This window comes from Danio aesculapii, chromosome 8 (genome assembly GCF_903798145.1).
Source record: "Danio aesculapii chromosome 8, fDanAes4.1, whole genome shotgun sequence".
NCBI lineage: Eukaryota > Metazoa > Chordata > Actinopteri > Cypriniformes > Danionidae > Danio > Danio aesculapii.
In genome coordinates, this window is record NC_079442.1 from 34,640,598 (window position 1) to 34,712,686 (window position 72,089).

The 72,089-nt window shown below is 36.8% G+C and overlaps 4 protein-coding genes across 4 annotated transcripts; 2 read left to right on the forward strand and 2 right to left on the reverse strand.

The window, feature by feature from the left end:
- Positions 1–319: 319 nt before the first annotated feature.
- cpox (coproporphyrinogen oxidase) lies at positions 320–11,929 on the forward strand. Its single transcript, XM_056463820.1, has 7 exons — positions 320–993; positions 3,938–4,081; positions 4,286–4,396; positions 4,483–4,624; positions 7,446–7,664; positions 9,319–9,423; positions 11,193–11,929. Exons 1-7 carry the CDS (start codon positions 450–452, stop codon positions 11,275–11,277), a joined length of 1,350 nt encoding a protein of 449 aa, XP_056319795.1. The 5' UTR covers positions 320–449; the 3' UTR covers positions 11,278–11,929.
- A 5,357-nt stretch (positions 11,930–17,286) lies between these two features.
- Positions 17,287–26,247, reverse strand: prrg1 (proline rich Gla (G-carboxyglutamic acid) 1). Its single transcript, XM_056463821.1, has 4 exons — positions 26,176–26,247; positions 25,580–25,622; positions 24,994–25,154; positions 17,287–21,206 (listed from the first exon to the last, which is right to left on the reverse strand). The coding sequence occupies exons 2-4, from the start codon at positions 25,587–25,589 to the stop codon at positions 20,733–20,735; spliced, it is 645 nt and encodes a 214-aa protein (XP_056319796.1). The 5' UTR covers positions 25,590–25,622; positions 26,176–26,247; the 3' UTR covers positions 17,287–20,732.
- A 3,965-nt stretch (positions 26,248–30,212) lies between these two features.
- On the forward strand, positions 30,213–43,121 carry tmem47 (transmembrane protein 47). Its single transcript, XM_056463822.1, has 3 exons — positions 30,213–30,619; positions 41,841–41,981; positions 42,430–43,121. The coding sequence occupies exons 1-3, from the start codon at positions 30,394–30,396 to the stop codon at positions 42,606–42,608; spliced, it is 546 nt and encodes a 181-aa protein (XP_056319797.1). The 5' UTR covers positions 30,213–30,393; the 3' UTR covers positions 42,609–43,121.
- A 6,570-nt stretch (positions 43,122–49,691) lies between these two features.
- Positions 49,692–62,151, reverse strand: tab3 (TGF-beta activated kinase 1 (MAP3K7) binding protein 3). The gene is made up of 7 exons (XM_056463823.1): positions 61,983–62,151; positions 57,502–57,670; positions 54,369–55,530; positions 52,917–53,077; positions 52,378–52,471; positions 52,196–52,267; positions 49,692–50,554 (listed from the first exon to the last, which is right to left on the reverse strand). The coding sequence occupies exons 2-7, from the start codon at positions 57,601–57,603 to the stop codon at positions 50,427–50,429; spliced, it is 1,719 nt and encodes a 572-aa protein (XP_056319798.1). The 5' UTR covers positions 57,604–57,670; positions 61,983–62,151; the 3' UTR covers positions 49,692–50,426.
- Between the last annotated feature and the right edge of the window lie 9,938 nt (positions 62,152–72,089).

Sequence of the window (72,089 nt, forward strand, 5' to 3'; positions counted from 1 at the left end):
TAATCTGAAGGGGTTAAAACAGATCCTAACATCTTTTTGAAAGCGAGAAACATTAGGCATGGCTTTCAACAACATAGAATTTATGAATAAACAACTTGCCAATTTATAGATAAAATACTTGGCAAGCAAAAACGTAAAACTGCAAAGAAATATATAAATTGTCAACACTTATCTTTTCAATAATCTCGGAAGTACACGTTTAGCGTGTGATTCAACATCCATGGTATATGTAGTCCACGTCAGTCTGAATACCGCGAAGCTCACTGATGAAAAAACTCGATTTCCCATAAGACCCCTCGTCGCTCTCTCAAAACTCAAGAAGTCACGCCTCCGCGGGCAGAACTGTTGAAGAAGCTACGTGCGGAGCCGCATATAGTAACTTTACACCCATTTATGACACTCTTATCAATTGTGAGCTCGTGGACAGACGTGTTCGCTCAGCAGACAACATGACTTCGTTAGCTTTGTGCACAATAAACAACTCCGCGAGGTCAATAGCAAGACTGTGCCGAGTGTCCCGCTCTGCGCATGGCACAGATGATGTACACTCTTTCGTAGCCCGTTACTCGACCCTGCGTAAATGTAGTGCCTTTCTTCCGGGAGGAAAATGCTCATTCATAAAAACGGGAACCAGGCAGATGTGCCAGGCGTCGCCGGGGAGGATCTCTCTTGGACGGTACGGTAAAGGCGTGTTTCTGGCTGCAGGAGCCGCGGCTGTCACGGGTGTTCTCGTGGCAGGTGTAAGTCACTTTCAGCGGGCAGAAATGGCAACGAAGATCTCCAGGGTTGAGGAAGAGGACGGAGACATTCGGCAGAGGTGCAAGTCGTTTATGTCTCCACCAATCACTGACATCAAGCTCCTGGAGCGGAGGAAAGACGAGATGTCGACGAGGATGGAGATGCTCATCATGGAGACACAGGCGGCTTTCTGCAGAGCCCTGGAGCAGGTGGACGGAGGCTCGTTCAGGGTGGACAGGTGGAGCAGAAAGGAAGGTTGGCTTTTTAATGTTTATATTATTGTTCATTGACATCATGATGCTTTAACTTTAAACTGTATTTTATAATGAGGTTTTCTCTGTGTGTTTTGTTCTAAAAACAAGTCTGGATGAAATATAAAATATATGTGTAATACAACTTGTGGCACACATAAAATTGAACGTAGAGCAAACAGTGTTGGCTAAAGTCCTGATTTTTGTTTAAGATATTCCCACATAAAGAGCACAGAGGTGTAATAACTATGTTACCTCCTTTTAATTTGATTAGGAATCCAAATTTTGAGATTAAAAACATAGATACAAATATATTTCTATGTTATATAGAAAGTTGGTCACACTGTACATTAAGGTTCCACTAGTTAATTTTATTTCATGTATTTGAGCTATTTCAGCGTTATGGGTGTGACATTTGGAGTAAAAACTCAAAACTTAAATTCGCAGAGAAAGTATATGTTAACATTATATTGAAACATCTGTTTATGTTTACCAAAACAACTCGCAACAGAGTTATGGGATCAAAAAAAATATCAATCTGTAAACATTTGTTATATTTTAAATGAGGAAAATGAACATGCGTTATGGATGTGACAAAAAAGTCTGCAACTTTACAGTATATAACATACTTAGTAGAAATTCTGTGAATAAAACTGCACAACCCAAAAGAAAGTTGCTAATCAAATTGATAAGAGTTGGCTCATTATAGATGACATGATTGATTTTATTTGATTTGACATTTTTGTATTTATGAGGTAAAAGTGTCATTATGTATGTGACCCCTCTCCGTTATGGTGTGACAGATGTGAAATTGGCACTTGTGTGACTTTGCTAAATGAAATATAATAGTTTGAAAACATTGACAGAGACATTTTTGAGTAATAATAATAATAATACATTTTATTTGTAATGCGCTTTTCTTAAACCCAAAGCGCTACAGAACAATAGAACAACAATAAAAACATAAAATACCAAAAATACACAAATAGTTAAAATTGACAGAAATCCTCATAGATTAAAAGCAATACTAAAAAGATGGCAATTTCTTAAAACCCTCCAGGGAACTGGCATTCCTGATGGTTGTAGGTAAAGCATTCCTGAATTTAGGCATGTGGTAGGAGAATGCCCTACCTCCTGTAGTGTGGAGTCTGCAACGAGGCTGGAACAAAGTGAGACCTGATGCAGACTGTAAACAGTGAGAAGAAGAAGAAACAGTCACCAAATCACAGATATAACCAGCAGCTGAACCATGAACCGCTTTATATGTTAAAATCAGGGTTTTAAAAAATAGTTTTTAAGTACTGTTAAATAATAATAATAAATAAAATTTGTAATGCGCTTTTCTTAGACTCAAAGCGATACAAGGCAAAATACTAACAATACAAGGCAAGCAGAAACGCACAACAATAAAAAGATGCAATAAAACCCCAAATATGTAGAAAGGTTTTCGCTATTTTGGTTGAAGCTTGGTTTTTTTCATGGCAAGGTTGACATTCGCATGGAATTGCTCATTTACTAACATGGACAATGAACAATACATGTATTACAGTATTTATTCAAGCATCTTAACATTAGTTAGTGAAAATTCAGTCATTGTTAGTTGCTAAAAAGCTCAACTTTGAATATTAATAATGCATTAGTGAATGTTGAACAATGTGTATTGTTCATTCTTCTTAATTCAAGTTAGTAAATGTATTAACTCACGGAGCCTTATCGTAAAGTGTGACCAGAAACTCTAAATATCTCATCAGGGTTATGGGGTGCATCATAACAATTAGATCTCAGTGGCTCAGTTGTTAGCACTGTCGCCTCACAGCAAGAAGGTCTCTGGTTCGAGTCCCAGCTGTGTCAGTTGGCATTTCTGTGTGGAGTTTGCATGTTCTCCCTATGTTGGCATGGGTTTCCTTGGGGTGTTCCAGTTTTCCCCACTGTCCAAAGACATGCACTACAGGTGAATTGAATAAACTAAATTGGCCACATTGTACAGTATGTGTGTGAATGAGAGTGTATGGGTGTTTCCCTGTGATGGTTGCAGCTGGAAGGGCATCCGCTGTGTAAAACATATGCTGGAAAAGTGGCTGATTCATTCCACTGTGGCGACCCCTGATGAATAAAGGGACTAAGCCGAAGGAATGAATGAATGAATCTATGAAAGACATTTTAATCATAGATTCAAATGAACAAAACATTTGTTTCATAATATTAGTTAATGAAAAGAAAGTCACTGTTAGTTTTTGTTAACTCACAGTGTCAGCTAATGTCAACACGCTCAACTTTGGATTTTAATAATGCATAAGTGAATTATTATTAATAAATACTGTACTAGTATGCTAGTATCATTCTTCTTCGTTTACATGAGTAAATACATGAACTAATGGAACCTTATTGTAAAGTGTGACAAGAAAGTCTAAATGTCACAGAATTTATGAAATACATCATAAATATTAGATAAATATCTATGAAAAGACATTTTACGCATTACTTCGAAGTTATCTCATTATTTCTACATTTACATCATAATTTGTGTCAGAAAGGTGTTCGAAAAATGTAAAAATATTAAATATTAATAAATAGCATACAATAATAGGATATTAACAACCAGAATAACCATAAAATTAAGTCACTTAAGAGCAAAACCATTTGTAAGTTTTAATGATTACTTAAGTCATTACAAGTGATTAAAGTTTACAACAGTTTTATCTTCTGACACAATAAATTCTTGCAATTTTTAAATCTAGATGGACTCTATAATTGGCTGTCAGTGTTTTTATAATTATGTTCCTTATATTTTTTAATAAAAATGATAACAATAAAAAAAAAGAAATGTGTGATCTAAAAAAATGTCTTTAGCTTTGTTCAGAGTAAAAATAGAAACATGAATAAATTAAGTATTTTCTATAATCTTCATGCCGATTTGACTTTCACTGTTTCTCTTGTGTCTGCTAAAGGTGGTGGCGGCATCAGCTGTGTGATGCAGGACGGCAAGATTTTTGAGAAAGCGGGTGTGAACGTGTCTGTGGTGGATGGAAATCTCACAGAGGAGGCCGCCAGGCAGATGCGCAGCCGTGGAAAAATCCTGAAAGGGAAAGATGGTGAGACACTGACTTCCCTTTTCAAAGTGAACGCAGAGAGTGACTGAAACCAGTTTGTTGTGTGTTCTGTTTTACTTCTAGTTTTTAATTCTGAACTCCGTTTGAACCACTAGTGGTCTTCCTGATAGTCTTAAAGATCATACAATTAAGAGGAAATGACCACATATGTTTTAGTTTTACAATATCATTATATCCGTGATCCAGGAAAGCTGCCATTTCGTGCAATGGGTGTGAGTTCAGTCATACACCCCAAAAACCCCCACATTCCCACAGTGCACTTCAACTACAGATACTTTGAGATTGAGGAAGCAGATGGTGAGTGCTTTTACAGTCGCGTTAGTAGAGATGTTGTTATCTACGAGCACCACTCATCTTTATCTCCATCTCCCTTCTTTTCATAGGCACAAAGCAGTGGTGGTTTGGTGGAGGAACGGATCTCACTCCTGTTTACATTGATTTGGAAGATGCCACCCATTTCCACAAGACTCTGAAGGAAGCGTGTGACAAGCACCATCCTAAATATTACCCAGACTTCAAGAAGTGGTAGGGATCTTATTCCTGTTGTGAGCTGGGTAGATTATTTAGAAATCGTAAAATGCTACTGATTACATGATGAAAGTTATAGTTATTAACAATTTGGATTACTCGTTGTCGATCGTTTTATTATTATTTACTGTAATTTAGTACAGTACTGTCTCTTCTTACAGTGAGACCTGGTCAAGACGGCAGGCAGAACATAAAGTTTCACACGAAAATCACAGAACAAATACCACAAAATTACTAAATCACCATTCATGAAAAAGGTCAGACCATAAAAAAAAACAATTACAAGTATAATTTAAGATGTTGTACAGAAGATGTTTAAAAGTACTCAAAGTTGGAAGTGTGTCAAGATAAAGCTGATTTTGCTGGTCATTCCAAGCCCTAGGAGCATAAATGGAAAAAACACGTTTGCCAAGTTCTCACAATATCCTTGGGACAGAAATGCAGCGTTGAGAAGCCTTTCCAATAAATTAACCGCGGTTAATTTCAGCTGACTACTTTTAGATTTTTATTAAAAATCTTCATCTAACTTTTTTTACACATACCAATTAATAATAATGTAACATTTGCAGCATGGGATGCGCATCATTCATGCTTTTAAAAGTGCGAATGAAACCATTATTATTATGACCAAAATATTTGTGATTATGATTTTTCTCATAATTGAGCAACCCTAGTGGGTGTCTTAAGGAGCAGAAATCCAACATATGGGCTCTTGTATTGCTGTTGAGTCATCACTCATATTGCAAGTCATATCTCTCCAGCCCCTCATTTGGGATGCTTTTCATGAACTGGCCCCCATGACAAACTATTGAATTTGGCATATATCATCATCATCATCATCATCTAAAATGTGTTAAACATTAAATTACAGCAGAGTTTCCACAGGGGTTAAGGTAAGAACTGTAGTGGGCTTGTTATTTGGTGGAAAAAAAAAGCGCAATAAAAATATTATAATTGTTAAATCACTTATTAATTGTTAATTATTATAATATTAAAAAATATTAATTATTTAACACTTAAACACTAAAAAACATTTTTTTAAATATATTATGTTACCTGCAGTTCAACACAGCCTAACATTTTTATAATGATCTATATAATAATTATCCTAAATATTTCTGACCAACATTTTTATTTCAGTGCATTATTATTATTATTATTATTATTATTATTATTATTCGGCTTCAAAAACTGAATGTAATGCAGGCTGAGACTCTATATATCACATTTAAAAAGAAAGTTGAGTCCCCTTTATTGTTTTATTTTTTCTCTTTATTCGCTTTGCACGGTTAACACAGGAGCTCATAAGAATTTTATTCATACAGATCATATTCAAATGTAAATAACATGAGGCACAGTATAATTTTTAGAAGAGAAAAATTAAAAGAGAGAAAAGAATTGGGGAGAGTCAATTAATCATGCATAGTTTTCTGCTATTGTGTAAATAAGTAAACATGTAATTTGATTATAAACTCTGGGATCCAATTACGTAATCCAAAGACCATGTAATCAGTGAGCATCCAGCACTGGTCAGTCGGGTGTGTTACAGCTGTTATGGGTGTGTATGCGGGTGTGTGTTTTTTGTGAGCTTTCTATCTTCTGGGTGGATTTGAACTGTTAAGCAGTGATAACATTTCCCATTATTTGCAGAATGCAGTAAACTACCTGACAAAAGTCTTGTCGTTGATCCCAGTTGTATAAGCAACAAATAATAACTTGACTTCTAGTTGATCATTTGGAAAAGTGACAGAAGATAGATTTTTTCCAATGAATCATCTGTTGAACTGCATCCCAATCATCATAAACACTGCAGAAGACCTATTGGAGCCTGGATGGTCCCAAGAAAGTTCTCATTGAAATCAGTCAAGTTTGGTGAAGAAAAAATCATGGTTTGGGGTTATATGTGTATGGGGGTGTGCAAGAGATCTGCAGAGTGAATGGCAACATCAACAGCCTGAGGTATCAAGACGTTTGTGCTGCCCATTACATTACAAACCACAGGAGAGGGCAAATTCTTCAGCAGGATAGCGCTCCTTCTCATACTTCAGCCTCCACATCAAAGTTCCTAAAAGCAAAAAAGGTCAAGATGCTCCATGATTGGCCAGCCCAGTCACCAGAGATGAACATTAATGAGCATGTCTGGGGTAAGATGGAGGAGGCATTGAAGATGAATCCAAAGAATCTTGATGAACTCTGGGAGTCCTGCAAGAACGTTTTCTTTGCCATTCCAGATCACTATATTAAGTTATTTGAGTCATTGCAGAGATGTATGGATGCAGTCCTCCAAGCTCATGGGAGTCATCCACAATAATAATTATTTTTCCACTGCACCATGACTTTATATTCTATACTGTACATTATTTCTGTTAAACGACTTATGTCTCAGCAAAGTCAGGCCTTACTGCCCTAATTAAATAATTAAAAATCATGGCATGATCATATTTTATTTTGGTAAAATAAGCGTAATCTAGAGGCCTTTGCCTTTCATATAAGCCACTTCTGATACCAAATGATCAACTAGAAGTCAAGTTATTATTTGTTGTTCCTAAAACTTGGATAGACGACAAGACTTTTGTCAGGTAGTGTATATTAGCATCCACAGCATCCCATGGTAATATTTTGTTTATGAAAATCGCTCACTGCTACGTTCAGCTTGACAATGTATTAATACTTCATCAGATTTTATTTTCTTATTATAGTCATCCTCACTATGAAGAAGCTTTAAGATATATACTCATATTGATACAAACTTTTCTGTGATTAATCACTGGTAAACATAAGATTAGCATCACCTATAGTTTTATTTTTTATTTTCTAGGTGTGACAACTACTTCTACATCCGCCACCGGGGGGAGACAAGAGGCATTGGTGGGATATTTTTCGATGATTTGGATTCCCCTGATCAGGACGAGGTCTTTAATTTTGTCAGGAGCTGCGCGAAAACTGTGGTGCCTTGTTACCTGCCCATTGTATACAAACATCTGAATGACTCCTTTACTCCTGATGAGAAGGACTGGCAGCAGGTCAGAAGAGGCAGGTCAGTTAAAGAAAACTGTCTAGTGTTCAGTAAAATTTATTTTTATAGAACCAGAGATGTCATTTATTGCTTAAATACACATTTCTGTATTGTCTTAAATGTGTAATTGCTTTTATTTTTCCCTCAAATACGTCTATCACGTGCAGATTAAAGCATTGCGTGGGTTAACGGCGCCATCTAGCGAATGTGTTTTGAGCTTTCCTGCATAAGTTTAGAAAGGAGACATCTGTGACCTAAAATTATTTATATTATTACAACCATACAATTACCGTACAACACTAATTACTGTTTTTACATTACTGTGAGGGTTGGGGTAGAAGTAGATGTTAATAAAGTACAATTAATGAGCATTTTAGTAAACAATAATTCTCGCTAGCTTTTAGCCACAGCAGTATACCTTCTAGTAACATGTGCCTTCCTGCAAAATAATTCTCCAGTTTTTACTTCTGTTGTTCAATATGATTGTTGAAATGAATTATTGATGATGCAAAAGTAGTGACGTAATTGGGTATATTTTTACTGTGCAATCTAAAATTGCCAGTCAGAACAGAGTAAGTATAATGATTTTATTTTGTGTGGCCTAGTGTGCAATGTTTATTTTATGAAAATATCTGCTGATAGGATTTAGCCTCCTTTCTGCGTGAATGATTAATGGATAAAGAGATTCTGGCTAATGAATTTTCTAATAATCAAATAATGAGGGAAAAGAGTTTCACATTTTTTAAAGCTTACAATATAAATGTCTCTCAAGCATCAAATCAGCATATTAATTGATTTCCTTAGGGTCATGTGAGGGGTCTTAAAGTCTTAACATGTCTTTAATCTCAAAAGCTAAATTTTAGGCCTTAAAAAGTCTTAAATCTACTGAAATGTTGTGTTGTAGGTCTTTAATCTTTTTTTTAACAGGTCTTAATTTTCTTTTGTGCATGTATAGCTACCCAATCTGGCCTTTAACACCCATACAATCACCAACATCCATCTCAATAAAACTTTAAACTTTAATTTAAAAATAGTATTTAGTTTTACTTTACAGTAACATTTGCTCAAAAGTTCTCCATTTATTTACTGCTGAGGATACTGACCTATGGTTTTTATCATTAAATTATTATTATTGTAGACTGAACTAATTGACAGCTATGTTTTGTTCTATTCTTGGTCAGGGTTATAGGGTTTGTAAATGGATATGTTTGAAAATAATAATAATAATTAAAAAAATCTAACAATTATTATTATTATTGTATAATTAAATGTATTAAATTGTAATCATTTTTGATAGGGCAAGTGAAGATCTTTTCTAACTGGGATATTCGACAAAAAATCCTTAGCATTTAGCCCTGCCTAAGTCTAAAATTTCATTCATAATGGTCTTAAAAAGCCTTAAATTTAACTTTGTGAAACTTGCAGAAACCCTGTTGACATTGGGAGCAAAATTCAGCGTAGCCACTACAGGAATACAATAATCATTAGAATTTTATGAATAATATGTAAAAATATGGCTCTACTGCATTTGTCATCAAACAAATGCAGCTTTAGCACAATTTCATATCATTTCAATTTCATATAATAAGTATATATTATTTATTTATTTTTAATTACATTTGATGTTATATGTCAGTTGTTCAACAGCTAACAAAGCTCTGTCTGTGTTTCTTAGATATGTGGAGTTTAATTTAGTGTATGACAGAGGGGTGAAATTTGGTCTGGCCACACCGGGGTCCCGCATCGAGAGCATCCTGATGTCTCTGCCACTTACTGCAAGGTAAATTACTTTGCATGAGGAAAATATGTGTCTGTCATATCAGCTGCTGCATATTACTCTCATGCCCTTTAACTATTTTTGATAACTTTAAAAACATTGTTTACTGTACTAAAATCATGTACAGTATTAATTGTGACTAATCAGGTACAAATATTTATATCAGGTATTAATATTTAATTACAATTTTTCTGTGTATTTCTGGACGTGTTCATGAGAGCACGCTAAATAGAAAATACTAGCGAATAATTCTATATTTCAGGTTTTATTACCGCACAAAATATTCCCATAGCTTCATTACAGTTAAAGCACAGAAGTCTCTTGAAATTGTTTAACAATGTTTTTGGGTTTTTGGGACTTTGATTGTTTCAGTTCCCTTGCTGTTTACATAGGGTCAGAGAGCGCTTGAATCATCTAAAATATCAACTTTCTGAAGATAAATAAAGCTCTGTGGTGTTTAAGACATGAGGGCTAATAATTAATGACTGACTTTTCATTTGTGGTGGGAACTAAGCCTTTAGGCCAGTGATGCCCAAACTAGGGCCCGCGGGCCAAAGTTGGCCCATAGTAACATTTGATTTGGCCCACCATCCCATCTGAGATGAGAGGGAGAATAATGGGTAAGGTTGTGGAGATCGTGACTAATTTAACATAACCCTTATGTTTGTTTGTTTAATTGATGAACTACAAAACAGCAAAGTGAAATGAAATGTTTCAATTATATGTTGTAAATAAATTGGATTTATTAAAGAGTCATGAAATCCTTAAGTACATTTTCAGATGTTGATATACAGTATGTGTGTGGCACGTTGCTAAAACCACACTATAGAACACCTCTGTTTCACTAGTGAGTGAAAAATGATTATTTAATAAAATAAAAAAGCATGGAACTCCATTGTGTTATAAATGAGATTTGTTTATGGTTTTATTGTATTATAAGTATAGTATTGGTTAAAAAAAAGTCATTATTATTGATACGGTAAATTTTTTTTTTCTATTAATTTTTAAATATTATTAAATAAGTAAAGTTACCATGGCAAATAATGTAATACAGTTTGGTATATTTAGCTTCAGCCCACCACACTGAATCAAGTTTGGTTTTTGGCCCTTTATAAGAAAAGGATTGGGCACCCCTGCTTTAAGCTGAATAATTAGACCCCTTTAAAGCAGTCGAACCTTTGTTTCTATGCGTCCACAAAATAATTGCACATACAAATGAAGAAAAATGTTTTTGCTGCTTGTTCAAACTACTTATTTTTATTATTTTATTATTATTTGTAGCGTTTTTTCACCTTTTATTGTGATAGGGTAGTGAAGGACTGACAGGAAAGCATTGTGAGTGGAGAGAAGGGAAGGATTGGCATAGGACCTCGTACTCGGGTCACTGTGAGTACCATAGTGCTAGAGTATATGTCAGCGTACTTAACCACTAGGCTATTGGTACCGACCAAACTTATTTAAAATGAGCTGAATCAACATATTTCCAGAAGTTTTTTGGGGGGCCAACTTAATTGTTTTATGTTCAATCCACTTGAATTAGTAAAAACAATTGAGTGAACTTAATTGATTTGTGTTGGGACAGCATGAAATCGTGTGGAACCCAGCATTTTTAACAGTGTACAATAACTTTAAACAACAGAAGAATTTTGTATTCCTCATGATACGAGCGTTTTAAACTTCAAAGTAATCTCAGACAGGACCTCTTCTTTCTTTACTGCGTCTGTCGGCTGTTTAATATTTCAAACTTACAGTCCATAAATGTTTGATTCCAGGTGGGAGTACATGCATGAGCCCACGAAAGGCACTAAAGAAGCCGAAATGCTGGAGATCCTGCGCAACCCTAAACAATGGATCTGAGCGAAGGGGAAAACTCACTCATCCATGGGGAATGCGAAAATGGAGGCTGCGTCCTCGCTGTAATGCCAAATATGTCTGAAGCTTTTAGATATTAATACGAAACACATTTACTAACACAGAAAACGAACCGATTCGCTGTGCATTTCTGACCGTCCTCAGCTGTAATCATCTCTCTCTGTCTGTCTGTGGCAGTCATTATGGATCGACTGGAGATTCAGTGTTTCCTCCTGTGACAGAGTTTCTTGGTTACAGCTTGGTTTCTGCTTGCACTGCTTTAATCATGACTGCTGCTGTATACTAAACCCGTAATGAGCCTGCTGGGCTGTTTTTGAATGGATGTGTCAGTCACGTATGCCTAAATGGTCATGTTTAATGAGTGCTGAATCCAGCATAGTGCTGTTGTTATTGCGTTTCTAACACGCTTCATTTTCTTTGTTTTTGTGTTTGTTTCTTTTTACATATTTTAATTCGGGGATCAGAATTGGAAGTATTCTCAGGACTTCATAATGTTGAGATTTTTGTGTAATACAAATAGTGTTTTATACGTTGTATAATCTTGATATTTTATGTCTGTCATTTACACTGAAAATAAAAATACACTGAAATTTTTCAAGTGCACTTTCCATTAAATATACACACGTGTCCTTCAAAACACTGGTTAAATGTGCTTCTTTGAAACACTCTGAAGTATTATTTACTGATTTATATATATATATATATATATATATATATATATATATATATATATATATAAAAATAATTAGGGATGCTCCGATTGATCGGCTGGAGATTGGTATCAGCCGATATGTCGCATTTCATGACTTGATCGGTACTGGCTAATCTGGCCAATTATATTAGGTAAGGCAAGATCTCATACTTAAGCTACAGTCACACTGGACTTTGTGTGTGCGAAATTCTGTCGTGCGGCACTGCGAAAAGGGGCGGGATAAAACAAGATGATTAGACATTAAAAAAAAGCCAGCGATTGCTCCATGTTTTAAATTTCTGCCCAGAGAAGTCCTGTTTTGATCCTCGGTTGGTCTCACGCAGTCAAGTGATGCGATTTCGCTGGTCAGAGTTCACCAAGCTTGAACTTTGCACCGCAGCAAACTGCGAAACTTAACGCATGACCCTGCGTTTCCGGTCTGACGCATTCGCGTGCGTATGAATGGAAGTCTATGGGGAGAAAAGTCAAGTTTGACCGCAGCTTTAAACAGTAATTGTGCTTATTTAATGGCGAAGTTATATAAAGTTTGAAGCATCCAAATCGCTACTCTGTATCTGCGATCACCATGACAAGGAATGGATACTCCGTATCAGTTCCAAAAATACTGATCAGAGCATCCCTATATAAAATTTACATTTTCCTTTCTCTCCTTTAAATATCTGTAGTGTGTGTGTGTATATATATATATATATATATATGTATATATATATATATATATATATATATATATATATATATATATATATATATATATATATATATATATATATATTATTTATTTATTTTAAACTGTAAAAAAAAGTCTTAACAGAAAATTCATTTATATTCAGTGTTGGAGGTAACGCATTAAAAGTAACGTGAGTTATGTAATAATACTTTTCAAAGTAACAAATAATGCATAACTTTAAAAAAGTAATAACATTCCAGTTAAAAAAAATTAATGCAAGTTACATTTCAGTTTAATTAATTGGCTTTTAAAAGAAAATCTGGCTTTTAAATCACACACACAATGACAGAATTTGCTCCCTGCAGTAACAGACAGAAACCAAGATGGCAGACCAGAGCTTTAGATTTCTACAATGGAAGTATTCTCATTATTATTAGGTCAAATGGAAGAAAAGGAAAAGGTTATTGTCTCAATAGACTGAGTTTACTGTACTAAGACAAAAAGTACAAAAGTAGCAAGCGCATTGCTTTAAACTGTATATGTGGCACGTATAGCTCAGGGGTCAGAAAGTTCTCAGAAGATAACATTATTCTACGTTATTACTTTTGGATGGGTTTTTTAAGGTAGATGAAGGTTATACAATGCGTTATCAATTGCTCCTCTATTTATTAAAAGAAAAAAAAAATCCCTGCAAGTTCTAAAAGAGATCAAGCCTCAGCCAGGTAAAAAACAAAAAACAAAAGTAATGTAACGCATTATCATATAAAGTAACTAGTAACGCAATGAGTTATTTTGTTGGGGAGTAACTCAATATTTTAATGCATCACTTTCGAAAGTAACTTTTCCCCAAAACTTTTTTATATTTTATGTATTTTTTCTTCAGGTTGATAAGCATTCAGGTCTGACATTCTACTAATAACTTTTACAAGAAAAGAAATGACAGGCTGATCTCACGAGAAAATGTAAGTATTTGACGTTTTGTCAGTTTAGTGGCTAATTCGAGTTCAGTCATATGAAAATGTACGATTTTAAAAAGGACGCGTGACACCCGATCCCACCTCTAAGCCCAACCATCATTGATGAGAAAATCGTACAAAATTATATGAATTAGCCACTAAATCAAAAAGTTACAAATTGCTGTGAGATTGCATTGGAAAAATTTCAGTGTTTGGCTGCACCAAACTTGAACACAAAGCATTTCCAATGCTATCTTATGGCAATTCGTAACTATTTGATTTAGTGGCCAATTCGTATTTAAAATCGTACATTTTCATATGACTGAATTCGTATGAATTAGCCACTAAATCAAAAAATTACAAATTGCCATGAGATTGTGTTGGAAATGCTGTGTTCAAGTTAGCATTTGGTGCAGTCAAACACTGAAAATGATCCAGTGTGTACAGAAACAAGGTTGTGTAATTTATGGCCATTGCACATTACTTCAGCATGCAAATCTACTCATTACGTTAATAAATAACTTAGAATGACCTTTGTGTGCTTGTTTGGAGGTAGACAAAGCATATTAAGTGTTAAATGTGGAGCTTTGCATAGTTTTATTTTTGATTTTAACATATACACTGAAAATAGAAAACTAAAATAGTAAAACAGTTCAAACTAAAAACACTGTACATTTAATTCATTTTAGAAATAAATTTGTCAGGCAAGAAAAAAAAAAAAAAAAAAACAGATGTTTTTATTTGACCAAAAATTCTACAAAAAAATTTAAATATTAATGCAATTAATTAGGCAATGTTAAATATTCACCATCATTACTAAAGAAATTACTCCGATATGTTGAGTTTGGTTCTCAAGACAAATGTTTTATTATTGTAAAAATTATATATATATTTTTCTGATTAAACCTACAATTCTTTCATATGAAAACTTCCCAAACTGTAGAACAAGTCTTTGTGAGAAAAGGACAAAAATCAGACAAATTAGGGCCAAAAACTTTTATTACAAATAAAGTTCAAGCTCAATCGTTACAAAAAATTAAATTTGTTCTTAATACATTTATATATACACATTATTTATCTATCTCTGAGTAAGGCTTAAGCAATAAACACCACCACAGTCACTCTCTTCACTACCACAGAAATATCAGCCTGCGAATGTACAGCAAAAATCATCAGACTGGATTTCAAACCACGGTAGCTTTATTTCACGTTACCTTTAAAAACACAAACCTCTGTAGGCAATTGAGACTGTTAAGATTTGGATTTTCACAAAGCTTGGAGTTAGTGCTGGTGATGCATTTTATTGCATATTTATGTACCATGAGCTTTTCGTTGATGAACTGAGAATAGAAACTGTAGAAATCCAAACAGCATTCGCCATGTTTTTTTTAGTTTTTACTCATTTATCACATCTCGTCTCACACAATACTTTACACGTCAATTAATATTCCTTTTACAAAGAGCGATCGGTGCCCTGAAAATAAAAGTGCATTCACTCAGTTACTGAAGAAGTACAAACTGTTTTGCATTATATTCCTTTTTTCACAACCACACAAAATTTCACGCCCAAAAACACAATTTCCTGATATTTAATACTGAATGTTTCCTCAACGGCTTCTTCCTGTAATTTGATCCTATTCTGAAATGTTCTTGCTTTTGTTTGGGGCCTGAGGTAGAAAAACAAACAGAGTAAAAAATGTAGAACAAAAAGTATGAGGTAAAAGATGACCGTTGGCTGCAGACCTGAAATCTAAAGTCAAAAATCCAAAACAAACATAATAAAGGAACACTTTACTTGAAATTTAACACAAGCTGCATTCAAAATGTATTTTTAAAGCAAGAATTAAGCCTCGCAACCCAAAATGGTAGATTTATTTAGAAATAATGCAAGCGGATTTCTTTATTAAGAGTGAAAAGCTGTAAACTCGCCCAATAATGGCATGTTTTTGTTGGCCTGTTCAACAACACACTTGTAATATACTCTGGCTATATTTATTTGGGATTCGAGACTCTTGATTTAATGATATTTCTTGAAAGTTCATCCAATTTCCTCATAATTTGCTTCTACTCATGTGGTTGAACTTCTGTTGAACACAAAACAAGATACTTGAAGAAAGTACATCCATTGAACATCCATTGATATCCACAGTAGCACCAAAAAACACCATGCAAGTCAATGGCTGTTGTTAATTGAACATTCTTCAGTTTAGTATATCTGTATGTTCAACAGAAGAAACTCAAACATGTTTGGAACTAGGGCTGGGCTGATAAAACGGTATCGGTATTTATAGAATGAACACCATTGTCAATAACGATAAAAAAAAAAAAAAAAACGTTCGGTATGAAGCGATATAGCTTTATTAAGATGTGGCTGCTGAGCGCGCACCTTGGAAGGAATGCCAATAAGCTTAGGGTTATTTTCAATCAAAGCGCATGGTTTGGCATGATGAGATATTTTTGTTTTTTGACTATTAAAACGATTTGCCTTAGTAATGTTGGTAAATTAAAATAAATGGTTAAATAAATTCTAATATACTTAAATGAATTGTAAAAAAAAATATTCAATAATTATCGATACTGAATGATGTTCAACATTATATCATGATCATTTTTTCTGTGTCGCCGAGCCCTATTTGGAGGTTGAGTAAATGACAGAATTTTCATTTTTAATCTACCACTTTAACTTTAACTTATCTTACAAAACAAAAAAACTATTCAGGTCATTGTTGTTCTCATAGCTTGAATTACATTGAACTGCATTCTAATGTGCTTCATTTCACTGTCAATGCTGTTGATTCAATTATTGATAATAACCAATAACTGGTTTAAATTATATTATAACACCATAGAGCCACCCAGGCTCACTGGAAATACATGCCTCAGCCTATTTTTCTGCTAAAAGTTGCAAAATACGTTGCTCCGAGTACGTTTTGTTGCATATTTCAGTTGACAGTCCCAGTAGACTGATTACATTTAGTGAATCTGAAATACGTTACATAGGGTGTGTTTTGTTGTCCATTTCAGATACACATCCTTTTTGTGAGTGTTTACAAGACAAAGGAACACACACCTTACTGCCTTTTTTGTTGACAAGAAAAAAAGAAGCGCAGTGCGATTTTATGTCGCTAGGCAACGACTGAATCAGCTGGGTATTGTCCGCAAGTGTTGATGTTGACATTGTTAAAATATTATTATTTATTAATATTGTGATATTTAAGATTTGTGCAGTTATGCAGCGCCGGATAACTCAAAACAGCGACCGCTAGTCTCTCCTCTATCTTTAAAAGCCTCTGTAGTTGTCTTGACAACACAAACACTTCAGGCACCTCGACGGAAACCCCGCCTCTGCTTTCATTTGATTGGAGAATGAAACAGAAGTGACCTTATTTACTCAAATAATAAAAGGAAAAACTCCACGATAATATCATAAAGATATTCAGAAAAAGGAAAGAAATTGTGTGAGACTGATGATGGCAGGCAGAGAAGAGAATAACATCAAATTTACTGTCCTGTCCCACAAACGCTGCATTAGAGAAACGGTAATTAGTTTTCTGTGATTTGAAGCAAAGATGACATACTGCATACATAAATACATATAAATGTTCATAGATTTAAAAAAAATCTAAATATTAAAAACTTTCAAGGATTTGAAATTATGATTACCTTTAAACACGTCTTAACAGGTTTGTGAAAATAGTCCATTAGTGTGAAAAGGAACACTTATTTTTAGCTTCATACTGCACTCTAGTGTTCATTTTACATAAAAACTGTAGTAAAACATATGTTGAAGTATGTTTTTGCGATCTGACAAAACCTAGGCTGAAGCACACATTTTCAATGAGCCTGTGTTGCCATAAAGTCTTCAAGTAAAGTGTTTCCAAACAAATTAAATCCCTACCATTGGGAAAAGAGTTTGCTTTGAATGGACCAGATACGATCTCGACTACATTTTTGATACAAAACTACAATGCGGAAACAAGTGGAATCGAAAAAACTTGAATAAAGTATGAAACACATCAGATATCGGTTAAAACAACCAGAGTGGTCAAGGTAGTCATAATCGTTAATTATAACATTCTCTAAGAGGTTAGAGAAACTAAAGTTATTTACCGTAAAGCAAATCTATAAGGAGCCGCTCACAACATACAAAAGCATGAGCCTTGCTCCTTAATTCCCACCATTCCCAGCTTGGGATGCTAAATATGCCCCGTTTAATCCTTCCACAATTGCTCCAATCCACAAACTGTGAAAAAAAAAAAAGGACAGCGCTGTTGCATAGACCACCGGAATGCAACCAAACAACAAACCTTAGACCCCTTTTGCACAATACGATATTTCAGTACTGTACATTCCCACAGCAAATATAAACCTAAATCTCACAGACACTGACTTGCTGCCCGCTGGAGCCAATTCAGGATTAACAACCATGATGCTACATTAAATCAAGAATTTGTTCTGTCAGCACTTTTTCACCCCCCAAGCATGATTTCCCATTGCTAATCCACGGTTAGCCATTCAGCGGAAACATTTCCAACACACCAACTCAAACGCACAGTGTTTAACGCCTCAACTAGAGGGAGAAAATGAATCAATTGAACATCGAAGATTGCATAGAGACTCCTATGCAATTATAAAGGTTAAACAGCAATAGCCTAAGCTACAACGGTTATTATCTCCAAAGGCTACAACGAACCTGCAGGTAGAGAATATCAGTAAACATTACAATTCACAACTTCCTGAAAATATTGTGCATTTGTTTCCTCTGAACGTTATTCTGTAGAATATTCTAGGTCTAAATGGTCCCTATGTGAGGCCACTAGTGCTGTCACAGTACCAGCATTTCACTAGTCAGTGTCAATAGCACAAAAAAGTCATGCTTTTTTTAAATATTAATTTGTATTCTATTTTTATTTGACTATTTGGAAATGACTGCTGTATGTAAAAAAAATCATCTAAATTAATGCTACTAAAATAAGTAAACAACTTATAAACACATCACAGGTCACATAAGTGTCAGGTCTATTGCACTTACACTGCTAAATTTAAATGCTGAAATTTATTACAGCATTTGAACATTAATTTACTTGACAGCCACGTTTTGTGGGCCTGAAAATGTGAAATTCTGAAAGCAATAGTGCAAGTTTTTCAAAGCCATACTGTTACTGTATGACCAAAATGAAAACAGCAAAATGTCTGTACAAGACTGTTTTGTACTGCCCAAGATCCTTATCGATATTTCCAACTATTGGATTTCAGTACGCAGTATATTTTGACACAAAGTGAATTTGGAGAAAAAAAGGACCCTGTTCCAACCCTGTTCCCAGAGGCACACCAACAGTACATATTTTGGATGTCTCCCTAATCTGACCCATTCATTTGAGGTTCGGAAATCTCTTCTAATGCTCTGATGAGTTGATTCAGGTGTGTTTAATTGGTTGAAAATGTGTACTGCTGGTGTTCCTTCAGGAACAGGGTTGCACTAGACTATCGGCACCGACAGATTCAGCTCACATTTTAATAGGGTTATTACTCCAAAATCGAAATATGTCTAAACTTCACAATTTTATGTTGAATAAGTTTTGCGAATGTGAATAAATGAAAGTTCAAACACACATGAGGCACATCAAAGAGGTTCTGGAAGAAAAAAAAAATCATAAATTTTTCTCCATAGTAAAATAAATGGGAACTATCAGAAAATGACACTTGTAAAAAAACTTAAGTAAAAAAGCACCTCAGATTAGCAACTGAGTTTACCTGCGCAACAAACAAGAATGGCTCTGAATGGCTACAATGCTCAATGCATTGTAAATACAAACAAACCTTGAACATTCTTCACACAAATACACAAGGGAGAGTTGGAAAACAGCCGTCTATCAGCACATACCAGTTACACAAAGGCTGGTACTGTAGCATTTCTCCAATTTAAGCACCAGTACTACTGACAACACTAGAGGCCATAACTAGGAAAATAGTTTTTTAGGACTTACTAAGAAGAATGTAACTTGTTGACATAACAGTACTTCATCATCATTAGACGTGGGCTTGGATTCAAGCTGCCGTGAGTTCTGTAATCATCTCAGTACTGGGGGTGTATTACAGAAAGTTTCATATGTTGTGTCTTAACAGCTCTGCACAAGACGTTTGGCCAGCGGAGAAATTAAAATGGTCGTGCCCAACTGAGCCTGGTTTCTCTCAAGGTTTTTTTTCCCTCACTTTCGCCATTTAGTGAAGTTTTTTTCCCTCTCCGCTGTCGCCTCTAGCTTGCATGGTTCGGAATCTATAGAGCTGCGCATCGTTGGATTTGCTCTTCAATATTTGGACTCTCAGTAGTGATTATTAAACCACACTGAACTGAGCTAAACTGAACTGAACTTAAACACTACAAACTGAACTACACTGTTCCAATTTACTGTGACCTTTTATGTGAAGCTGCTTTGACACAATCTACATTGTATAAGCGCTATACAAATAAAGGTGAATTGAATTGAATTAAGATTTGACACGTTAAATTAGGATTTTTTTGGCTAATTTTACCCCATCTTACAAAACTGCATCTAATCTGTTGTTAGGAAATTTAAATTGAGTCATCAAGTTCGACAAGCCAACACTGCACAAGCTGCTGATGAGTTCACCTAAACAAAACTAAGAAACGTCATTAATCTCCACTACAACTTTGTCAAGTTCGGATGTTTCTCCAATACCACCTTCCTATCTGTAGTTAAGATAAGATAACACACATAATAAATCCTGTCCTGTAATAGCTTTTCTCCTAACTGAAATTTCATTGGTTACCAAACAGATAGGATAAGATTTAAAAGCTAGGATCTTTCTGTAATACGCCCCTTGAAGCATGATCACATTAGTTCATTTTGCTGCATATAAAATAAAATAGTTATTTTGCTAGTAATAGAATTGAATGCCTGTAGAAGTAAAAAAGTTTAAAAATTAAATAAAATAAACAGCCAAACCATGTTCACATCCTACAAATCATTAGTTATGAAAACAAACTAATAGAGGTGAATAATAAATGACAGAGTTTACAGTATTGGCGGAGGCCTCAAAATGCATCTCTTCATGATGCTGGATCACATGCCTGGAAGATCCGTCACTTTCCCTGGGAGATGACAACCGTGCCACCGTGGTTGCTGATGATGTCTTCATATTGAGGAGGAGGCTCTGCTTCAATCTGTATATCTGTATGGCCCACAGCTTCTTCATATGAAGGGGGCGGGTCACCCCGACTGCCCCGCCCTGGTGTGAGGTCAGCGCCGGGGTAGGCAGGGCTACTGTGGGCACTGATCTCCGAGTGAGGACTGATGTCAGGATGGTAGTCCCGACCCCATTGGTCCATTGACACCACAGACAGTGTTGTGTCTCTTTGGGGACGCCCGATGGCAGGGCTTTGCTGGGATCTTTTGCGGGAATGGCATCTCCAAACTGTGATGGAGACTGCAGCAATAAGCAGCAAAACCAGCAGCAGGGGTAGGATTAGGTATAGGGAATGAACACCACCAGCGATGGACTCCAGTCCTCCAGGTCTGGGGCTGCTCTCTCGCTGATACTCCTCCCAAAATCGCCTCTGGAGGAGTCACAGGGTGGTAAAAACACAATTAGATAAGGGCAGTGTCTCAAATTTACATAACAGGTCAAATTAACTTGTTTGTGGTGAAAACAAACCACACCGTTTCCGTTGTACTGACTAATGCACTTGTTAAGTGTGAAGTCACCTGAAGCAGCTTCCAGGTACAAGCACTACAGTATATCAAACTGTATGGGGAGACTCATCAAATGGCGATAATAAACGTTTTTAAAGTGATGTAATACTTTCGAAAATCACGATCGCAATATATATACATATCCATGCCGATTATCAGATGGCCAAAAAGTGATAACATTTTTTATAAATTGTTACAATTTTGTCTCGAGACTGTTGTGTACACTATAATTTTACATAAAATTCACTTTAATGTGTGATATGACTAAAAAGCGGTCATAAATGAATATTTACTCAATTCAAATGACTCGGACCTGGAAACAATATTCCATACGTCACGACTTAAGCAGATAACCAAGACTTGCGCAACATAAAACAATGACAACTCCATACAGAACAGAACTGAGAATACCTTTTGGATTACACCTTATTTCACAAGTTAGAAATATTATACAGAACTCAATTGAGAATTTGAATGACATAAAATTTATTGATTATTCAAAAAGGAATTCTGTAGAATATATACACCTATAAAATTAACTAATAGTGCAAAGTTTGTCATAAGAAAATATGAACACCTGAATATTTGAAATGCCTTGAATTTGAAAGACGGATGGGTAAAAACATGAAAGATTTCATTATTAAGATGTATTATTTGTATCTAATATAATAATATGCATCATAATATCCATTTTGTGGGTCAGGGGAGAAAAACATTACATTTTCCAAAATGCAATATCCTGAACAACTTGGTGTTGAACTTCTTTTTACAAATTCAGTATTTGGTCAATTCAGATTTCAATTAAACTTAATGTGGAATATAATTGATTCAATTTCTAACTCATAACATTAAAGGACGATGATTCCTGACTTCTGAAATTTACACAACCTTAGACAAAGAGCAGACAATTATTAAAATAAAAACACCTTTTCACAAATTCTAAAGATTAAATGGCCACACTGTACAATAAGGCTTCATTAGTTAATGTTAATGTGTTTACTTACATAAACCAAGTATGAACTAGGTTTGCACAATATATCATTTCATCATTGAAATTTGTGCATATGAAATATCTGCAATGTTGTGTCTGAATTATAGTTGACCAGGGGTCTATTCTTCGAACCTTGCTTAAATGATCTAAGATGATTTGGCAGATCCTGGATCTTTTAATCTTGATAACTGATCTCTGGCTAATTTGGTTCTTCAAACAAATTCACGAATCAGATTAAAATGTCTGGATGAATTGATATGAGATCGCTGCGTGTGTTGTGAAGGACAGATCTATCGATCCTTGAAATCATGATCAGCAATGATTGGCTGATGGTACAGCAGCATAATGACATCATCTGATTAATACTCAATTATCCATGTGATCAAAATTACATAAAATTTGCAGTAAAGGGTTTGTTAAATATGACACGCAATAACTTTCCACATTTGTTGTGAGCATACACTTTCATGTGTCAAGAGTATTCATCATGTATTTCAATGTATATCAATGTATTTAAGAAGATTTTCTTTATTACAGTAGCCTAGGCCTACTCAAGTTTTTTTAATCGGCGTAACGAATAACTATAAATTAATTTTACATCAAAAAAGCATTTTGATATTGGTAAAGGTGTCTGTAACTTTTGCGAAGCATCAAATCACCGGCATATTAGCGGTCAAAACATGTGCATGACTGCATAAATTATTATCCTTTTTAAAAAAAAGCCGAATATTGTGCATGTACGCATTTGTATCTAAAAAATTCATATCAATAAACGTTCTCTTTGAACCACCAGGTGGCAGTCTTTGTACTTTTATTTCGGAGTGCAGATTGCATAAGTTTTATTAATATATATTTTTTTACTTTATAGTTAAAAAATATATATATATTTACTATTTTCCCAAGTGTATATATACTGTAAGAAAATATCAGCATTTGGTAAATACTTTCAGTATTACCTTTGCTTGAACTGACCAAATCTAATCCTGTTTATATGAAATAAGCCTGCTCCCTAGCAGGTCTGAGCTAACAGAACTGTTGCTATGACAACAACTCTCGGATCAGTTTTGAAGAACGAAAACATCATGGATCATGTCAAATCGTCAACAACCAAATCCAGCTAATTGAGTAATCCACGTATGAAGAACGGACCCTAGGAGCTACAGAACACATGTGGTTTGTTGAGTTTAACCATAACAGAGGGAAGTTTATCATTTGCATGTGTTTTAAGACTTTCAAGAGAATTTGGGCACAAAAAAGTATGTTTGGAGGTGTAACAAAGATTAATTGTATTCAGTTATTTATAATATTTATGCAAAAAAAAAAAAAAAAATTTTTCTTACTTAAAATTTCTGTTTTGTTTCTAGTCCAAATACCTACATTTCAAAGTGAAAATAAGATTATTTTAATTTAATAAAATAATTTAGCTTGTTTTAAGGAAAAACTCAAAATATTGACTTATTTCTTCTGAAGGTGAAAACAAAACTTGATCTACAAGAATTTTTAGATATTTGGACTAGAAACGAGACATTTTTTTTATTCCCCAGAAAAGTCAAATCAAACCATCTAGTCAAACTGTATACATATGGCAATATTTATCGCAGAGAATCAAAATATCGCAATCTGATTTTTCCAATATCGTGCAGCTTTACTATGAACAGTACTTGTACAGCATTTATTAATTATAGTTCAACATTTACCAATGCCTTATAAAAACCCAAATAAACACATTAGTTAATGCACCATGAGTTAACAATCTAACAATGAGCAATTGTGTTTTCATTAACTAATGTTAACTAACATGAGCAAATACTGTAATAAATGTACATGAACTAACAATAACTAATACAACCTTATTGTGTTACAGAACAAATAATTAATAAAAATAAATGTATGCATGTTTCTGAAGCTTTTTTTCCCCACAAAAGAATCCACAAATTTCTGCTAAAATAGCAACCAAAATACTGTGCACCTTTTAATTTTTTTTAACTATACATCTTCTTTTAATATTTTAATTAGTGATAATTATCATCATTACTAATATTATTGTAATATAAGAAAAAAGTAATACTACTATATTAATTCACCACTGCTTGCCCCAGCTTTTCTTATTTATGAATAAAACAAGGTCTGTGGTGGTGAATATAAACTGACAGCATTTTTCTGTTTTGCTCTAAAACAAACCAATTTTTTGTAACAAGTAGGATTGTTTGTGGTGTGTGCGCAGTTTGTTTTAGAACAAAACATTGACACACTGAGACAATTATGAGACTACCATAGACCTTATTTTACCTGTGAAAATATATAAAACAGGTAAATCCCCAAGTGAAACAAGTGGTGAAATATTCCTGAAAGTTCTGACACAACAACTACAGCACTCTGCTAGATTTCTTTCCCAAACCATCCAGCCCTTTCTGGAACATTACATCATTACATATTCAGCTGATGACTGTTCTGCTGTTTTGTGTATGCACGTACAGTGTAAACAACCACAAGACCATTCCGAAGCTTAATGACATATTTAATAATCCCTAAAAACCGTACACCCACTGAGCCTTTCCTGTTGAGATTGCTCACTTCCCTGCCCAGAGGAAATGCCACAGAATGGAACGACTAAACGGAAATAGTTCAAGTTCGTGCACAAACATTCACCCCAATCTCACCGTTTTCTCATCGTTCTCGAATGCCTCCCTGGCTTCTTCGTAATTGCAGATTTCCTCTCTGCATTCTCGCTGAATGTTCCCTTGTTTCATCTCCTCCAAGAAGAAGTTTGCTCTCGGGAGCCTCCGCAGCACAGAGTGCGCGGCATCTGCTGGCAGGAACACTGGCAAAGATACAAACAATAAGCCTTCAGCACACAAACCAAGAGGGGGGCTACTATGACCGACATTCTTTGAAATGCCCGTTTCTCCCAGGCACAGGGAATTTGTGAAAGAGAAGCCTACTGTTCCTCACTTTTGAGCGTGGGAGAAATAAAACAGATGATATATTGTGTGATCCATAAATATCGGATTAGGCATGGATTAAATATTAGAGGCGCTCTGAGGGCCAAGACCCCTGTTGATAATCTGTAACTAATACTAATTAGAAATTGCTGACAAAATGATGCATCACCTTTACGTGACATCCATTAGATCACTACAAGGCTCAGTATACACACACACACTGCATATCATAGCAACGTAAAGAAACACAAAGCAGCATCCTTACACATATCACAGAAATAAAGTATAAAATATAAGGACTCACCGGCTCCCATGATTCCTGCAGCTTTTCAACAGGGAATCTGGACCTTGAGAGTGACAGGACAGACAACCGGATTTAATCATCGACCACCTATTTATATCACTTGTGCGCATGCTTTTTCCAAATTATCAAATTCAAACAAACAGCAAAATTGGCGATGAATTTTGTCATGAAGTACTACAGAGAGTCGTCTTTATGTCAAGTCACAATAAACAGCTGACGTTAAATGTATGTCCAAGCACATAAATCATCCTGTATAGCTCAAGGACTGTTAGCTTACTAGCATGTATAGGACACATTCAACCATAGTCAGCAAACGAATAAAAACGGACACATTTTTAAAAGCATTAAGCATTGTTATCTCATATCGACACGTAAAGCTTACGCATCGATGTTAAAAAACATGGTAACATTAAGCAACGTGTGTCGCTAATTCAGTCCCATATTTGTGATGAATATCGACTGAAGCTTGTCGACGAGGTTTTAAACATTACAACTATACAACTCAACGTTACCGTCGATGTGCCCTAATATTGGCCCTTTGTATACAATAATTAGAAAACACTACGAGCTTAAATAACATTAAAAACTGTGTTTACCCGTTCCGCCCAAAAGTGTATCCCCGTTACTTCCAATGTCCTGATTTGGCGCATGCGCACAAGGCGCAGCAACCCGCCAGAATTAACCAAATAGAGGTCTCTGCTTGTAATGAATCACAGAGGACCGCCGACACTGGTTTCAGGGTATGGGGTGTAATTACAGAACGAGTTTCTTTCTGCGCAAATCCCCTTTCTGATTGTAGGAATATGAGACAGGAGGGAATGGGTAATATATCGGCTTATCTGTAATGTATTAACCTACGGCTTGTAATGTATTGTCAGAACAGACTAAAGAGGAATGTGAGAAAGTGAATGATTTCATGCAATCTTAATTGATTGTGGTAAAAAAAAGCCTCATTATTACATTATTTTGCACTTTGACTTTGAAATAAATTTTAAAAATCTGTTATTTACATTTTAGTGTGTTCTATTAACTAAAAATACCAAAAATATCGACTTAATCAAAATGTCTAGAGAAAAATGTGTCATGCAAAAAATAAATAAATGAATAAAATAACATTTGGACAAATAAAAAACAAAGAAAATAAGGGAAAATAAAAGTAATAGAGAAGACCAAAAAAGTACAAATGAAATGTAGCTAAACAAACATCATTTAAAATATGCAATGATATGATATTGTTAAAGGGACATCCAAAATGATTCTTTTCAAAAATATGGGTGACTTTTTGACAAGTCAATGGTTACAGTTCTTTGAGAGAAAAAAAAACACACACATTGACAAAACAAAATAAAAACCTGTGGCTGCTGATGATATATTGCAGTCAAGCATGCCTTTATGTGAAAGGAAGCACTCCAGATTGTTATAAATGAAAGCAAGTTTGTTCAAGGGTTAAATATAATGATAATATATATAATGTTTATGAACTAATTGTGCTAATTATACTTCATGATAGCTCAATTGTCAAAACCCAGGTGAAAAAAATGATGTCTGCATAATTGTTCCAAATTATTTATATTTGTTGAATTTAAACAACAAATTAAATTTAGTAATGTTTAACTTAATTTGTTTGTTTCCAATCACTTAACTTAAAAAATTTAGTAAATCCAAGAATCATCTTTGAATATTTTTTTCAGTGTATTTAGTTCTGCTATATGTTTTTTTTGTCAGTTTGTTTGAACTATTAAAAATTCCCATAACTGTTGACCTGCATTTTATGAATAGCCAAAAGTCACAGTTTCAGCTTTAACATTTTAAAAGAAAACTGCAAGAAAAGACAAATAATCCCACTCAAATGTGTTTAGTGCAACACAGTATTGCTGCTTCTTTTCTTTGACATGTGTATTAATCAACAAGGACTCACAAACTCAATTTGTGTCTTGTTCCACTATTATCTTGAATAATGACTATTTAGAGGGCTCTAGCGTTCTCTTTTCTTCTCTTGGATTACAATCGGTAATCAATGATCCTCCAAGAGTTTGCTAGAAAGCACATTTGCCCTGATGTCCTCAAACATGCTTTTACATTCAGTGTAAACATCAGATATTAATCAGTGAAACTATACAATATGTACATTTGCTGTCTCAAAGCAATGGATTGTACTTATGCCTTTACACAGTATAAACTGATCTTTACATGGATTTGTTAATGTGACCTGTATGGAAATATGTGACCAGTCAACTGATCAAGTTCTGATGTGTTATTGTATTTTTATTATTATTTTTATTTATTATTTATTATTTGTATTTGTATTTTTTCTGAAGACAAATAAAAATAAAGTATTATATATATATATATATATATATATATATATATATATATATATATATATATATATATATATATATATATATATATATATATATATGTGTGTGTGTGTGTGTGTGTGTGTGTGTGTGTGTGTGTGTGTGTGTGTGTGTGTGTGTGTGTGTGTGTGTGTGTGTGTGTGTGTGACAGTTGAAGTCAGAATTAATAGCCCCCTGTTTCTTTTTTTCCCCAATTTTTGTTTAACGGAGAGAAGATTTTTTTCAACACATTTCTAAACATAATAGTTTTAATAACTCATTTCTAATAACAGATTTATTTTATCTTTGCCATTATGACAGTAAATAATATTTTACTAGATGTTTTTCAAGACACTTCAATAGAGCTTAAAGTGACATTTAAAGGCTTAACTAGGTTAATTAGGTTAACTAGGCAGGTTAGGGTAATTAGGCAAGTTATTGTATAACGATGGTTTGTTCTGTAGACTATCGAAGAAAATATATAGCTTAAGACAAATCAGACTTTATCCAGAAGACAAAATATTATTTGACATACTGTGAAAATGTCCTTACTCTGTTTAACATTCATTCATTCATTCATTCATTTTCTTTTCAGCTTAGTCCCTTTATTAATTTGGGGGCTCCACAGAGGAATGAACCGCCAATTTATCCAGCATATGTTTTACACAGCGAATGCCCTTCCAGCTCTCATTCACACACATACACTACGGCCAATTTAGCTTCCCCAATTCACCTATAGAGCATGTCTTTGGCTACCCACTGCGCCACCGTGCTGCTCTGTTAAACATAATTTGGGAAATATTAAAAAAAGAAAAAAAATTCAAAGGGGGGTGGGGGGGGCTCATAATTCTGATTTCAACTGTATATATTTGTGTATAAAATGATAGTGTTATAATACCACATACTTTTTATTTATCAAATTGATTTAAGATTTTAGATATGTTAGCTTATGAATGCCACACACACAGACAGTCTCAATCACACATTTCAGTCTCCGTTATTCCTGTCTCTTTCACAAAACCCTTGATGATAAAAAAAATTTAATTGACCTGAATAGATGAGGAGAAAGAGGTGACCGTGTCTCTTTGCAGGGAAAAAACAAGCCATCAGTCACCTTGAGACTGCCAGTCTGTAACATTCTGAATGTGTTATTCACTCTTAAAGCAAGCAGTATTTTCTGACCTAAGCAACGATCTTCAGTTTACCTCAAAATAAATGATTTTTCATCCTTCCCAAATGAAAACTTATTCATAATGAACTGGAAAGGAGAAAGAGAATTGGATGTTTAATCTTCCTGTGTTATACACAGTGGAGCAAAGGAAGAATATTATTTTCCCTTGTGCGTGCAAATCTTGAGAACAGAACAAAAGATGTACTTAGGGTTTTATCTTTTTCTGCATGAGACTTTTGTTAGCAAGGCCAAGCTGTTGATTATGTTGTGAAATTCCAAGTGTCTGTTGTTGTCAGACTTTATAGCTCATGAACAATGTACAGCTTTTCAGGCTGAATGCACATGTTGATCATAACCTTTTTTTGACAACAGTGTTTTACAACTCTGTAATTGTATGAAGGATAATGCTGAGTCATGTTTTCTCTATTTCTTTAGAGAAAATGAAATATATTTTAGATGAAGAGTTTTTGGATACATTTTACAACATCTTCTGGTCAAATATTTTTTTTCCTCCCCACAAATTGTTAGGATAGCATTCATATCTATTTCATGCAATCCACCAATAAAGTATGTTGCAAGTATGCTAATCTTAGAGTCTGGAAAGTGTTTCATACTCTAATTACTAGAAAGAAATGTTTCATTATCTTTCTGAAAGAGACAGATGGCTAAAATGTGCATGACCGTGGCAACTCGAAAGATAGCTCAATAGAGAGAATGAATAAATGAGGGAAAATAGTGTGAGAGAATTGGGCTACATGCCACGTCATTTGAGGGGTGTAAAACCTGTAAAACGTTACAAACCATCAAATTGCGTTTTTAGAATATAATATAATATATGTATAGTTCTTATTAAGAGGTTCAACAATTTCAACAAGGAAAATATCAAATGATAAAATATAGCCTAGCTATGTTTGTGTAAATAAAAATAACAAAATGTGTTTTATCAGTCCAATCCTCTAAATAAGCATATTTTGTGTCAAACATGTCCATATAAGTCTCAGTTCTTGTTCGGTGCGTCAGTGAACTATTGACTCGATAACTGACCGTGAATCATACTTTAGGGTTTTGTGAACGGGAGCTCCGGCGAGGCACTAGGACCCTGCAGGTGCAGCAAAGATTTTTCAATAATGTGCAGTGCAGTCGCGTTCACAGGAGCGCGAGGGCAGGTGTTACAGCGTCCCTCTCGCGCAGCTGCTCCACAATCTCCAAAACACTGATCGCGAATACGGATCCAAAGCATACGAACCGTCCTCTCTTTCTTCTCCGCGACGCAGCGCAGCATCAACCCGGCGCATCCAGCCGACATGGCCTCATCCGTGAGCGGAGCAGAGGAAGTGCGCGTGTCGGCGTTGACGCCCCTGAAGTTGGTAGGTCTGGTGTGTGTTTTCCTCGCGCTGTGCCTGGATGTCGGGGCCGTGCTGAGTCCGGCGTGGGTCACCGCGGATGACCAGTACCACCTGTCCCTGTGGAAGTCGTGCTGGAAGACCGCTGCCTCCGCGACCTGGCGGTGCAACAGCACACTGGGGACCGGTGAGACCCGTTACTTTTGTAACTTTGCTGTAAACAATGTTCAGATAAGATGAGCTGTTCATGCATATTTTAGGATGCAGGGAAAACAAAAAAAAAGGGCGCAGTCTTTTTTTAAGTTAGTGAGCTCTGCATCGTGGCCCCGGAGGTGCATATTTAATTTATGAGATAACAAAAGGGGCCCTTCGCTCTCTGGCGCATCATTATTATCACTCATTGTTAACCCGTCGTGCTTAACCAGCTCTTTCTATATAATGAGATAATAGTCAACAATTCGTGTTTACGATTCCTTATCAGATTTAATCATTTTTGAGTTAAATTAAATCAGTAAAAATAATGCAGTTTGATGTTATTCGTCTCTGTTTCAGCATTAAAAATTTAGTAAATGCTAATACCCGATAGTAACGAGTGTCTACCCCAGATGTAGGCTAGCTTACATATTTGTTGCTGTGTATTTAGCATGTAATTAGGCTAGTTCGTTTAGTACAAAGTAACAAACGAATAAACTAGTCAACATTTGAACAGCTTGTTTCTAATAGATAATCAATATAATTTATGAATAATACACAGTTAAAAAGATAAGCTATTATTTACAGTTGGTTTATTTGTTCGCAGATACTTAAAAATAAGTACTGGCTAGTTTTAGGCATGGGAGCATAACCATTTTCAAGGTATACCGCGGTTTGGAAAAGTCAAGGTTTTAAAACTGTCAAAATTTTCTACAATACCGTTCCAAAGGTATGTGTAAGATTTTTTTATTTACTTTTTTGTTTGTTTGTTTCTTTAGGACAATAATATCTCCAGCAGAAAAGATGCTATTTTAAATAGTAAAAAAATCAGTTTTTGAAACAAATAAAGACAGCAGAAGTCTATAATTCATTTAGCCTCACGTGTTTACTGTTCCAAAATATCAAAAATGATTCTCAAAATAAAATATACCGTGTTCAAAGGGAAAAAAGTTTTAGTTTTTTTACCCAGACATTTAAAGAAGAATATTTTTTAGAGCAGTGATCACAATACCGCGTAACCGTGAAATGAGATATTTTAACCAAGGTTATCATACCGTCAGAATCTTAGACCAGCCCATGCCTAGCTAATTTAAAGGAAACGATTTGGTTTTGGGGGAAATCAAGCCTAAATTCGTTTTGTTTTCAGCAGACAAGACTCTCCAGCCAGGATTAATCTCATTACAGAGGCTGTGTTTGTGAAGAACGCTTCATTAATTAATTGATATCGATCCTGAACATTTAACAGGACGCTGTATTTTATTCACAGCTTGGTTTGGTGGAAGGGCTTTTGGATGATGTGGGAACGTGTGATGGAATCGGCGGTCCAGCTGGGGTTTCATTCTGCTTTTGTTGTCCACAAAATGAGCCTTTGTTAAAGTCTTCTCACCGGCCAAAAGGAGTGAGGTTAAGTTTGAGAGGAGAGCTCCCTTGAGGCCCTAATGTGGACAGATTAGTTACCAAGGAAACAAGTGCTGCATTCTAGAAATGTCATTTTGCTTTGAAACAGAAACTTCCCTCTTGGCATGCACGGATAGGCTTGCTTTTGCGAGCATAGCTTTACTTGGAAATCCATTTTCATATGTTGGTCTTGAGGTATTCGTTGGCACATTTTTACGGCGCGGTCTCGGATGGCCTGAAGTAGTTAAGATTTAAGATGTTATTTTATGCCTGCTTTCCATTGACAACGTCTTTGGCTCTGGACTCTTTTAAAAAGCCCAGTTTGACTCCATATAAAGTCATGAAGCGCCAGTCAAAATACCAAGGCAGAGGCCTTGGTGAATGGCTTCCCTCGGCAGCGCATTATTGATCTGGGGGCTTTTTTGTAATCAGTCACTCCATTTCCTCTGTGTGTCATGCCCTGTGCATTAAACTCAATCTCATTAGCTTGGCAATTACCGGCTGACTCAAGTACCGGCGTCTATATTGAGTCCAGGGCATCGTTTTAAAGTTTATCTGTGTCCATTGAACAACACAGATATGCTAACATCAACAACACTCCCGTTTTACATGCACGCGTCCACCCTAAATCCGAGGTTGTGAAAGCTCTTGGGGAAAGATAATCGTAAACAACAGGAATGTGGTGAAAGTGTGTGAGTCTTTTTGTGCTGATGTTATGCTCGACTGGAGAGGAGGCAGCGGTTGAATGTGGAGTCCGCGTCACTGTTTTCCCATCTGCGGACGGCGAGGAATGTGGAGACATTGAGTCTTATTGACGGAATTCAGTCGCTCGTCTTTGACATTGGAGTTCTTATTTTCCCCCCTCATCATGGTATCAGATTGAAAGAACTAGCCAAGAGGCACTCACTTGCCGAAAAACAGATTATAGTAATGAATGTTTTGATTTTTATCTCATATCCTCATTTCCATCTGTAGTCCTGTAGGGGATTTTGGATAAGCTCCATTCTTCTGGAAACCCCTCAGATGTGGAGCTCAAGGTTACATAAAGTCGAAATCTTTTTCTCAGATGGGGGAAAGACATGTTTGTTGACGATTCGCAGGCTTTTGGTGGCTATCCATAGAGGTTGAAGTGTTAGGGGTACTGTTTTCATGTCTCTCTTCAACTTCCTGCGCTGACAGACGTACTTATAAGGCTGAATCATAAACCTTAAAAGGCTTTGTTTATGTTCGAAACTATAGTACAGCAGAATGGAGCTGAAGTAGCCCAGAGCTGCTCTCAGCCATCGCTGAAAATGATGTTTTGACATGATTTAGTACTAGAAATGATTATTTTCTGGCTGAGAAAATTATAGATCATTTTCCCAGGCTGATGAAAATGCTTCTATTTACAGATACCGCTCTGCAATAACAAAACCCTGTGACAGGATCCAGCGCATTTATGGGTTTGTTTAAACAAACAAGTATCGAGGTCTTATGAAATGTTGTGAGTCCTTTCTCAGGTTCAGTAATTGAATCATTTATCATGAGACGACTGCACAAAAATGCTATTGTAGTGTTTTGTTTGTTTGTAACACTAATGTGGATTGTCATTTCTGCTATTTTTGCTTCCCAAAGCAAGTCGTCACAAAATGTGATCATGGTATAGGAGGAGATGCAGTAGTTTGGTGTTTGTAACTTTTTGTAGAAATTACTAATAGGGCTGCACGATATTGGAAAATAATACATACATATTTTGTTTTTCAGCAATATACAAATGAAATGTATTTTACCAAATGGACTGAATAACTTTTTTTTGGTAAAGAATTCACTATTTCAGAACATTTGCGGTGATTTTATAGGGGACTGCATCTACATAAATTATTTAAATGAACATTAAACTACATTTTTTAGCATGGAAAACATACAAATGAGAGTAAAAAAGTGCTTTATGTTTGTCTGGTAAGTCTAAAAGAAGGTTGGAGACATTTAAAAATCTAATGGTAAATGACACTATAAAAAAGCAATTTAAGTAGTCTTTGTTCGCTTGATACACTGTAAAAAGTGATTAGTTACTTTAAATAAGTGAGTAAACCTTAAGTATGCCTTAAAAGCAACATTGATTTTACTTAAAAAATATCAGTAAACCCATCGAAGTTTTTTTTTTGGAGTAAAGTCATCAAATCACTTTTTACAGTGTATGTTGTACAGAAAAAACCCAAACAAATGCAATTAACATACTTTAAATGCACAATATCGCCATTAATCTACAAGCTCCTGGTCAACAATAATCCATACTTGACATTGCAGATCCAGCAATGTGATTATTGCGGACGCACGCATTGCAATATCGATGTTAAAACGATCAATTGTGCAGCTATAATATCTAATATTTCGGAGCAATTTCGGACCTAAAATGAACACTTTATATTATTAATGACCACCATTAATGTTCTTGATTGTGTAACTACTGTAACCGTGTAAACATTTTAAATTTATAATGTGTGGTGTTGCAAGACTTGTGCTTGCCACTGAATAATACAAAATGAATGAATCCTTTAAAATTTGCACTTGTTTTGGCAGACATATTGTAAAATAGAGTCTTTTGAATGTTGCATTGATATACCAGTAGCTACAGCAAGTGTCTTTAGAGTGAGTCACTGAACAATTCATTCAAAAACACCTATTCATTTAGGAACAAAACAAGTGTCTATCATTATGAGTGAGTCATTAAATTCTCCATTCAACTGATTCACTCCAAATGATTCATTTACAAGTCAAAACTTATGACTGCCCTGATGAGTCATTGAATCGTTTACTCAGCTAATGTGCTCATAAATACTGCTTTATTAATAATCAATAATTTACCTAGCTGATTTATTGACAAGCATTGATTCGTTCATGAATATGCATTCACCATATGCAAATCATTAACTGAGTCAAATAAAAACACTGATTCGTTCAGGAACAAAACGAGTGGACGTTTATGTATGACTCGTTTAAGTATTCACTAAAGTAATTCACTCACATTCATGAGTCAAAACAAATAACAGTCCATATAAGCGAGTCATTGAATCATTCACTTAAATTGTTAACATACACATATGTTATGTTAAGCAACTATACTTGTAAGCGGGTCATAGAATCATTTACTCAGTAGATTCATTCACAAAATCTAATTAATTGATTATTTGACAGTTCATTCAAAAACAGTTATTCATTCAGGAGCAAAACAACTTTCATCTAATAATTAATTCAACAAAATTTATTCATGCGTCTGAACAGATGTCTTCCTGAAGCGAGAGTAGTTATTTACTCAGCTAATTTATTCACAAACATTAATGTATTCATTTTTTAAAACAAGTGAATATACTTTTAAGTGCATCATTGACTGTATATACACCTAGCTGATTCATACATGAGAATCTTTAACCGAGTCAAATAAAAAACTGATTTATTCAGGAGCAAAACATGTGGAAATGTATGAATCGTTTGAATCATTAAAATCATTATGAATCATTAAATCGTTCACTCCACTGATTTCCTTACATGGATTCATTCGTAAGTCAAAACAAATGACTGTCCATATGAGTAAGCCTATGAATCATACACAGATTCACTATTTGAAAACATAAAGCTATTCTCATAAGCCAGACATTGAATCTTTTACTCGGCAGATTCATTCACAAAAACTGATTCATTCATTATTTGATACAAGTGACAACTCGCATAATAAATTGAATACTCTGAGTGGTATGAATGCTTGTAATTTGACCTGATTTTAATTTTTTTTTATACAATCTTATAAATGCAAAGTCTCTGTTTTGTATTTAAACTGGTGAGGAGACACATCTACTGACCCATCAGGCTATTGAATTTAACAGATTTTTGGTAGTTATCAGAGTGTGACTCTCACCATTTTCAGATCATTAAATAATTCACTGATTCATTCAAAAACACTGAGGGCTCTATTTTAACAATCTAGGCGGAAAGTCTAAAGTGCATATCCGAATCCACTTTTGTTATTTTAAGGATTGAAAAATACGCTCTGCGCCGCGGTGCAGAGCCTAACAGGGTTGTGCTTATTCTCTTAATGGGTTATGGGTGTGCATTAAGCCAATCAGAGTCTCGTCTCCCTTTCCCTTTTAATGCTATGTTTACACCAGACGCGGCACGCATGATCAACTGTCCGGTGTCGGCTGGAGGATTTCCCCTCGGGACACCAACAACAGGTGCTACGTCATAAGCATGCCACTACAGAGCTTCTGATTGGTTAACGCGGTGCGAATGCCGATTGAAGTTCAGATTTTCAAACTCGAGCGATTTAACGCGAAACGTGAATTAAGCACGTCAATTGCGTACAACGCCTAACTCGCGCCGCTTCATTCACACGAATCACGTCATTTGCGGCGTCACAGGATGACTATTCCCATCTTTGCATTGACTTAACATTTAAATCACTCATGCTTGATTCTTCTTCCACGTCTGGTGTGAAGGCAACATAAGAGTCAGTTGCGTCGCGCTGTGTCGCATTTGCTATTTACTTTGTAAGTGGAGAAACTGAACGCTTCACTAGCAAGAAAACAGTTTAACAGACAATCTGCAGCACGAGGATAAAGAACAAGCCTCCTCCATTCGGCATCTTTACTTTCTCTTTACTTTACTTTTACTCTTTACTTTCATGGATAAGGAACTGGTGTTCTACGCACATCACTGAAGGCATCCATTAACCTACATATTTAATTTTGTTTGTTAAGAATTTCTAAATTCAGTTCTAATTTCCAGAAAACAAATAAATGAACAATAATAATGAAGTCTGGTCAAAAAAATTAGTTATATCCAAACACACGTCCTATTCTTATGCCCCATATGTTGACGCATACGTCTCCAAAACCGACAGATGGACAAATTGAAACTTGTTTTTATTAAAACAAATATAAATATGAATATAATAAATAATGTAGCTAATATTAACGACATTATACAAATGCAAAATGTCATAAATAAACTGAAAAAAGCCCCTGACGTGAAGGCTGTGGTTTTTATATCTACATAGAAAATAATATTTTTGTAACATTTTAATCCCTTAATTTGTTTTCATATGGAAAGATATTTGTGTGTTGCTGTACATACACTGGATATTAAGCAATGTGTATGCATTTGGACCCCCAGTTGAATAACTAAAGCACTCTGCGCTGGAGTTTTAGAGCAGCTTTTAGTTGGTCAATGGCGCTGTCTATTTCAGTTTCTCAAAATAGCAACGCACCAACGATGCACCTTAACACATCTCCTTTTCGGACCAGCACACCCATGAGTCCACAAAGTGGCACAAATGTATTTGCTATTTAAACAACGTGGTGCAAAACGTGAAAATTAGGGCTGCGCTGGTCTGAAAATAGCAACAAATCAAGCCAAACATGTCTTGCGCCTTATTGCTCTGGGTGTATGATAAGGCCCTGAATCTTTCACAAGCCCCATTATTACGGAGTTGCTGCAAAGTCATATTCTGTTTCGGCTCTGTTTTAGCTGACAAATCAAAAATGCGAAACAATTGTTAATATTGTCTCCAAAATATTAAAATTGTGCCTAACTATACATTTCCCATTGAATAAGTAAATATTCCATCAGTCAACATAGCTAAAGAGACTTTGCAAGTCACTCCTCAGAGACTGTCTACTCATAACCCATTTTCCCTCTGCCTACCTAATGAGAATAGTCAGGAGTTCTGAAGCGCATGTGAGATTCCACACATTTACTGTCAGGTGTCCAGATATGGAAGCAGGCGTAGTGTTTCTGGCGACTCTTTACTGCTTGCCCCCTCCCGCGGTCCTGCGTTCCACAGAGGATTCAGTGCTATTTCTGGGCTCTACTCTAGCTGAGTGTCTCGGAGTGCTTGAATGAAAAGCAGAAACAAGAGGGACTGAAGGAGAGAGAAAGGGAGGGAGGAATACATTATGCGATGCCCCATTTAGCCCAGCAGAGTTGTCGATAAGCTTTCTGCTGCCCTCAGAGGTTCATTCTTTCAAATACGCAAACCCAAGAAATGAGCTTGTGTGTCAGCTGTTCTGAAGACAAGTGTATTGACTTTCTAGAGGCTCTTAAAGGAAGAGTTCACTATATAAACTGTATTTTTATCATTATTTATTCACTTTTTAACCGTTTGTAGGTTTTACTTGATAAGATTGGTTTACTGCCTTTGTTAATATGAATGAACAAATATGAGTATGTTATTATGCATTTGCTCATCTTTGGAGAAAAAAAAAGGTGATTCTAGGATTACGAGTACATTTTTGTGTCTCCTAGATAAACCTTCTCTTTTTTCCCCAAGTTTATTTATAAATTTTTTCAAAAATGTACCAATATTACACATTTTACAATATTATTGTACATTTTGACACAGAGAGAGAGGTAAACAAGGATCTAAAAGATCAGATAAACTTTTTCCAAAGTCTTTAATGAAACTGTCTTGAATAGTAACATTATATCAAGTTATCTGTGTAAATATGTTTGATTGTGTATTTAGGGACATTTTTCTTAAAGAGCCCATATTATGCATTATAAAAGGTCATATTTTGGTTTTTGGGGTCTTCAACAACAGGCTAATATGCATGCAAGGTCAAAAAACACTTTCATTGTCTTATAATATGCATTTATTTTTACCTAATTATCTTAACGACTCCCATATGATTCGTTCAGCGATTAATTTGTTCCCCAAACCCCTCCTTTGCGTGAGGCTAATCTGCTGTGATTGGTCCGATGACCCAGTCTGATGTTATTGGTCGACTGGGTTCAGTGTGCGACCAAGAGAAACGCCCACCATGGTTATGACGAAGCACAGAGTATATGTGAGAGCCCAATGCAGGAATGCATTAAAGCAAGGCAGTTAAACACCAACACATTACTCTACTCCTAAACCTAACCCCAGGAAATAACAACAACACACATTCAGTATTAATCCACACAGTGGCAAAAGTTGAACTACTTTGAAAATTGACCGTGCTGCGCGTGTGTAGGAACAGCTGATGAAGGCCATAGCAAAGACAATCGGCAGAGGATCGCGAGCTCAGAAACGCATTTAAATCGGTAAAGGAAGAAGTCACGTTTTCAATGTGGTTTTTGACGCAACATGTGAATAGCCCCATACAGATTTAACCTGAGAGATACAGTACAGGCACTGATCTATAATAGATAAGTGATTACAAGCCACCTATAGCGATTACAAGTTACAACACACTATTAAATACATATTTTGCAAACTACAGAGAACGAGGCAACAATTTTAATTACACTAACATGTTATGATCACGAAGAAGAAGAAACTGGTCCATATGAACTGTAATAGTTACTGACAAAGTCCCATACATAATAGTCTCTGCTGTTCCTTCCTTTAATAGCAAATGGCTGACGAAACCCACGTTGCAGCTTTGGTTATTGTATCAAAAATCTGAACAATGACAGGAACAAACACACAGCACTAGGTTGGCTATACTGTGGTATTGTTGTGAAAATGAACTTTAACCCATTATTCCCCACAGCCAAGTCTTCATCTGTCAGGAATTGTCATCTTCGTGTCATGATCAGTCCCGTGATCCCCCGCACTCCGCTAGAGTCTGAGGGGAAAAGCGCGTTCACGTTTTACCGGATCAAGTACTTCATATATGGTGATGTACTGTGTGGATGCGTTCAGGCAAAAAGTCCAACCCAACATGATTAATTTATTGGAGTCGACTGTTTCATTAAAGAATCAGTAGTTTTAAACATGACGCACTTTCAGATTTAAACCTCAACTGGATGATTTCATTCCCTTAGTGCTGTGTCACACACTGCATGGAAGGAAATTTTCAGACCCATAATAGATGCTCTTTAAATATTAAGCTAAACACTCTCATAATACATAATTTCGAGCCTCTTTATCTCCTAAATTATACATTCAGCTTCTAATTTTCATATTTTTTGTTTGTTTACTTTACACAAATACGTTAAAATGAACGTTTGCATAAAACCAGCCTCATCTCACGAGGAAACGTAGGATTTTACGTTTTGTCTGTTTAGTGGCGAATCCGTATAAGATCAGGTTCAGCCGTATGAAAATGTATGATTTTAAATAGGAGGCATGGCAGCTAACCCCGCACCTAAACCAACAGTCATTGAGGGATCAGTAAATTGTACTAAATTGCACAATTGAGATTGTACGAATTCATACAAATTAGCCACTAAATCAAAAAGTTACGAATTGGTGTGAGATTATGCTGCTTTTCTCTATTAGTTGTAATATTAGTATTAAAAAAAATACATTTAGTGTATGTCCCTGCCTACATTCTGGTCAACTCTGTTACATCAGTTATATAAAGACTAAAGCACTGATAGAGATAGCATGTGACTTGCTCTAAGTGATGTCACTTCCTCTGGTGGGAAACTCTGGAAGGCTTTTTATTATTCATCTTTCATTCATTTAAACAAAGGTTTTGGATACAATAATGGCATATTAATTATTTGTCAACAGTTATTATGATGATAATTCACTATCTCTCATTCACTTTGTAAAACAATAATTCGAACCAGCGACCTTCTTGCTGTGAGGCGACAGTGGTACCCGCTGCGCCACCGCACCGCCCTAAACCAATAATAACAGCATGAAATCTCAAACAGAATTGTAAGCTATTTTAAGACTAGATTTGGGGCGGCGCAGTGGCCTCGCCTCACAGCAAGGGTCTCACAGGGTCATTTGGCATTTCTGTGTGGAGTTTGCATGTTCTTCCCCTGTCTGTGTGGGTTTCCACCGGGTGCTCAGATTTTCCTCACAAGTCCAAATACATGCGGTACAGGTGAATTGGGTAAGCTAAATTGGCCATAGTGTATGAGTGTGAATGAGAGTGTTTCCCAGTGATGGATTGCAGCTGGATAAGCTTGCATATGCTGGATAAGTTAGCGGTTCATTCCGTTGTGGCGATCCCTGATTAATAAAGGGACTAATCCCAAAAGTAAATGAATGAATGAAGACTAGATTTGATTTTTACCTGATGTCGTATTGGACATACAAGAATAACCCATGATTTCTTGCTCAAAGACGAAGACCCTACTCAATGTCTGTACTACACAATTGCACAACTTACTGTAAAGCACATTTTACTGGACTGTCCTGCTTTTAATGATTCCAGAAGACTTTTTTTTATAAAATGAACACTCTTAAGGACATTTTTAGCCAAGTGACACCAAGAAATGAAAATAGCATTGGTTGCTGACATGGCATTAAATTAAAAATACATTACATTGCATTAAAACGATAATAAAAAATACATAAAACTATTTTTGGTTTAATATGTTTATCAAGTAACCAATAGTTAGTAACAAAATCAAATGTTCTGTATTGTTCTTTTAGATGGATTCAGTTTCCTGTAATTAATACATTTCTTGTATATAAATGTTGTGATTTATGAACATTACCAAATATATTGTCTAAATAATATGAGAGAAAATGATTTCTCATTTAAATGAATGTGTTTAAAACTGTTTCAGCTTTATTTAAAGCTAAAATTCACATTTTGAAACACAAAAAGGGAATTTCTGAATTCTGAAATACGACTTGCTCATAGACTTGCATTTCCAGTGCATTAAAACACCATTTGACACATTATTTCATCTGTTCTGAAGACATTCAATAGAATTGGTATTAGAAACAAGCCATTTTTAGCCTTCTTTAGTGCATAACTGAGATACATACACAATGAGATTTTATTCTGATCTGATATGATGCCTTAATATAATATGAATACAGTGCATGCAGTGTAATAGGATAGGAAACTGATCCACCATCTGTTTTTTCCTTTATTGATTTAATGCAGACTGGCAGATCGCCACATTGGCTTTGCTGTTGGGTGGAGCGTTTCTTATCCTCCTCTCCTTCCTGGTGGCCCTGGTGTCTGTTTGCATTCGTTCCAGGAGACGCTTCTACCGACCGGTCGCGATTATGCTCTTCGCTGCAGGTGAAATAGACACAACTGTCTACGCACACACATACACTAACATTGTAGACATTAATGAGTTGGCTTCCCATTTCTGTTCTCCATGCACATTATATTAGCCTTCATGTATTATTGAATCGAAAATGTGTTGTCGCAACTGCCGCGGCTAATGGAGCGGGAAACAGCCGATGTATTATTTGCATCCTAACAACTTTTCTTCCATCGCACGCTCGCTTCATTAATCAGCCGCTCTCCGTCACAGGGAAAAGATGTAAGGTATATCTGAAACAAGCATGTTCGCGTTTGGTTTGAGAGGATTTTTAATTCGCTTTGAAGTCGGGTCTCACTCAAGAGCTTTATCAAGCAGCAAAGCCCATTGAGGATTTCCAAGACTTTTAATGTTCTTAACCTACTTTTGTCTCTTTGATGGTTACAAATTTCATTGCCAGCGCTCTTCTGTTTCTCACAGTGGTCCTGCAGGCCTGCTGTCTGGTGCTGTATCCCATCAAGTTCATCGAGACCATCAGTTTGAGAATATACCATGAGTTCAACTGGGGTTACGGTCTGGCCTGGGGAGCCACCATCTTCTCCTTCGGCGGAGCCATTCTCTACTGCCTGAACCCTAAGAACTACGAAGATTATTATTAAGCCACACCCACAATGCACTTCGATGTCCCTCTTCACTGTTGTGATAGCAGCTCATGCACTGAACTGACACAAAGACCCTCAAAATGCGGGGCGGACGCCGAGCTGATAGATCCATATTTTGATTCTCCCTCAGATTGCTCTATCATTCAATTAAACCCTTTCATCACACTCTTTTTCTTTTTCCGTCTGTCATCTCTCTCTCTGCTCGTGCCATTTTAACACCTCTGATCATCTTCTGACTGTCAGAAGAGCGTTTGACTCCAGATGTCAGTCTCCGTTCGCAGGAGAGCTGCTAGTCTGTGATGTAATCAGCGGGGAAACCTCCATCTGTGGTGGGATCTGAAGCGAGGCAGACAGACGCCTGCAAGTCTGGCACCATCAAACTTTGCCATGAGAGACGCAGCATTTGAGATTTGAAAGATGCACGAGAGAAGGTTTAAAGACAAATTTAAAGTCTCTGGGATGCGTCAGCACATAAAAAATAAACAAGCTGCGTCCGAAATTGCATACTTCCTTCCTTACTATATAGTATGTGAGGCGAGTAGTTCGAAAACAGTAGGCGAGAAATACCTGAATAACCAACTACTTCTGTCGAGATTTTGTATTGTGGATCTAATGGATGCTACACTATCCCATGATGCCACATGTGAATATTCATGAATGTGAGTAAAGCAACACTATTGATGTGGATGGGTCATGTGATTGTGACAAAATGCCTGAAATCCATTCATATTACTCCCATTCATACTATATCCACTTGTTAAGTGTGACGTCACGCGAAGTGGCTTCTGGGTCCAGGCACTATATCAAACTGTATGGGCAGAATCAACAAATGGTGATAGTAAACGTTTACAAAGCGATGTAATACCTTTGAAAATCATGATTGCAATATATATAGAGTTGAAGTCAGAATTATTAGCCCCCCAATTTCTGTTTACTGGAGGGTAAACAATTTCTGTTTACTCTAATAACTGATTTCTTTTATCTTTGCCATGATGACAGTACATACTATTTGAATAGATGTTTTTCAAGACACTTCTATACAGCTTAAAGTGACTTTTAAAGGCTTAACTAGGTTAATTAGGTTAACTAGGCAGGTTAGGGTAATTAGGCAAGTTATTGTATAACGATGGTTTGTTCTGTAGACTATCGAAAAATATATAGCTTAAATAGGCTAATAATTTTGACCTTAAAATGGCTTTCAAAAAATTAAAAACTGTTTTTATTCTAGCCGTTATAAAAAAAATAAGTCTTTCTCAGAAGAAAAAATATTATCAGACACACTGTGATAATTGCATTGCTCTGTTGAACATCATTTGGGAAATATTTAAAAAAGAAATTCAAAGGAGGGTTAATAATTCTGACTGTATATCCATGCCTGATATCAGATGGACAGAAAGTGATGCATTTTTTTTATAAATGGTTCAAATATTAGTGTCTGTAATGCAGAAAGTCCGGAAAGTGATGTGAACAGCAGGATTTTATATAAAATTCACTTTAATGTGTGATATGACACAAATGTGGTCATAAACGAATATTTTCTCAATTGAAATGAGTTGCGGCTTGGACCCAGAAGCAGTATTTCAATGTCACATGCAGATAGAACATACTTTTATAACAGTTGTGTAATAAAATCTGATTAAACTGAGGGCCAACACAATTAGTATGCAATTTTGAATGCAGCTACAGTGTTATTAGTGCACAAAAGCTGTCAATCTAAAGTTTGAGTATAATGATAAGCTAGTCAAAAACAGTCTTGAGGTGAAGGCACATTTACAAAAATTGAGCAAACTTTTGCAGACACAACAGTTCATTGTATATCATCAATATTCCAGTGATGTTTTAAGCACAAGTCACAAAAAAAGTCACATTTAAGATCAAACTTTGTTTAATTTCGTGTTTGCGGTCAAGATGGCTTTGTAGATGGACCGTGAAAAAAAAAATCCCTTAGAATCGATCCAATCAGAATGTGACTTTGAAGCTTCTGAAGCGTTTCTAATTTTTTGTGCCTTTTGCATCAGATGTTCAGCCAACAATCTGTGGACATGACGTCTGAGGCCGAGACTACGTTTTGTTGGTCAACACAGCAAATTCACGCAAAGTTTTTAATCCTCTGCAAAATATTTTGCTGACTACAGTTTCGCAGACAAAATAAAGCTCTATATGTAGCGAAGTATGAAGTGCAGATCAAATCAAGTGTATCCTGTTGGTCAACACTACAAATTAGTTTGAGCAGTTTTTGAACTCACTGCAAATCATTCAGAAATCTTTTACATTTTTCAAACGTGAGGAATGATTTTGAGCAAAATTTTGTCTAGTCTCTAGTCTAGGGGTGTCAAACTAAATTACTGGAGGGCTGCTACCCTGCACAGTTCAGTTCCAAACCTGCTTCAACAGACTAAAGCTGCGGTCATGCTGCACTTTTTGCCCCATAAACTTCAATTCATACGCAAGCTCGTACGACAAGTTTCGCCGTTCACTGAGTTGGAAAGTTCAAGCTTGGTGAACTCTGACCTGCGAAAATGCATCACGTGACTGTGTAAGACCAATACATGACCTCTCTGCACAGAAATTTAAAATATGGAGCAATCGCTCGCTTTTTTAATGTCTAATCATCTTGTTTTATCCTGCCCCTTTTCGCAGCGCCGTACGACAGAATTTCACATGCTTAAATGATAGTGACCGCGGCACTACCTGTAGGTTTCAAACAAGCCTGAAGCACTCCGCTAGTTTGGTTAGGTGTGTTTAATTAGAATTGGAACTCAAGCCACAGTCACACTGCACTTTTCTCCCCATAGACTTCCATTCATACACATGCGAATGCGGCAGACCGGAAACGTAAGCTCGTGCAACAAGTTTCAAAATTTGCTGCGTTGAAAAGTTCAAGCTCTATGAACTCTGACCTGCGAAATCACATTATGTGGCTGCGTGAGACCAATCGAAGATCAAAACATGACCTCTCTGGACAGAAATTTAAAACCTGGAGCAAACGCTGGCTTTTTTAAATGTCTAATCATCTTGTTTAATCCCGCCCCTTTCTGCAGTGCTGCACAACAGAATTTTGCATGCTGTGTGACCGCGGCATTACCTGTAGGTTTCAAACAAGCCAATGTGCTTAATCAGGGTTGAAACTAAACCGTGCAGAGCTGCGGCCCACCAGAAACTGAGTTTAGCTGCGTCCCAAATGGCACACTATACACTTACACACTCAACAGCATAGTATATATATGTAGTGTCGTCCCAAATGGAACGTTTTTTGTTACTAAGCGGAAATTCAAACCGTTTCCCTGATGATGTTTGACGGATGCCAAATTAGTAAAAGAAATGACCAAACCAGTAAATAATACCTTCCATGATTATAACCGCATTCACAATCAGCAGGCAGCATAATCACTCTCCTAGAATTTTGCTTTCACAATCCAAAATAATAAAGTAATCCAACGTCAGTCCCCAAAAGCTCTGCTCCTTCCGCCACGTGAGCAAAGCAGCAGCAGAGTCCGTGAAGTGTCCAACATTCCACACTTCTGTTTAACGGTTGAATAAGTGCATCATTCGGGTATTTAAAGTGCACTACTTTTTGGAGTTTTCAGTGTGAACGCACTACTATTTATACTATAAAACAGCTAGAACAGTGCATAAGTATGCGATTTGGGACGCACATTTTGACACTTGCGCTGTAGCCTATTGGCAATAGCATATAGATGTATGAAAGTCTTAAAAATCAAGCAAAACTCTGTCGGTGAAATTAAAATTTTGCACAAAAGAGGTTCTTGTTCAGTGACAGTACAGTAACGCATGAAGCATCATCGTAGTTTGTTAAAATGAAGCCACATTCTGTTGATCAACAAAATTACATCTAATTTAAACCAGTTGTAAAATCTGCAGGAGAAAACATTTGACCCTTAAGCAGATTACTATTGAAATAGCATATATTTCAATGTGAAAAACGTATCACACCCTTATCCATAGATGTGCTCCAAAGCATAACTCTCTTAATGGTAAGAAAACAAGACTGCTATTATTTTAAGCACATATCATGTACATAGCACACAAATAGTTTCTTCGTGCACATCTGAATACATATTTCCGCATATCTTCATTTTTAGAGGATCTGGTAGAAGATACTTTGCATTGTAGAGAACCTAGGTCTTGTGGTGTAACGAAGCCTTGCATATAGACTAGTGTTTTGACTGGTATCTGAAGAGTGATTATTAGTCTTCTTTTGCATACGTATCCAAACAGGTAGTCAAAAGCAGACTGTAGGGTTGTTTCTTAGCACTGTCGGTCTGTTGTGCGCATGTCAGTGCGTTTGAACGAGGATGCATGTACCATTTGAATGCGTGTTTGAGTGATTGCGTGCTTTTTGTTGGGGATTTTTTTCTGTCCCGTATGCAGTTGTGACATACTGTACTAATTTATATACTAACCAAAATAAACAGATAAATAAGAATAATGGTGTTACGTCTCAATGTTTTAAAGTCCCTGTGAAATCATTCATTCATTTTCCTTTGGCTTAGTCCCTTATTTGTCAGGGGTCGCCATATCGGAATGAGCCGCCAACTTATCCAACGTCTGTTTTAGGCAGCGGATGCCCTTCCAGCTGCAACCCATTACTGGGAAACATCTATACATACACACTTATATGCTACGGCCAATTTAGTTTATTCAATTCACCTATAGCGCATGACTTTGGATTGTGGGGGAAACCCACGCGAACACGAGGAGAACATGCAAACTCCACACGGAAATGCCAGCTGACCCAGCCTGGCCTCGAACCAGCAACTTCTTTCTGTGAGGTGACTGTGCTTACCACTGTGCCACCTCCTATGAAATCATATTAAACTTTTGGTCCACACCCAGGTTCATTGAGGGCATTTAGGGGCATAACTTGTAGTACGTTAGAGGTGAAACTTGCAGTTATGGAGACATGTCAAAACTATGTTGTCGGCAAGATGGCGCTGTACATCACAGTTATTAACGTCTATACCTACCCCAATATCACAGTTTTTAACATACAGCCGCGAGTTGCGGAGGCTTACATACATGACACGCTCGCCATTGTACTGTTATTTGCGACTCTAAGTTGGCTGTCATGACAAAACGGATGAAGTCAGCGAGTGGAGTTGCTAAAAGAATGAAAATAATAATATATCAAATAAAGTGGTTGTGGATAAATTTGGAGAAAACTCATGAAAACATCTGATGAAAATATTCTCTGGTAAGTATTTCCGCCATCTTGATTACAACGTCTTGTGACATCTCACATGGTTCAATGGGATCTCGATAACTGCCTCTTCAGCTTACTACAAGTTATGCAGTTTGCAGATACACTTAGGTTCATTTGACGTCAAAGTACGGTATGTTTAGCTACTGTGAATGTCTTCTGTACTCAACTGTACCCGAGTCCGCCTGAAAGAAGTGGTTTGGGGTCCAGTTCACTTCTGATATGAATGCAATTGTACCATAATGGAAGTAAACCGCCAACTGTACAACAAACATTAGTTGGTAAACTCTAGATAAGAAACACGGTCGATCGGAAGTGCGAAACGCATATTAACATAGCAGCATTTTTTATGACACTGTATAACAATAATTAATTTTTTTACATTACGGTGACGGTTGGGTTTAGGGTAGGGGTAGATGTTAAAGAGTACAATTAATTGGGTAATTTAATAGACAACATAAATCTCTGTACAACTACTGTTTTTACGTTACTGTGCCGGGGTGAGGGTAGAGGTTAATAAAATACAATTAATGGGAAATTTAATAAATAATATACATTGCTTTCGTTAACCCTCTACTGCACATGGTATGATAGATCTATGAATAAAATATTTGACTGATTTTCTTCTCAATGGCTTAAATTGAAGTGCTGTAAAAAGAAATTGGGGAAACGTTTATTAAGGTACTTTTATATGTTGCCATATGGCAACAAAGTCCAATAGTGGACCCAACTTCTAAATTTGAGCTTTCCTAATAATTAATAATTTTGTTGTTTGAAATGTTGTTTGGTTTGATTTAATTACAAAAAAAAAATAACTTTATGATAACTTTAGAGTTGTGAATATGTCATCATAACTTACTGGAGGTGATGTCTCACATTTGTTTGTTGATCTGACATGAGTTGATCCTTTGTTTTTATTGACGTTTTCATTTGCATTCCAGCAACTATTGCAAAAACGCCGGTCTACCACCTAACGTTAGCTTGGCGACAAGCGAGTCTGACCCATTGCAAACACAGCGATAATGGCTGCGTCCGAAACCTCATACTCCCATAATATATAGTACACTAAAAACAGTATGCGAGCAGAGTAGTATGTCCAGATTCATAGAATTTAAAAATCAGTATGCGAGAAGTACCCGAATGAGCTACTACTTTCGGCAAGATTCTGAAGTGCGCATCCCATGCATGCTGCACTATCCCATGATGCCCCTTGAGAGAATTCTAAATGGGGGTGAAGCGACACAACTCACGAGGGTAGGTCACGTGATCATGACAAAATGGCAGATGTAGTAGGTTCAAGTTCCATTACGCTTAAATTCGAGTAGTACGCTTAAATTCAAATGCAGTACCTACTTAGTAGGCGGTTTTGGACACAGCCAATGTCTGCTTGTCTCCTCCAAACACAACTTCTGCAAACATCGCTTTATGTTCTGAACGTTTTAATATTTTTGCAGCAGATAAACGCAAGTCGCTCTCTGTATGTTACCAAAACCAAAAGATTCAGTGCATTATGTCTTTCCATTTTGGTGCCTCGGCTTTCGTGGCCATCACCTAGCAACAGCTGTACACACAACAGCAGCCCGATGACACAAGTGACCAGGGTTCAGAAGGGAAAAAAAAGACAGTGTGAACACAAACCAGACGAGAAGGGGGCAAGAGTCAATCGAACTTGGGTTCAGACCAGGTAATTGAACCAAATGTACAAGCATCCCAAGATAAATTCTATTGGCTGTTTTATTTTAAAGGGGAGGAGCTAATGTATGCCCTGCCCTGTTTTCATATTTCAGTTCAAATTTCGTCACACATTGAACCAAAAAAACCCCGCACATTTCAACGCACTTCAACACCTTTAACTTCCATCGTCTGCATATCGTCACATAGAATCAGATCCTTTATTAAGTACAGCAACTTGAGGCATTTGCACAGGAAATCAACATCTTCAACACAGAATACAGTGTGGCATAATATGCATAAAAGTACCAGGTATAGGTTCATATGCAGGTCTTGTAGTGTTCTTCATTCATGAGAAGGGCTCGTGGTGAGCACATACAGTGTAAAGTCTACATTAAAATGAATCAGCCCCTGCTTGTATCTCCATACAATGAACGTGTTGTGAAAGAAGCCCTGTGCGAGGGATTGTTTGGGCCTTTTCTTGTAAACGCGGCAGTCTTATTCTGCTTGGAATGGTAGCTTGGTAAACCACACTTCTTCCTCCTCCTCCACATATGGAAGCCCCGCCCCCTCCACTTAAAAACCACACCTTCTTGGTCCACTCCAGCCAATCGATCAATCAATCAATTCCTTTTGCTTGCTTGTGTGAAGTCAAGTCACCCTCCTTCCTCTTTTAAAGCATCTTTCAGTAGAAAAAAGTAAATACAAGTGCAGGAAGCTCCTCAAGAGGTAACACAGGGTGGGTCTGATTGGATAATATTTATTTGTTCTGTGTGGTACGGCTCAGTTATTGCTGGGTGAAGCTGAGGGCACAAGGAAACCAAAACGTTGGCTGACAGGAGGAACTGAATGTTTCATGATGGTACAGAAAATTAGTAGGAAGAATGAGGTTCATGGCCAGTGGGAAAGGGTCGCGGTGAGGCTCAAGTGTTGCGTGGCATCTCACACTGTTCGCAGCGGTGCAGAGCGGGGTGGTTAAGAAAAGTGCAGCTTTCACAGTTCCATTGAGCGCCTTCGAAATCCTCATCCCGTTGCACAGCCGTAGGTTTAGCTAGTTAGAGGAGACAACGGGTTATGAGATAGCACACACATTTATTTGTTGTGGCTGTGAGCTAAATTTGAAGGCTTGAGGGAGCTCTGGCGGTTCTGTCACACCCATTGACAATTTAGGCCACTGGCCCCGCATGGCAACAAAAGAGTGATGAAAATAGAACGAGGGTGCAAGAAACACCAGATCATAACTAGAAATCTAATACCCTCCACTCCACAGGAGTAGTTAGAGGTCAGGACGAATTTGACAGGATATTCAGAGAGCAAAGAGATAATTTTAGCTCAAGGAAGGATGGTTTAGAAATTACATGAGGTATTTGGTGAAACACTGAATTTAGTATATTGTCAAGTGTAGAAGAGGAACAAAACTGGTAACTTTAGATTCAACTGTGTAAGATTAATTGGTGGATTAAAGTGATAGTTCACCCAAAAATCATCATTCATTCACCCTTCACTTGTTTAAAACCTATACGAGTCTTCCTTTTGTTGAACAAAAGATATTTTGAAGAAAGCAGTTCTCTAGCTTTCTTCAAAATATAAAGAGTGTTGTTTGAAATTTCAAACCTCCTTTGTTTATGTTGATTTATTTCACTTTAAAAACCATGAAAATAACTTATTTTTGGCATAAAAGTGAAATTACTGAACCTACACATAGCAGCCTGATAAAAATGTTCATACTAGAAGAGAATTTCAGATGGCATTTAGAGGTTTTTGCATCTGAACTTCTTTTGCATTCAACAGAATAAAGTAACTCAAAGATTTGAAACCACACAAAAGAGATTAAATAGTGAGTGCTTTCAAACTTTTGGGTGAACTAACCCTTCAAGTATAATGCACTAACAATACGTTATCATTTTTATTGTATTCATTACATGTGTGATGATGACATTTGACAAAATTCTTGTTGCTTATTCAAATTTTAGGAAAAACAAATAATAACTTGACTTTTAGTTGATCATTTGCTTTAGATATGCTCAATAATGTTTATGTCAGGTGACTGGGCTGGCCAATCCTGGAGCAGCTTGACCTTCTTTGCTTTCAGGAACTTTGATGTGGAGGCTGAAGTATGAGATGGAGCGCTATCCTGCTGAAGAATTTGCCCTCTCCTGTGTTTTGTAATGTAATAGGCAGCACAAATGGCTTGATACCTCAGGCTGTTGATGTTGCCATTCACTCTGCAGATCTCTCGCACACCCCCATACACATGTAACCCCAAACTATGATTTTTTTCTTCACCAAACTTGACTGATTTCTGTGAGAATCTTGGGTCCCTGCTGGTTCCAATATGTCTTCTGCAGTATTTGTGATGATTGGGATGCAGTTCAACAGATGATTCATCTGAAAAATCTCCCTTCTGCCACTTTTGAAATGATCAACTAGAAGTCAAGTTATTATTTAAAAGAATTATTACTCTTACAACTGGGATCGATGACAAGAGCTTTGTCAGGTAGTGTATTTTCAGCACTGATATTTAGAGATGTGTACTGAATAAATACAGTGTGATTTTTAACACTGTAAGTGTAAATATTCATTTCAACACATAAAAAACCTGATCTATTAGCCTAGGATGTTTTGGCTGATATGTGATGTTTATAGATGCAAATATTAATTGACTAAATAAAAGTCAGAATTGAATTCCCACCTCTCGGAGGTACAACAGGACCAGGCTGAATATTATCATAAAAGTTGTTCATGGTTCTCAAGTCAAACTTGCCTAAAAAACAAATTTAAAAAAGAAGACATAAATGAAGGAAATGATAGACTTTCATTATCAGCAAAATACATATTAAACAATGCAGTGAATACTTTCAGAATTTAGTTTACCTCTGGACTGCAGCAGGTCCGTCTCCTTCAAGGTGCAATCAATGTCAATCTGAAGCTGTCTGTTTTGTGACCGAATTTTGGTCATCTCCTCGGGCTAGGAAATACACACACACACACACACACATAGTCCATGAATTTTTCACATCAACCACACACATAAAAGCAGTTTATCTCTGTCACACTCTTCACAGAAGTCTGTTGAACTTGGATGAAAGAGATGATGCTTGTACTGGATGGATGCATTATGTGCAGCAGTTTAATCTATGAAAAGAGATTTATTCAAAGTCTGTGAAGCATGCAGATTGAGCAGGAACCAAATGAACAGATGTGATTCATTTCCACCCCATCGTTATTTGCACATTCTGCACGTACATTTTAGGTATGTATGCTTTTACGTAAGGCTCATTTGGGGGATTTGATGAGGATTTATTCATGTCCTTTATTAGTGATGAAAAACGTGTGTGTGAGTGTTCCGCGCCCCTTCAAGATGATGCATTCACACGCTATAAAAGCCTTGTTTTTTTTAGTCTCTCTCTTACCCGAGGGATCAGGCTGGTGCTGTTCACCCGTCTGAAGCGTCTCTGCAGGGCGTCAAATTCCATTTCATTCACTTCCGTTTTCAACTGATCCAGTTTCTGGCGCTCCAGCATGAGTTCTTTCATCAGACGCTCCATCCGAGCACGCTGGTGCAAGAGAAGCGCTGAGGAGGTGACATATGGAGTTAGATACAAGACTGAACAGCACTTCCACATATACAGTACACCCAATATTGATGCATAGAAACACAACAACCAAATGCGGAGGAGTTGAATAATTTTAAGGAGGTTTGATGTCACAAACCTTACACACTCTTTGAACTAGTCAAGATGCAATGACTAGTTCTTCCAATAGAAAAGACAGGGAGTTTTGCACCAGGTAGTTATAGGAATATCAACTATCAAAATGGTGCCCTTAAGAACTAGATTTCCCCATTTTCCTGGTTATATTCTCAACTTCACAACTTGGACCTCTGAAGTGACACTTGCTAGCTGTGACATCAAAGATGGCATCAAGGCTGGAGAAACTCATGACTGAACTGGTGTTTGTGTTGTGCATCATGGATTTCTTGATAATGGAGATGAAATGAAGACGCAAGTTATGCAATTGTAGGGATGGTCATTTCCAACCGTCAACCACCGCTCGTTAACCGAATATTAACCGTTAACTGGTCAGATTAATGTTAAATTATTATTTAATTTAAAAAAATACGTGGCTATTTTGTGACGCATTAAATATTGCATTTTAAAATACTGATTTATTTTAACATGCGAACATATTAACAACAGAACATCTTCATGCACCTGCAATGTTTCCAACAGCATAGAAAAAAAGAATAAAATTAAATAAAATAAATAGTCCTGCCCTAGATATTTTTCAGATAAATGACAAATTTACAAACGAAAGCACTGACTGAATCCTTTTTAAGAATCAGCGTAGGCTACTTTTTTCCCCATCATATGCTTTTTTTCTTCCGTCAAATGAAAATATCAGGTCACATACGAATACTGACATACGAATGATTTGCTGATGGATCTGCAGTGGTGAACTGATGACCTTTACAGCCAATCACAGTCATTTCTGCTGAGCACGTGAACACAATGGCCAATCAGCTGTGTTTAAGAACGTGCTCAAATGTTAGCAGCAAATAGATTTTTTAAAAAGTTTCACTACTGATTGGTATCGAAGTCTGTACTTTTAACAACACTAATCTAAAGTATCAGCTAATTTAGAATCTCCAAAAGATGTTTCCATAACATCTGCTGACAGTTCCTGCAGCGTAAACATACAAACATACAAAAAAAAAGTGTACTTAAACCAACAGTTCTTAAAACTTTGAAAACATTCCTTTGGAATAGGCTATATAATCCCTTTAAAACACTTTTGGAATTTTTATTTCATGCAGACACCAAAATGGGACATCTTGTCTTATAATGGCATAAGCAGATCCATACCTTGAGTATATGCATAGTCATCCGAGCCGGAGCTGGACCGTCTAGGCATGCAGTTGATCTGGTTGGCGATGCTCCCCGGCAGCGCAGAGATGGGCAGGATTGGAGGAGGGGCACCATGTCGCTCGCCCTGGTCCACTATGTTGAGGAGTGATTCAGTCTCAACTGGTGGAGAATTTGATGAACCCTGCACCTGCCTCGGAGAAACTTTGATCTTAATGAAGGCGGAGGGGGCAGGCTGAGGAGAGGATGTGGGCCGGGGCCTCGCCACAGCCTGGTGGGCATACATTCCTTGATGAATGGGGGCCCCTGGAGGTCCCGCCATACTGATGGCCCGCGATGGGGAGCTCGGGGAAGGGCTGGTGGCCATATAGAGTGCTCCCTGTGAAGTGTGTACAGGGGAGTTGCTCCGTGGTCGCTGTCCCTCTAATGTGATCTCTATCTGGTTCTTCATGGGGCCTTTGGAGGATATAAAAGGCCTCTGGGACACAGGCGTTTGCTGGTAGGATAGCCCCGGAAGGGTGGGAGGACTTATGGGTAGAAACACCTGTGGCGGCTGCTGGACCTGATGTTGGGGAGAGCTGTAAGGGGACTGGTACGTAGGGGTGGCGTAAGGAGACTGCTGGTACATGGACGTCCCAGATGTGGACCAGGGAGTAGGTTGAGGACTTTGAGACGGTGATGGACGCATGTACACAGTGTTCCCGCTGGTACAATAGGCACCAGGCGGGATTTGCAGTGCTTGTGGGGCAGAAGGCATGTTTTGGGAGAGGGTCACTGTTATTGGAGTCATGTAACGCGAGACTGGATGGTAAGTGGGCGACATGCCTGGAATGCTGGGTGGAGGGGTGGGGATGTTTGAGCGTGATTGGTCGTTTTTGAAGAAGGGGTTGTATCCGGGTGATGGAGCCATGGTAGCGGGAGCAGAGAGAGGCTCGGGGAAGCCACTTCGAGGATGCTCGATATGCCCATCGCTGGAACTGTGGACCAAAGCTCGGCCGCCAGGATTATTTTTGACCCCATCAGGAACAGGGTAGCCAACACTGATACGCAGCATGTGGTTCCGGTTTAAGTGCAAGTCATCTGGGCTGTGGTACTCCTCATACAGGTATCGATTACTCTCCTGAGCCAGCAGGTGGTAGCAGAGGTCCGCGTTATTGTTGTTCTGCAAAGGAAATTGAAGACTAAGTTAAACAGGTTCTTGCACCTGACACCACTGTGACACACAGTAAAGGCATTCGGACAGGATGACACAGCAAAAAACATCAGCAATAAAACTTCACACACATTGTATACCATATGGTGTACATACTAGGGCTGTCTAAGATTTTTCAGTAAAATTATAGTGGGAGAAACAAAGAATTTATTGTATATTTATCAATTTATAAGAACAACAAGGTTTTTATTTAATACATTTTATAAATAGTGTTTGAAATAGCTTCCTACTGTGAACTGTTTTGGCTTTGTGTCAAAATGATGCAGAAATGATAAAGGCAATGTCGATAAGCACTGCAATGAACATTATAATGAAAACTCCGGGATGGCATGACGAACACAATAAACCATATAGGGTTGCAACATTTCAAAGAAGTTTCGCTGTGAGACAGTAGATCATTTGTTAATTGCTCAAAGAAAAATAGACAAATGCTGTGTTGCATTCAATATGGAGTCACAGATTAATAATAGCTACAAGACAATAAATGCCATAAACAAAAATGTTGAAACATACGGTGGTCTTAGGCCCCATTTACACTAATACATTTAAGTTTTAAAATGCATAAGTTTTGCTACCGTTACACCTTCTGTTTACACTACCCGAGTTTTTGAGCCCAGAAAACAGTGTTTTGGAAACGCTGAACAGGATGTTTTTGTTTTAAAATGCTGCTGCTTTGTGTCAGTGTGGATGGGGGAAAACGAAGACATCTGAAAATGGAGGCGTGGCTGCAGACATTAGCGCTACCTGATTGGGGCTTTTTCTCAAAATCAAGTACACAATGTTTAGACTTGCATTCTTTCATTGTAAGTTTAGACTTCACAAGTTTATAATGTTTATAAGACCGTCATCTTCACTGTATGCAAATTCATAACAAAACAGAGCCTAATTACAGCCTCCATTCATTTTCATTGAAAAATATGAAACATTAGCTCTTGTCACTGTGTGGGGTTTTGCCAATATGTGCTTAATGTCAGGCTACAGGCACACAATAAAGATTATCAGAGGAAATGCATGCATACCTGCCAACACTCCAGTTTTTTTTCGGGGGTCTCCTGTATTTCAGACCCATCTCCCGCCACCCTCCCGTTTTCTTATTTCTTGTATAAAACTCCCGTAATTTCAATAGAAAGCACATTAAGTTTATACAATATAGGAAATAAAGGAATGCAATTGGTCAAATGAACGGGATCAGTGTACGTGGCTACATATGTATTAACTTAAAATTGTCACCAGTCCTGACAACACAATCTCACAGATTTGCAGCTAGCAGAAATGTAGCCAACGCTCTTCTCCTTATGGATTTTATACATACCAGAATAACAAATTGTGATAAAATGTGGATCGTTTTCGTTCTAAAACGCTGTTTTAAAACGAAAACGTATTAGTGTAAACGGGGCCATGATTCAACCATCTCAATCACAGATATCAAAACAACATGTCACCTGATTTGCCACTTGGCTTAGGAAGGCCATTATTTGTCCACCGCTTGTTAGCAAGAAAGAAAATGCTGGAATATTCCTAAAATCTATGTCTTCTGTACTGCAGTACGGTTCTTGTTAAATAAAATGTTTCAAAACTCTAAATCTAAAATAAAACTAATAAAAAAAAGCAAAGCACTTAAGAATATCCCTGAAATCTGAAAAACAACAAAAAATGAAAACATTATGTAAAAATATTACAAAATACTATTGAAAATTTTTTTAACAATAACATTTTGTTACAATATTTGTACTAGAATCCAAATGTAATTTATTTTTACTAAACCACTTATATAATGCATTATGGATATGTTATTTTTAGTAACACAATATTTATGTGAAGTCACATTAAAACACCAAAGGCTTTCTGTCATTTAAATTCATTTCTGGGTCAAAGCACCTTAAAAATATTGCACAGGCACCCTATTTTGCTGGTTCTCACCTGAAGAAGGTACTGAGAAACTACTGTCTCTGGAATCTCTGGGAAGCGCTGCCTGAGGTCCTGCAGTATTTGATAGTCCAATTGAGGCCCTCCCTGCGCCATCCTGAGCCCAAAGAGAGAGTCAATGAGTCCGCAGCCAGGAGCGCAGCACCTGCTCTCCTCTCATCCCCTGACAACAAACACCAAAACATCACGTCAGACACACAGATCAAGCCTGACCACTCACATACACTGCCAAAACACTACCTTGGGGTGTTTGCCACAAATAGAAATTATTAAAGAATGGATAGTTCTGCTAATCACACACACAATTGACAGCCTACTTTCATTGCATGGAAAACGCATTACAAATGTAAATATGAAAAACTGTATAAATGGTTTTCTATATACATGTATATTGCTCGATCACGTTTTGAAGGAATAATATGTTCAGATTCACATTAAACAACAAATCTAAGCATAAAGGGATTTTTATGCCCAAAACTTAAAAAATCCTGTTAAAGTATTAAAGATTTTTTCCCATGAGTAGAATTTTAAAGATGATTTTAGACTAAATCATCATCCTTGGTGACTTATAAAAGAAAACTGACAGATATTTTGTGTATTTAATCATTAACATTAAGATAAACCCCTTGAGATATTCTCATACATCTCATTTTCAAGGGGGTCCCACAATTAATCACAATCACATAATTATAACAATAACACAAGAAGACAAAAACAAAGCATAAATTACTTAACATCCAAAACAACAACAACAAAACAAACATTAAAAAAGGGTAGTATACATACATGCATATACATAGTACAAAAAGTTATACAGATCAGTAAATTAAATCACCACATAAACGACAATATCCTGAGGAAAAACAAGTAAAGTCCAAAGTAAAATATGACAGCAAAATTTGCTTGAACATCTTAAATCAGGGGTTTCCAAACTCGGTCCTTGAGGGCCAGTGTCCTGCATATTTTAGTTTTAACTCAAATAAAACACACCTGAACCAGCTAATCAAGCTCTTTCTAGAAATACTAGAAACTTCCAGGGAGGTGTGTTGAAGGAAGTTGGAGTTAAACTATGCAGGACACCAGACCTCCAGGACCAAGTTTGGACAATCCTGCCTTAAATGATGCAATGGATCGAAAGTTAGCAGGTAAATTATTCTTTTCTATTGGACCCTAAACATAAAAGCTCTTTTACCAATAGATTTTTTAAAACAAGGAACAAAAAATGTCATTTAAGCAATATATATATATTTATATATTAGTTGTAAATAATAAGGATACTTGCACTACTTGCCACTGCAGTAGATCATACATTATACAATGATGTTTATAAAAAGAAAGCTATGGTCAGTGGTGGAAAGAGTACTGAAAAATCATTCTTAAGTAAAAGAACCATTATTCCATTATTTACCAAAAATGTAGACCAAGTAAAAGTATCTGTTGTAAATATTACTCAAAGTACGAGTAAAACCTTTCAAAAGTACTCAAGAGTAGTGAGTGTTACGCTGTAACAAGCTGATGCATTTACATGTAATTTGTGGATGTGTGTAAACGTAACATTCTGTAGTGCATTTAGTTATTGCCCAGCAGGCACACAACATCATAAGATGTTAATATTAGGTTAGATTTAGGTCGTGACGTCAGGTGACCAAAATTCAATGTTTAGCCAATGTGTAAGAACAATGTTATTTTGATGTCCAATAACGACATTAAATGACGTTGATATTTGGTTGATTCTAGGTTGTGTTGGAAAGTGACCAAAATCCCACTTTGAGCCAACATCTTATTGACATTAAATACTGACATTTATACGTCAAGTATGGCAACCAAAATCCAACATCTGAGAGATATTTGGTTGTATGTTGAACATCAGTACACGATCAACTCGATATTCATTTCCAAACAAAATGCAAAGTGCCCAAGACATTGGGGTACAACGTCAATCTGACGACATGTTAATGTCTTCTGCCTGCTGGGTGTTTAAGGTCATTTTGGTCATCACACAGTAAACATCCGTCATCTTTTCATCAGTGCCATACATCTAAACAGTCTCTGGGTCAATGCGTGTAAAGATTTTGGACGTCTTCTTTGACACTTTTCATGCTTTCAAACAGTTTGCTGCAATTATAAATCGCCCATGTCTTGAGGTAGTTCATCGAATAAAGTAGTAACTGCAGGCTGAAGGAAAGTGGTGGAGTAAAAGTATCGATACAGCACTAAAAATGTACTCAAGGGAAAGTAAAAGTACACATTTATAAAACTACTTAGTAAATTCCTGAGAAAAACTACTCAATTACAGTAATTTGTGTATTTGCAATTTGTTACTTTACACCACTGAATATGGTAAATTTAGGGTTAAGAAAACATACAGAGGGAAAACAAAATACATGTGGCTCCTGTTGAAACATTGTTACCAAATGAAAAATGTTTCTAAATGAAACACTTTTACAAAGTGAAACAATCAGTTTGTGCTAGAAATTGCAATTATTTACAACAAAGGCAAACTCACATGTGATCAGACACTGATTGTTTACAGCATTCAGCGTTAGCACCATTTGGATTAAAATACAGTACATGCTTTTGTTGGTTTCTATTGTAAAGAACTCTGGACTAAAGGTAATAATGCTTATAATTATGTTCAGCTTCTTCCACAGACTGATCATTTTACTTCAAAATACCCCAATGTACTGTCAGGAGCCTTAGCTATTCATTTTGTATTGACTTTATTTGTTTTTGACTCTCAAAGTGGTGGTAGTGATTGACTTGCATTCATTTATCACCCAATACCTACAGTTTTAGATAGCAAAACTAATTGTCAGAAAACAGTAACTGTAGTGTTGGATGGCCAGAGTGTGAGTAAATTAAAAGCTAACTCTTATTTCTGAGTGATCTATCAATTTGCATGTCATTTTAATAAAACATACACATTATAGAGCAGTATCTGATATTCATAAGCACTTTGTAGCATGTAAAAAAGCTCTGAATAACAACACACACATCATTGTACTATATGCAGCTATAAAATGAACAAAATTAGCACCTAATTGTAGCTTTTGGCTAAGCTTGTTTTTAATTAAAACAGATGTGTGCTTTCGGACGTTGTTTTCTTCTTCTCTATCATACACAAAAGACATGAGCAAACCTTTATATAAAAAAAAGGTTGGACTTAAAAAAATAAACTGTTCCAACTTAAAAAGAATGAATCCCCCGTTCTATCTGTTATTTCATACGTCAGGCTGTACAGGGTTAAGGTCGCTTATGCACCAGACGGCCGGAGACTCTGCCTGTGCTGCCGCAGTGTGAACATGGCGTACTGCTGGACAGAAGCTGAGACTTCATACCTGCACCTGAATAAACTGCTCTTTGCCAGAAAACAATGGTACCTCACAGGTGAAGCAAGTGCTAATACAAAGCTAAAAGTATCGTCTGATGGCATCCTTGAAGAGTATTGTGTTTAGCGATCTCACCACAGGCAACGACCTGGATGAAACCTTAGAAGTGAACAGCGTTCACGTGCACAACTCACAGTTCCGCTCCACCTCATCCATCCAGTCATATGACAGGTGCAACTGTCTAAAGCATAATTACAGCGCTGTTAACACCTTATTAAACACAGCACAAGCTGATCCAAAGAATGAAATGACATTCTCAAACTACTCTCGGTGACACATTGGCATATAAAAATTTATATGTTATTTGATGCAACAGCAGCCTAATATATATATAATATATATACACACAGCGACCAGCTAAATCACAAATCCTATTAGTTTAGTTTTTATCGACGACCTCAACTTCATGAAGAACTGAAACTGTCAAGGGAAACAAACCCATCATGACAACACAAACAAAGCGCAGGTTCGGTTCAGTTCAGCACTGTCTGCTAGCCAAGCATCCATAAAACACAAGCTACCAGCAAAAACTAGCTTTAAGTCCTGCAGTGACCGTTCTGCCAGTTAAGTTACCTGTGTCTAGTGCCTCCTGATCGCCGTGAAAGCACGACGAGCCGCCGGTAAATCCGTTTAAGAGCTACAACTCAACGCTATTTTTACATGATGACAAAGATAGAAAGCCGCGGATCAACACGGACAGCAGCAGCTCATTACAAAACAAACACTTCCTCGTCGTTTTTAGGCCATGTACACACTGATTTTACACAATAGTCGCCCATGCACGTTATCACCCACAGGGTGAGAAAGAGAAAGAAAACACGCACTGGTTGTTCATTAAACGTTAGCTTTAGCATAGCAGCTAACCGTCCGGTTTTTAGCTGCAGGGTAAAACGGAAATGCTGCGCGCGTCGCTCCCGCGTGTTTATCTGACGTCTGATTAATCCTGCACGCGATACCTGCCGAAAGCTTGCCGACAGTAAAAAAACAAGCAGCAATTTATGCAAGCACTTGCTGTCAGTTTCGGTGCAGTGTAAGCGGCAGCTGGCTGTTCGCTGTGCTGATAACAGTATGTGTGCGCCAACATACCGTGTGCCGGAGCCTCACGGCCATTGACCATCCAAGCGAGGCTTTTCACAGGGGGTGTGTCACCGGACGGGTGAAGTGATCGGAAATGACAACAATTCACCGGGTTTCTACGGGGAACACGTCGGCTAGTACAGTCGCAACAAAATTGTCGTCTTCACTTACGCCTATTTCTCTTCCTCTGTCGTTCCGGTTGGAAGTTTCTGTAGTAGCTATGTACGGCACATTCCTGCCCTCTGTCGACCTGGGGCGAGAATTAAAACATTGCCAAACAAAAACTTTTATCGCAGTCAAATTTAGTAGATATTTTTGTCATTATTACTGTGGAACATAACAAACATGTGCGAACTCATTAACTCTATGGAAATCCTGCTAATGTAGTAAATATAATAGGATGCCTCTATGTCGGTTGTTGCTAGATCAGACCAGTTAACCAGAATTATTTATATTATTTATTAAAAATTCATAATAATTGTATTTTATATACGTCTACCCAACCCTAAACCCAACCGTCACAGTAATGTAAAAACAGTAGTTGTACCGATTGTTATTTATTAAATTACACTATAAATCTTATTTTATTAAGGCCTACCCCCATCCAACCCTAAAACCAACCGCCACAGCACTGTAAAAATATTAATTATTGTTATACAGTGTTACAAAAAAAAAGATGCCATAGTGATGTGTGTATCCGCAGCTGTATCCTATCTAGACTTTACACCATGTCTGAGTAAGTAGATCTGTGTGTTTAAGCGTTTTACCATACTAGGTACAGTATGTTTGAGTAAAATGATGATATGTTGTCATATAATAATACTTAAGTAACACTTTATTTGAAGGTGTCCTTGTTACATGTTAAATGCACTAGTAATACAATTAATTAAGGATAACTACATGCAACTAACCCCCACATTCTAACCTTAACCATATACTAAGTACACATAGTTAATTAATATGCTTTAGTAGTCAAGTGAATAGTTATACCAAGAACACCTTGAAATAAAGAGCAGGGAAAATATAAATATCGGTCAAAATAACGTTTTCATTTGTTGTGACTAAAAATCAGGTTTATTCTGGCAAATTTTGTTTCTTAACTCTTAAGAAGTTGGTTGAACATTGGTATTGTGCTGTCTAAAACAATATAAAAATCTATGATTTTCTTTTTGTCATTTTGACCACTTGTCATTTTGTGCTCTATCTAGTTGACAACATTTTTACATTTAGAACAGATGTCACCATGTGGAACAAAACAAAAATCATCTATAAAATTACATAAACATATCAGTTGTCAAACTTTGTCATTTTTACTGTGGGGCAAAACATATTTTGCAATACAATATAGTCAACTTGATCTTAAACATTCTTAAAAAAATGTAAAAGGTAAAAATGAGTTAATATTTCAGAGCAAACAGCCAACATGTAATGTGTTTAGAATACTGAAATGCTAAAGTGTAAAAATAATAGCCTGCTAAAGTATAAAAATAATCCAATGACATTAGAGTGTGTTAAACAGAAATGTTTTTTATCCAAGCAGATCATGTTATTATTTCAGAGCCCTTTGAGGTCTGATCTGCTATGGTACACTAGAATTTATGTTTAATAAATCAATTTCAGTGTATTTATTATTTCAAAGCCAGATCCAGGATATTAAAAAAACATCAATCTTTAGTGTCAAATTGCATTGCACTGAAATGAATTTCCTACAGTTCACCAGAGGAGGGAGTCATTTACTTCTGTTCAGCTACTGAATATTTAAAGCCAGAAGAGTCAGGATTATCTTAACCCAAGACTAGGGCTTGACTAAATTAAGGTATTATCTTTTATAAAAACACTGAATAAAAAATGACTGGTGTGTGGTAGTGTTCCCTGTAGGATTCCCGCAAGTTCCCTAAGAGTCCTGCAGGAGTACTACAGGAAAATGGTCACAATGAAATGTGGGATGCTGCAGGAATGTGTAGGTATGTGGAATCCTGTGAGGTAAGACATTAGTTTTAAATAAAAGTAAAGTATTATATAGTTTGGAGGTAAATTGTGGGGCTGCACAATTGCTTGTTCAAGGCTTGGCTGGGTCAGTTGGCGTTGCTGTGTGGAGTTTGCATGTTCTGCCCGTGTTTGCTTGGGTTTCCTCCGGGTGCTCCGGTTTCCCCCACAAGTCTAAAGACATGCAGTACAGGTGAATTGGGTAAGCTAAATTGTCCATAGTGTATGAGTGTAAAATAGAGCGTATGAATGTTTCCCAGCGATGGGTTGCGGCTGGAAGGGCATCCGCTGTTTAAAACATATGCTGGTTAAGTTAGCGGTTCATTCTGCTGTGGTGACCCCAGATTAATAAAGGGACTAAGCCGAAAAGAAAATGAATGAAGTAACATGTGCATCACTGCTGTTGGATAACTGTCATTTATCTATTTAGGATCTCAGACACAAATCAGGTTTTTCTCATCATAGCAAAGTTATTGGAGGTTGATAAATCAACATCTCTGAGCTCCTGAGCAGCAGCCAGTTCACAAGCCTTACTTTAGATACCTGATAGTGAAGATATCAGCTATCTGTAAGCGGATATACAGAGGAACTACAGCTCTCTTCAGACCTCAGCCATGATTAGAAATGGATATTAACATTTTATCAACAATACTTGAACAGTGTAACAACATGCATGTTGATCTAAAATTCATTCATTCATTCATTTTCTTTTCGGCTTAGTCCCTTTATAAATCTGGGGTCGCCACAGCAGAATGAACCGCCAACTTATCCAGCACATTTTTTTACACAGCGGATGCCCTTCCAGCTGCAACCCATCACTGGGAAACACCCATACACCCTCATTCACACATAGACACTACAGACAGTTTTAGCTTACCCAACTCACCTGTACTGCATGTCTTTGAAACCCACACGAGCATGGGGAGAACATGCAAACTCCACACAGAAATGCCAACTGACCCAGCCGAGGCTCGAACCAGCGACCTTCTTGCTGTGAGGCGACAGCACTACCTACTGTGCCACCGCGTCGCCCCGATCTAAAATTCAAAACTGTAATGATATTATGCCAGTATTAGAATTGTCTCTAAACATAATAATTATAATTGTGTATTTGTTGTAACATAAATGACATAAATTACCAATGTACAGAAGCGTGATTTCAGGTCTTGTGAAACTGCAAACGAAATATACAAAAGAAATGCATATTTTTCCAGTGTTACAGTTTCTCTTTCAAACCGACTGTAAACTTCCCACCCTGCCCAGTGTCCTGCTGTGGTCTGCACCTGTTCCTGTAGTAGAATAAATGCCCAGCAAGGACAACAGCTGACTTGATGAGAGAGAGAGCGAAGCAGACAGGAAAACACAATAAACATGCAAAGAGGAGCTCATGAATAAAACAGAACTGTAGGTATAGTGGCAGAAAAACTCACATTAGTCTTGATCTTTTGATATTTCCTGCATGATTAGAAAATTTCAATTACGGTAAGTCAAGGAAAGGAGCAGTAAAATAATGCAGTCAGGGGATCCACGTTTCGTGCAAACACTTAATAAACTATTGATTTATTTTCTACAATATCCTTCAACATGCACTTTTAGATATTTTGTAAGCACTCCTAGATGTAAGCTCTCCAGTCACATTTACAGTTTTATTTGATTTAAACAATACTATTCACACATAATCATAACAATCCTAGATTCTTATTTAACACCATCGCTAAATTAACAAATAATCGGTCATCTATGGAACAAAACGTTCCACCGCAAATTAGTAGTGATGACTTCATGAATTTTTTCAGTGATAAAATAGAAGGCTTTAGACAGAAAATAGGAGATATTAAACTTTCTGCACCGCCTTATACTTCAGATCCAGTAAACACGCCTCTGAATCTAAATAACCTACAGTGCTTTAAAATCATAAAACAGGAAGAGCTAGACAAAATTATAAATAGCTCTAAATCAGCTACGTGTATATTGGACCCAATTCCAACAAAGTTACTGAAAGAGTTGCTACCTGTTATAGGAGAACCTCTTCTTAACATTATCAACTCTTCTTTATCTTTAGGCCATGTTCCAAATCCTTACAAGTTAGCTGTTATTAAACCTATTATTAAGAAACCACAACTGGAACCCAGCAACTTAGCTAATTATAGGCCTATTTCAAACCTCCCATTTATATCTAAAATACTAGAAAAAGTTGTTTCTGCTCAATTATGCTCCTTTCTGCAGACCAACAATATTTTTGAAGTGTTTCAGTCAGGTTTCAGAGCTCATCACGGTACAGAAACTGCATTAGTGAAAATAACCAACGATTTACTCTTAGCTGCTGACCAAGGGTGCATCTCGCTATTAGTTCTACTCGATCTTACTGCGGCATTTGACACCATTGACCATGGTATCCTTATTAATCGCTTAAAGTCTACAGGTGTCCAGGGACAGGCCCTACAATGGTTTAAGTCATACTTATCTGACCGTTACCAGTTTGTGAATATTAATGGACAGCCTTCACAAATCAGCCCAGTAAAATACGAGGTGCCTCAAGGATCAGTTTTAGGCCCTTTACTGTTTACAATATACATGCTACCCCTGGGAGACATTATTAGAAGACATGTGATCAGCTTTCACTGCTATGCAGATGATACTCAATTATATATTTCAACTAAACCTGACGAGACGTCTAATCTGTCCAAGCTAACTGAGTGTATTAAAGATGTTAAAGACTGGATTACCAACAATTATCTTCTCTTAAACTCAGACAAAACAGAATTATTACTTATTGGGCCTAAATCCTGTACACAGCAGATCTCACAACTCGACCTACAATTAGAGGGATACAAAGTTAGCGTTAGCTCTACTATAAAAGATCTGGGTGTCATATTAGACAGCAATTTAACTTTTAAAAATCATATATCCCATGTCACAAAAACTGCTTTCTTTCATCTGAGAAATATCGCTAAGTTACGAAGTATTCTATCCATCTCAGATGCAGAAAAGCTAGTCCATGCTTTTATGACTTCTAGGCTGGACTACTGTAGTGCTCTGTTTGCTGGCTGCCCAGCATCCTCTATTAACAAACTTCAATTAGTACAAAATGCAGCTGCCAGAGTTCTTACCAGGTCTAGAAAATTTGATCACATCACCCCAATTTTATCCTCCTTACACTGGCTGCCTGTTAAGTTTCGTATTGAATTTAAAATATTGCTTCTTACATATAAAGCTTTAAATAATCTAGCTCCTGTTTATCTAACCAATCTTCTGTCTCGCTACAATCCAACTCGCTCTTTAAGGTCTCAAAACTCAGGGCTTCTGGTAGTACCTAGAATAGCAAAGTCGAGTAAAGGAGGTCGAGCCTTCTCATTTATAGCTCCTAAACTCTGGAATAGCCTTCCTGATAACGTCCGAGGCTCAGACACACTCTCCCAATTCAAAACTAGATTAAAGACCTATATGTTCAGTAAAGCATACACTTAGTGCACCACTTAGGGGGCTTCCACACAGGTTATGCATCTTGCTGATATACACTGTGAACATCAGCTACGCTAATTATTTTCTTTATTCTCCATTTCCACCTCGGGATACTCTTCCCGAGGCCCTCAGACTATGCAGAGTCACTGATTCGATCCAAGACCAACGACGAGATGATCCCAAGGTTTCCATATCCTGGACCTGGCCGAATCCTGAGCAGCTACTGCGATGGTCATGGAAGAGTGGAGAACATGAGACTGATTCCTGTGACGCTCCAGAGACAGACGAGTCTTCGCTGAGGCCAGCTTCCAGCCTCCGCCACTGAGACTGCAGCTCTGCACAAGACGTTTGGCCAGCGGAGAAATTAAAATGGTCGTGCCCAACTGAGCCTGGTTTCTCTCAAGGTTTTTTTTCTTCACTTCCGCCTTTAGTGAAGTTTTTTTTCCCTCTCCGCTGTCGCCACTGGCTTGCATGGTTCGGGATCTGTAGAGGTGCGCATCGTTGGATTTGCTCTTCAGTGTTTGGACTCTCAGTAGTGACTATTAAACCACACTGAACTGAGCTAAACTGAACTGAACTTAAACACTACAAACTGAACTACACTGTTCCTATTTACTATGACCTTTTATGTGAAGCTGCTTTGACACAATCTACATTGTATAAGCGCTATACAAATAAAGGTGAATTGATTTGAACAACAAATTCAGCATGAAATGAAAATTTGCCTTATCTTTTATCTAAAATTCTTGAAATTTTATGAATTATTAAATTATACATTAATTGGTTTGACCTCAATATAGTTTTTTTGCCTTTGATAGAACAGTATAGACATGTCAGGAAGTTAAATGACAAGAGACTTTGCCCACAAAGTTGTCAGTTCTGACACAGACCACAGGCCTGTAGCCAGGAATGGGTGGTTCTTTTTTCTCAAAAAGTGGACTTTTTTGCAATTATTCACCTCATTTTCTATTTAATTATGAGATTTAAATACTGCATTTAAGTGACATTTTAAGCACTATTCTGATTTAGCTTGTCAGATGGTCATTATAACCACACATTTTGACTATTTTAGCCAAAATAGTATCAAATCAATTTTAATATGGGCCGCTTTTGGTGCTTCACATCTTTTTATTGTTCATTTTTTGCTTCAACAATAAGGTCCAAGATTTAGAATAAAAGTTACTTGTAAAATGTTTTTTCTATTTAAAAACAACACAGTAGCAAAAGATGACTTCTCTTAAATCAGATTGTATGTATTCTTGCACAGCTGGATGAAAAATATTCATAAGAATTGTCCAATATTGATTAGCAGAAGTTACACTGAAGCAACAGCCAACAGAGGATTCTGCTTGGTCTTAAAACTGATTTTCACCATGATGGCACAGCAGTCAAAATAGGACAACCTTTTCTGCAAACCCACATTTAAATCTGCCTCTGTCCCATCAATAAGTCACAAAGAGAATAAGATCCTGCCCAATTCCCCACACTCTTTCATAATGTTTTATTTTAAGAACAAAAATTATCTACATTACATCAAGACATTAAGCACAAGCCTGCTACAACAAAAATACCATTTAAATGAATAGAAATACTTGTTACTTGGTTCTCTTTGCATATGTTTGGTTCAGGACCCCCCCCCCCCCCCCCCCCCCAGAACTGTTTTGCTCTGGTTCACTTAAAAGTAATTTTAAGTCAGTGCAATAGCCTAGTGGTTAGCATGCTGACATATGGTGCAGTAGCACTTCAGGGCGTCCCGAGTTCGAATCCCGGCTCATGGACATTTCCCGTTCCTACCCCCTCTCTCTCCCACTTCGCTTCCTGTCTGTAAAACTGTCCTATCCGCTTAATAAAGGCAAAAAGGCCAAAAATAAATCTTAAAAAAAAAAAAAGTCATTTTTAAAACTAAAAACTTAATCAAACAAACAAACAAACAACTAGGCATGGGCCGGTATAAGATTCTGACGGTATGATAACCTTGGATAAAAATATCACGATTGTACGGTATCATGGTATTGTGATCACTGCTCTAAAATAAGTTCTTTTTAAATGTCTGGGTAAAAAAACAAAAAATCTTTTTTACCTTTTGAACACAATATATTTTATTTTGTGAAAGATTTAAAATATTTTGGAGCAGTAAACATGTCAGGCTGAATAATTCAAATGAATCACTTCTGCTGTCTTCATTACAGAAAATGTTGCCGGTTTTAAAACCTTGACTTTTCCAAAACGGCGGCATACCTTGAAAACGGTGATCGTCCCATACCTACAAACAACCCAAAAATGCTTTGATGATGCAGATTTTGTAGCAGAATCTAACAAACATTGAACAGACTGATTTACACATGATGTGATTTATAGGTTGCTGCCTTGTGAACTGGTTCAAAATTCAGAAATCCCCCCCACCACACACAAAATGTACTGAACTGAAATAAACAACATCATGACTAAGGCCAGAAAAAACAGCATCCTATCATTTTTAATGGTCACATCTTGTAATATCATGTACTGTTTTTTTGTTTTGTTTGGATGTCTTTGGTCTGTGTTGTGTTCATATTTCAGTTAAACAGTTTCAAACATATTTCAGTTTTATTTGGAAGCAAATTCAGAACTTAGCATTCACACTTATTCAACTGAACAGAGCAACTGCAGTTTTTATTTTATCAAACTATCCCTGCCAAGTGCGGACACATGCTATAGGTCTTCTCCGATATTTTAATTATACATTTAAGGTTTAGTTTCAGTGTAAAATAATGCAAACATTTTCTTTTATAAGCTGCTAGACCTGCATTACAATTTTCACCATAATAATCCACACAAAAGAGACAAAAACAGTGCAGCAGGTCACAACTTGAGGAAATGCCAAACTGCCTGCGCTCCACCTGTATGGAGAAGTGCTGCTACAGTAGTGTCGTTTGCCACACTTGGAGCAATGAGCTATTTATATCACCTCTGCACTGTTTGTCAAGTAATGACCCTCTGAAAGAAGATACACATGCTATACTCCCAACAAGCCTGCTTTAGGTCTGTTTTCTGAATATACCACCAAAGTAGGCATTATAATCTTAATAAAAGATTACTAAATAACAAACACCACATGTAAACAAACAGTACAGATCAGAAAAATAAACATAATACACACATTAGCGCTGACTAGTGGTCTTCAGTTAGAGCCACACAGCAGTGAGTGTTAGCTGTCTCCATAACTCTGATCTCTGCCCACAGGTGGGACGCTATTTCAGGCTCTTTCTTGTTGTCGCTGTTGGTCTTCCAAAGTGGAGCCTCAAGTATAATACTTCAGCTTATAGGTTGAATAAAATGTATTCATTTTAGAGAGACTACAAGCAGTATAAAAAGGACTCAAATAAACTTCTAAATTGGAGCCAGAACTGTACAGTGTTTATCTATTCTTCATGGTAGGATGAAATGCAACCCCTTGCATGACGCAGCAAACATCTCATGCGAGGGTCCTCCTTCTGAAGCTTTTGGATGCTTCTCTGATCAACCCCTTTAACCGTGAGTAGGAGCCTTCCAGCACTGAAGGAAGGAAGTCAAAAGGGAGGCAGATGCATGCTGGGTCTGAGCTCGAGTTACAGATGACAGTGCTGTCCTTCAGGCTGAGGGGGTTTCCAACACATTTTGGCACTTGTTGTTTGAATCATTTAAAAATATGAACAAAAAATGCACTAAAATATCACTAAAAAGCATTAAATAATCCATCAGTCAATCACTGCCGATTTATACTTCATCCAAAGTATATTATTATAGTAATCAAATAATCAAGACATCAGATATTCATTCATTCATTCATTTTCCTTTGGCTAAGTCCCTGATTCATTAGGCGTCGCCACAGCAGAATGAACCACCAACTATTCCAAAGCAGATGCCCTTCCAGCTACAACCCAGTAATGGAAAAGACATCAGAAATGTTCGTCCCAAAAGCGTGTTGTTGTCAGAGAGCAATGAGCCAACTGATCTCCACTGCACTGACAAAAGGTCTAAATCAGCATAGCAACAAGCCCTGTAGGCATAAGCTATATATTTAGAATTTGATAAAATCATAACAATAACATTAAATATAAGTATGTTTGTCTAGGTGTGTATAAACTGGAATTTGATATTTTTTAATAACACTGTATTTAATTATTCATGTAATACAACGTTATACTGTCTGGATTTTAGAGCGACCCATTGAGATTTCTGGGTTATCACACACCTCTATGTGACTGTGATAAGTGGGTCAGAACTGACTGGATGAGCCACAGACTCTCAAGATAAAGCCTACTGGCTCCAACGGCCAACAATAGTTCTATGTAAACAAGCTGATGTTTGTGTGGAAAATATGAATCAAAACAAACAAACCTGATAGGTGCTTACGCAAAGTGTTTATATAAAAAATTACAGTGTGGAAAGTTGCAATACGCTGCAATGGAAACAAAAAATTCAATGGTGAAAAGATTCAGAAATTGTATTGACTTTACTTCCATTAACAGTGCAATCTGGTGCAAAATTCTAAATTCATTCAAAAAAGCTGAAAATGTCTTTAATATTAACACCGTAAACTGTGACCTATTTTTATTTATGTATTTTTTTTTACAGATTTGTAATGTGATTCCTGTAAAACTACACTCATCTGCCACTTTATTAGGTACACCTTACTAGTACCGGGTT

Coding starts and splice junctions, on each gene's coding strand:
- cpox (XM_056463820.1), top strand. CDS start 450: ATGACTTCGTTAGCTTTGTGCACAATAAACAACTCCGCGAGGTCAATA. Junction 4,625..7,445: donor TACCCAGACTTCAAGAAGTG/GTAGGGATCTTA, acceptor TTTATTTTCTAG/GTGTGACAACTACTTCTACA. Junction 7,665..9,318: donor CAGCAGGTCAGAAGAGGCAG/GTCAGTTAAAGA, acceptor TGTGTTTCTTAG/ATATGTGGAGTTTAATTTAG.
- prrg1 (XM_056463821.1), bottom strand. Junction 21,207..24,993: donor TCGAGAACGATGAGAAAACG/GTGAGATTGGGG, acceptor TGACTCCTCCAG/AGGCGATTTTGGGAGGAGTA.
- tmem47 (XM_056463822.1), top strand. CDS start 30,394: ATGGCCTCATCCGTGAGCGGAGCAGAGGAAGTGCGCGTGTCGGCGTTG. Junction 30,620..41,840: donor CAACAGCACACTGGGGACCG/GTGAGACCCGTT, acceptor GATTTAATGCAG/ACTGGCAGATCGCCACATTG. Junction 41,982..42,429: donor GATTATGCTCTTCGCTGCAG/GTGAAATAGACA, acceptor TGTTTCTCACAG/TGGTCCTGCAGGCCTGCTGT.
- tab3 (XM_056463823.1), bottom strand. CDS start 57,603: ATGGCGCAGGGAGGGCCTCAATTGGACTATCAAATACTGCAGGACCTC. Junction 52,268..52,377: donor GGACCTGCTGCAGTCCAGAG/GTAAACTAAATT, acceptor TTTGTTTTTTAG/GCAAGTTTGACTTGAGAACC. Junction 50,555..52,195: donor TCCTGTTGTACCTCCGAGAG/GTGGGAATTCAA, acceptor TCCTCTAACTAG/CTAAACCTACGGCTGTGCAA.